We start from the raw sequence: 72089 nt of genomic DNA, 5'->3' as shown, positions 1-72089 counted from the left end.
GGGTGGGGTAACACCTCTATGGAAATTATACAATCAAAGTCACAGTTGGGTGGGTCATATCTCCATGGAAACATCCAATCAAAACATCACACCCTAATAAAAAAGATTAATCAATCTGCCCCCACAAGATTGCATCAAAGATAATGGCGTTTTGGGGCCATAATACATCCAAACTGGCACGAGTCTTAACTCCTGGTAACTGTGAGAGTAACCTTATTTGGAAACATGGTCTTTGCAGATTTATTCAGGTAAGATAAGGTAGTACTGGATGTAGCTGGGTGCTAAATCCAATGACTGATGTCTTGACAAGAAAAAGGAGAGGAATATTTGGATCCAGAGACAGACACATTTATGGAAGAAGGCCACGTGACAACGGAGGTGGAGATTGGAGGGTGCATCTGCAAGCCAAGGAAGGCCAAGAATGGCCAGAAGACACCAGAAACTAGGAGAGAGGCATGGAACAGATCTTCCTCAGAGCCTCTGGAAGAAACCAGTCCTGCTAATGCATGGATTTCGGAGGTCTAGCTGCCTGAATTGTGAGAATATCTGTTATTATAAGCCACCCAGTTTGTGGTATTTTATTGCAGCAGCTGCAGAAAACTCATACAGATGCTCTTTCTTGTTCGTTTAATACCTGGCTGATAATTGGAATTTCATTACCCTGTATCGACCAGGAAAAGGAATGGGTACAATAAATGCCATCCAACGGTCCTCGGGGGCCACCATTCTATGCCCATGAAGCTCCCAAACACAGCCCAGCTTTGATGTGTGTCTGAGTGGTTCTAACCACTTTGTGAGGCTTGAAAATGGGACTGATGTTAATCTAGCTCCAGAAACTTCCTTGGACCAAACAAACTCACAAGTGTCCAATAATCCAAAAATGCAGAATACCACTTGAAGTTCAATGAAAAATACAAGGTTAGATGGTGTTCTAGTTTGCTAATGCTGCCAGAATGCAAAACACCAGAAATGGACTGGCTTTTATAAAGGGGGGTTATTTGGTTACACAGTTACAGTCTTAAGGCCGTAAATTGTCCAGGGTAAGGTATCAACAATTGGGTACCTTCACTGGAGGATGGCCAATGGTGTCCAGAAAACCTCTGTCAGCTGGGAAGGCATGTGGCCAGCGTCTGCTCCAAGTTCTGGTTTCAAAATGGCTTTCTCCCAGGACGTTCCTCTCTAGGCTGCAGTTCCTCAAAACTGTCACTTTCAGTTGCTCTTGGGGTGTTTGTCCTCTCTTAGCTTCTCCATAGCAAAAGCATGCTTTCAAAGGCCATCTCCAAAATGTCTCTGTAAGCTGAAACTCCTCTCTCAGTTTCAGTGCATTCTTCAAAGTGTCCCTCTTGGCTGTAGCTCCTCTAAAATGTCACTCACAGCTGCACTGAGTTCCTTCTGTTTGTCAGCTCATTTATATGGCTCCAGTAATTTAATTCAGATCCACCCTGAATGGGCAGGCCAACACCTCCATGGAAATTATCCAATCAGGGTCATCACCCACAGTTGGGTGGGGCACATCTCCATGGAGACACTCAGAGTTACAATCTAATTAACAATGATAGGTCTGCCCACACAAGATTACCTCAAAAATAATGGCATTTGGGGGGACATAATACATTCAAACTGTCACAGATGTAAATGACCAATACATAGAAAACTATATAACTTTACTAGAAGAAATAGAAGGGGACCTAAAAAGATGGAAAAATATTCCTTGTTCATGGATAGGAAGGCTAAATGTCATTAAGATGTCAGTTCTACCCAAACTCATCTACAGATTCAATGCAATTCCTATCAAAATTCCAACAACCTAATTTGCAGACTTGGAAAAGCTAGTTATCAAATTTACATGGAAGGGGAAGATGCCTTAAATTGCTAAAAACATTCTAAAAAAGAAAAACAAAGTGGGAGGACTTACACTCGCTGACTTTGAAGCTTATTATAAAGCCACAGTAGTCAAAACAGCATGGTACTGGCACAAAGATAGACATATTAATCAATGGAATCAAATTGAGAATTTGAAGATAGACCCCCAGATCTATGGTTGACTGATCTTTGGTAAGGCCCCCAAAGCCACTGAACTGGGACATAACAGTCTATTCAACAAATGGGGCTGGGAGAGCTGGATATCCATATCCAAACGAATGAAAGAGGACCCCTACCTCACACCCTACACAAAAATTAACTCAAAATGGATTAAAGACCTCAATATAAGAGACAGTACCATAAATCTCCTAGAAGATAATGTAGGGAAACACCTTCAAGACCTTATATTAGGTCACTTCCTAGACCTTATGCCCAAAGCACAAGCAACAAAAGAAAAACTAGATAAATGGGAACTTCTCAAACTTAGAAGTTTCTGTACCTCAGAGGAATTTGTCAAAAAGGTGAAGAGGCAGCCAACTCAATGGGAAAAAATTTTTGGAAACCATGTATCTGACAAAAGACTGGTATCTTGCATGTATAAAGAAATCCTACAACTCAATGACAATAGTACAGACAGCCCAATTATAAAATGGGCAAAAGATATGAAAAGACATTTCTTTGAAGAGGAAATACAAATAGCCAAAAAAACACATGAAAAAATGTTCATCACTAGCTTTAGGGAGATGCAAATTAAGAGCACAATGAGATATCATCTCACACCAATTAGAATGGCTGCCATTAAACAAACAGAAAACTACAAATGCTGGAGGGGATGTGGAGAAATTGGAACTCTTATTCATTGTTGGTGGGACTGTATAATGGTTCAGCCACTCCGGAAGACAGTCTGGCAGTTCCTTAGAAAACTAGATATAGAGTTACCCTTCGATCCAGCGATTTCACTTCTCGTTATATACATGGAAGATCTGAAAACAGTGACATGAACAGATATCTGCACACTGATGTTCATAGCAGCATTGTTCACAATAGCCAAGAGATGGAAACAACCCAAATGTCCTTCAACAGATGAGTGGATAAATAAAATGTGGTATATACACACGATGGAATACTACGCGGCAGTAAGAAGGAACGATCTCGTGAAACATATGACAACATGGATGAACCTTGAAGACATAATGCTGAGCAAAATAAGCGAAATAAGCACAAAAAGAGAAACATATGCTACCACTAATGTGAATTTTGAAAAATGTAAAACAAATGGTTTATAATGTAGAATGTAGGGGAACTAGCAATAGAGAGCAAATAGTGAAGGGGGAACGATAATCTAATAAGATCAGATAAGTTATGGAGGGTAAACTTAATGCTATGGGAACGCTCAGGAACGACTATGGTTTGTTAATATTGGGGGGGTATGGTAGATTCACAGAAATATAGTTATTTTAGGTTATTATTATTATTTTTTTAAAACTGTATGATCTCATTTTGTTTTCTGGTAATTTCCTGGAAAACTTTAGAAGGATAGCCTCTGTAAACAAATTCCACTGTAGGGTTTGCATTCCACTGTCTTTGTCAGCACTAACTCTTGATTGTCAAGGTCACCTCCCAATTAATAGTGCCTCGTGGTTCAGTTTATGTTACAAAGGAGTTACTTTGCCTCAGGACTTTTTCAATTTGGAGGATTTCTTCTTAGCTTGTTTTCATGCAGAATGCTTTCCCTTGGAACCTTAATTCCATGTAATTGCCTTGCTTGAGTCTTGCAGTTTTCTCTTGACTGATTTGGTTTTTTCTGGAGGTAAGAACTTTCACTAGAAGGTAGCGTTTAAAGTTAGAAGGAAAACAGGTGCACAAGTAAGGGTACATCTGAAGGGCACTGTGGGGAAGGAAACTCTTTGACAAAATTCTAGATTCTCAAGTATTGAACAGCTATTATGTGTAAAATGCTGTATTAAGTGGAAAACAGGGAGTTAGTGCTTAATGGGTATGGAATTTCTGTTGCAATAATGGAAAAGTTTTGGTAATGGATGGTGGTGTTAGTAGCACAACATAGTGAATGTAATTAAACCCACTGAGCTGTACACTTGAAAGTGGTTAAGATGGGAAATGTGATGTCACACAAGAAGAATTGGGAAAAAAAAATACTGTGCTCACTGATGTGAAAGACAAGCACAAAGACATGATATCCAAACTAGATTTGGAGGATGAGAGACAAACTTTTAAAATGTTAAATAATACAGGAGATATACTAAAAGAGGTTGATTGTTGTTACTACTATTTTTTTCCAAAACAGCCTCCATTTATTTTTAAGGTAGTTTTGAAGTATTGTATTATTTGAGAATAATGGTGATTTTTTTTTTTTAATTAGAGAAGTTGTCGGTTTACAGAAAATTCATGCAGAAAATGCAGTTCCCACATAATTCTCTCCCCCCATTATTAACACCTGGCATTAGTGTGGTACATTTGTTCCAATTGGTGAAAGCATATTATTATAATTGCACTATTAACTATGGTGGTCCATGGTTCAGATGCTGTTATTAATAAATTAATAATTTATTATTAATAAAGTTTCATATTTTATTATGAAAGCTCCAAATTAATTAAGCTCCAAAAGCATTTTATGGAGTCGGATTTGTTCATTCACTGCTTGGTCCTAAGCATTGGGATGTAATAGTGAACAAGCCATTTGAGGAGTTACCCTCGAGGGTGAGTGGTTCAACTGGATCGTGAATTCTAATTAAAAGGAGGTAAGAGGGAAATGGTGGTGTGAGCAGGAGCACTAAATCCAAGGATTACTTCTGGGGCAGTGAGTAAATCATCTGAATTATTTCTTCCTAACTGATCAGCTTGACATGGATCCTTTTAGTAGCTGGAAAGATGGGAAGTTCTAAGAGGTTTAATTTTTAACAGAGCAGCTCTGAGCTCTCCAAAATAAGGTCAGTTGCTTTGACTTTCTGGTCTGAAAACGTGTCTGTTGTGCTGGAACCTGGCACGGCATACAGGATAAAGGTCTGGGGCAAGCTTAGGGCCCAGGCATGAGAAGCCGAAGGAATGTGGGAAGTGACGCACCTGTGTTTGAACCAGGTCCCTCTGCAGCTTTGCAGAGTGACAGGCAAGGGGGTTGAGCCAGCCATGAGTTGTAGTTCCAGACACCCTGCATCATAACTGCGGGAATAGGCTGACTCTGCTGGGCTGGGGTGGCTCTTCCCATCCTGACCAGGATTCCTAAGAGGTGGGAGAGCCACACGTGGCCTGCCCGTGGAATGATTTGGTTCCCTTGAGCTCAGCAGGACTCTACTCAGCTCTAAGAGGCTGGCTGGAGACTGTCCTAGTGCTAGGGCAGTTTTACAAGAAAGTCCAACATCTTAGAGGAGGAAGGAGACTTAAAGGTCACCCACGCTCACTTCTTCATTAAAAGATGGCTAATTGAGGTCAAAGAAAACAATTGCATTGGACACTCTTGAACAGGCAAGGATGACTGTTCGTAGTTCTCATGATAGGGGAGAGAGAGTAGAACTCAACTGCATTGAAAGAGAGGACACCCAACTTTTTAAGGGCTGGGAGTGAGTGAGTGGAAAAAGCACCAGAAGGTGGTAGGGAGGTTGATCACTGGGATCAACCAGAGATGAGTGATTTACTGAGGTTGCAATTAGGAACGCTTGGTTGGGAACATTCTCCTTTGCAGTAATTAGGCTACCTGAAGTCTGTAAGGAAGTAAGGAACCACCCCGTTAGGAGCCTCTGAGGTGCCCAGATAGTGTAAGGGCCAGAGGGAGAGGGAGGCCAGGGGCCTGGGTCAGGGAGAAGCCTGTCTAAAGTTTAGTCAAGCCAAAGGGAAGTTGCGCAAGACCACACAGCTTGTTAGTGACAGAGCCAGCCCAGACCTCTGTCATGGTCTCAGTGGAAACAAGATGTTGTTCATCTGCTGACCTAATGTGTACCAGGAACCATCTAGGTAATCTTATGGTCAACCAGTCTTGACACTGTGATTTGCCTTTTCCCTCTCTCAACCATGCCTTTACCCACCTTCTGCCCTGTTCTAGTCTGCTAATGCTGCTGGAATGCAAAACACTAGAAATGGATTGGCTCTTATAAAGTGAGTTGATTTGGTTACAAAGTTACAGTCTTAAGGCCATAAAGTGTCCAAGGTAAAGCATCAACAATCGGATACCTTCACTGGAGGATGGTCAATGGTATCCAGAAAACCTCTGTTAGCTGGGAAGGCACGTGGCTGGTGTCTGCTCCAAGATTCGGGTTTCAAAATGGCTTTCTCCCAGGACGTTCCTCTCTAGGCTGCAGTTCCTCAAAAATATCACTCTTAGTTGCTCTTCGTGTGTTTGTTCTCTCTTAGCTTCTCTGGAGCAAAAATCTGCTTTCAAAAGCTGTCTCCAAAATGTCTCTGTAAGCTGCAGTTCCTCTTTTCTCAGCTCCTGTGCATTCTTCAAAGTATCCCTCTTGGCTGTGACAAGCTTGCTCCTTCTGTCTGAGCTAATATAGTGCTCCAGTAATTTAATTCAGACCCACCCCGAATGGGTGGGGCAACACCTCCACGGGAATTATCCAACCAAAGGTCTTGTCCAGGTTGACTGAATCACATCTCCATGGAAACACACAAAGGATTCCAAAATGTAATCAACACTGATAGGTCTGCCCACACAAGATTACATCAAAGATAATGGTGTTTTGGGGGACATCATACATTCAAACCAACACACATGCCCTTCCCTTCTTTCTCAGAAGAAAAGGTAATTCCCCCTTTCCAAAGTTTATCTTGTCTGTCCTTTTGGTTGTTGATGTGTTGACCAGCCCCCACCTTGGCCGTGGATATACTACATGCTCCTGTCCTTCTTCCCTGGCCTCTCGGGCTCATGTCCTCCTGGGTGTGTCGTCACCGGCCTGCCCATCTCGCTGTCCCTGGGAGTTCTCATCAGAGCTGTGGACTTAACTACTGCTTGGGTAACTTCCATGATTCCACACTCATTTGCGATGCATGCCTCTCTCCTGAGCTCTGAACCCATAGAGCAAACTGACTCCTAGATTCTTAGACATGTTAAAGTGGTGTATCGCACACACAATCCTCGCCTTGACTTCTGAACTGCCCCTTTCCTATGTCTCTGCCACCACCAGACACCCTTTGACACAAGCCAGTGACCCAGGTGTCTTCCTCCAGAACTTCTCCTCTCCCTCCCGTGGTGGATCAGTTAAGTTCTGTGGATTCCTTCATCTTTCCCACGACTGCTGTCTTAATTTAGCTCTTCAACTGAGGAAAAAGCACTCATGCTTCACGACGTGATCAGCTCAAGAGTCATCTCCCCCAGGGGGCTTCCAAAAGCCCACTCAGACTACGTGTAACTGTCGATTTGTTTTCTTTCTCTCCCGTCAGACTGTAAAACTCTAAAGGCCAAAGCATCTTTTTGCCTTTGTACCCAGCATGGCACTCAATTGGTGGTTGTTAAATGCATGAGTGCATGAATGAATGAATGGGCAAATTGAGGAAATGATACTTACTTTCCAGAGCTGCAGGTAGAATTCATGGGCAGATGTGGGGCCTTTTCATTCTCACCCACCACTCCCCACAGGCCTTAACTATTATTTTTCTGGGCATATTTTCTCTTGTGATTCTATTTCATTCTCTACTTCACTAAAACCAAAAGGAAGCAAGACTCAGAACACAGGAGTCACACCAGTGGGTAGAAATTCAGTTCGAGTTTGCTGGAGCAGAGAATTAAGTGAGGATAGGTCTGCAAAGGAAGTTAAACGTATAAACTGCAGTTGAATGAAATCAGTAATTGGAAAAACCTCTATCTTAGATAGGAGAGTCCCTTTACATTCCTCCCGAGGCTGATTGTGGAAACCCCACAATTAGACAAGTTACCACCTTCCAGTTCTTGCTGGATAGTCTGCTGTTTGATTTATTTTAATATAAAGCATTGTCAGTGGGTAAGAGCAACAACTTGCAGGCATTTGTCACAGAAACTTCCAGTGGTGTTCCCCTGGTATTCTCACAGAAAATCAAGGACAGAAAACAATTCTCAGACTAATCCTGCAAATTCCCGGATTGGCTTCGCTGATAGTAATTTACCTAATATTTGTTAAGTACTCGCATCATGCTACGTATGACATAGTCACTACAGGAAAAGCCACCTCACCCTCCCATCAAGATTTATTTATTTTTTCCGGCATAAACAGAAAGAGGACAAAAAAACACTGCATACAAAGCACTTTGTCAAATTATCCTTATTTTCCATTTTTCAATGAATTCTAATGAAAACCCTATCAAATTAAAGGAAACCTATTGGGGGAAAGGATCATCCTGTTTGTTTATGTAGGACTTTTTTTTTTAAAGGCTGGGAGATAGACACCATGTCAGAGGGCAGAGGGCATTTGATTGAACTAGATCAAGAAGGCCCAGCCAAGACCTTGTTATCTTTTTTAGGTGAGTAGGTCAAAGGGTGATGGAGGGAATCTGGGAACTTGTAGCTCCAGCTGCAGAATTTTTCCCAGGCTGTTGGAACATCCAAATTAAAAGCAGAGTTCCAGATCATATAAGATATGGCATCCGTTCAGAGCCCTTGGGTGCCCTTGGGTGGGGTGCACAGAGCAAGTCTGGCATTCGTTCATACTAAGAGGAATGCAATGTCCATGTGACCCCAACCATCAAGTAAGAACTGCCCGGGACTTGCTGGGGAAGGGGGGTGGGTGGGGGGAGCAACTCGCCACCAAGTTGTTATCAGCTCCACCCTACGCCTGCATTGAAACATGGCCTGGAGCTGTTTGTTCTGCTCACGCAGAGGAATTTCTTCTTTCAGCAGTGTTGGTCGGGCTTCTGTTCTGTTTAGAGCTCATGTTATGTGGGCTAGTGAAGCCTGGATGCTCTAGATTCTTATCTCCTCATACATATATTGAGCATTTGGGGGAGATGTTTAATATGTGTGTGGCTATGTATTTCTCGGAGAACCACCCCCTAGATAATTATATGTAGGGTGGCTTGGATTCTCACTTTCACATAAGCAATGACATGTGCTTAAATGCATGTATGATTCAGATCTTGCATTCTTACTGCTTAAAACCCTGTAAAGCACGCCAATACGGAAGCTGGTTATTCCTATCTGTCCATCCTGCGATTCTAAGCCAATGGGTCTTCCGTGATTACGCTGGGACTCTGTGATTGTTAGATGCTGCCACAGTTCCGGGTCCTTTGTTGGACTCGAGGCAGAAGGATGACGAAGAGTGGTTCCCACGATGCTGCCCCTGTACTTTATGGAGAAGTACATGCTGTCTCTGTCCCTCCCTGCTTCTCACCCCTACAAAGACTTCCACTTTTGTCTCATTGGCCAAAACCTGGCAAGTGGCCATGCTTAGCTGCAAGGAAGCTGAGAACATTGTATTTAGCTTTTCCAGCTTCTCCAGTAGAGGTTGGCAAAGGAGCAAAGGATTGGGAATAAGTCCCTACTAACAAGATCCAGGTATAACCCCTCTCTGGTGCTGGCATGAACCACCAGTCTTAGGGTGGGAAACCAAGGAGAGGCTAGAAGCTTTCTGGTTGCTTCCATTTGTGGCATTTATGTGTAAATGAGATTCTTCCAGTTTCAAGATACAGACACACATCCTCGGGTTACTTCCTGTAGTGAGGATTAGTTATAAGGCTACACAAGGAATAAAGGAGACGGGAAGTTGTCCATGGCCCAGGGCAGGACTTTGGAAACTCGGAATGGGTTCAGGATGAGGTTGTAGCTCCAGCCCCTGACGGGTGGCCCCTCAGACTGTGCTGTCACCGAGAAGTTAGGATTTAAGAAATGATTGTGACTACTGAATCAATATATAGATATTTCTTCTTTTTAGAATATTAGAATACTCCTTCCGGTATTAGAATATTCCTTCCAGTTTTAGAATAGCTGGAAGGAAATGCCTGAAATTGCTGAACTATAATCCAGTTGCCTTGATCTTTGATGACTGTATAACTATATAGCATTTATCTTGTGAACTTGTGATTGCAAAAACCTTGCCACTTGCTTCCCCTTATGAGGCTCATTGCTGCAAGGGAGAGGCTAAACCTGCTTATAATTGTGCCTAAGAGTCTCCCCGTGAGTGCCTCTTTGTTGCTCAGATGTGGCCCTTTCTCTCTAGCTAAGCCGCCTCGGCAGGTGAACTCACTGCCCTTCCCCCTATGTGAGATCTGACTCCCAGTGGTGTAAATCTCCCTGACAATGCAGGATATGACTCCTGAGGATGAATCTGGATCCGGCATCATGGGACTGAGAACATCTTCTTGACCAAAAGAGGGATGCGAAATGAAATGAAATAGCTTCAGTGGCTGAAGAGATTCCAAATGGAGTCGAGAGATCACTCTGGTGGGCATTCTTATGCACTATATAGATAACCCTTTTTAGATTTTAATGCACTGGAATAGCTAGAAGTAAATACCTGAACCTATCAAACTGCAACCCAGTAGCCTTGACTTTTGAAGATGATTGTATAGCAATGTAGCTTACAAGGGATGACAGTGTGGTTGTGAAAGCTTTGTGGATCACACTCCCCTTATCCAGTGTATGGGTGGATGAATAGAAGAATGGGGACAAAAACCTAAATGAAAAATAGGGTGGGGGGGATGATTTGGGTGTTATTTTTCACTTTCATTTTTTATTCTTATTTTTACTTTTTCTGGTACAAGGAAAATGTTCAAAAAATATATTGAGGCAATGAATGCACAACTATATGATGGTACTGTGAACAATCGATGGTACACTTTGGATGATTGTATGGTATGTGAATAGATCTCAATAAAATTGAATTTAAAAAGATAATGTATATAAAAGGGCTTTATAAATTAATAAAGCATTATAAAAACAAACGAACAAAAACCTTGTCACTTGTATCCCCTTTACCCAGTTTTTTTTCAACTTTAGAGTCTTATAATCACAAATGCCCCCTAATGTTAAATAAGGAACTTGAGTCAGCTCAGAACTAACCACTGATTTGTTCTTGTAATGGTTAGCTCCGTTCTAGCATAGCTCCACTCCTTTACATTTGTAAATTGTTTCTGCTTATACTTGTTATTGAAATGGTAACAACTCCATCTCCCCTTGCTTGAATTCATAAAAACCTTGAACTCCTTAGACTCCAGGAGACAGATTTTTAGGCCATAGGCCAATCTAATTTCCTGCTTCATGCCTAGCAATAAACTCTTTCTCCTTTTGAAACCCCGGTGTCTCAGGAATTGGTCATTTGAGCACATCGGGACCCTAGTGTCACCCGGGGGCTGGGTCCTGTACCAGCTTCAGAAGGGTGAGGGTGAGGTGGCACCCAGAGGCTCTCCCAGGAGGACACAAAACAAAACCTGGTCCTGTACCTGCTTCTAGGCTGTCTGCCAAGCTGTGCCAACCCGGTGCCGAGCTGTGCCAACCTGGCCGCTTTTCTGTGGCTGCTTTACTATTTATAAAAATTTATCTTTCTCTCTTCATTTACTCAAAGCCCTAAAAGTGGCTTTGTTTGACTACCCAGAGTGCCGGAATAAATAAACAAAAAAAAAAGAAAAAAAAACAACCCTGCATTTTCATTGCTTCTGCTGAGTGTGCACTTACATGTTTTTGGACAAACGTATAAATTTTGAGAATGATCATGTCCTCCATCCATACCTGAGAAGTTAGGAGTTAGGGGATGATTATGATTACTGAATAATTATATAATACTTCTTTTTACTTTCTGGTATATTAGACTAGACAGAGGGAAATACCTGAAATTTCTGAAACATAACCCAGCTGCCTTGATCTCTGATAATGAAACCATGTGACTGACTCTCATCTTTCCCCCTTATCCTGTTTTTCAACTTTAGAGTCCTATGATCACTAAAGATAGACCCTAATGCTTATTAATGAAGAGTCTTGAGCCAGCCCAGAACCAACCCACCCCAATTCCAGCACTACCTTGATAGAGCTGGGTCTAATCAAAATGCGCTGGCCTGACATGTGCAGTAGCTTAGACTTTAAACTACAAGCTATAATACTAAAAATTATACCTGTCCTCATATGAAGGCTCCTATTTTCTTGGATACATTCTGTGACTAAGCACATAATCAATCTGTGCATGCTCAATAATTAGATTATCTCTAACCTCCTCATCTGGGGCCATTGTGCTCATTATCCTAAAACCTGCCCATCTCCTGATACTATAAAACTATAGAGTTACTGCAGTCCGGGGAGATGGATTTTTAGGCCAAACAGGCCATCTGATCTCCTGCTTCGGGCCTAGGAATAAACCATTTCTCCCTTTGAAACCCCAGTGTCTCAGGAATTGGTCCTTCGAGCACATTCGACAGAAAGTCCACCACTTTTGATTGGTAACACATCCTTTAAAGTCTCTGTCAGTGCTGCCTTAAAGAGCAACCCAGGTGTAATGCATGTATAGACCAAAGCTGCTTCATAGACTTTAAGTTAAATATATAAAGTAAAATAAATAATATGTATCTGTCTTCTTGACCAAATGCTATTAGATAATTCTCTCGATTCTCACAACCTTTTGCTCTCCCATTCTCAAATGTCCCTCCGCTGCTTGTTTGTTTCTTTGTTTGACACTCTCCTACTGGACCACAGTACAACCGTGACATTCAGAAAACTAACATTCATAAAACCATCTAACCCACAGATCCCATTCAAATTTTTTTATCATTTTTAATCATTTTTTTATTGTAGAATATAACATATATATAGAAGGGATAACTTTCCAGGTGCAACTTTCCAAGTGTAGCTGTTTTTTTTGCTGAGGATTTATTGTTTAGCCATTTAAAAGCAGCTTAGATAGCAGTTAAATTTACACAAAGGAAACATGATAATCGAATCCAATTAGCGCACAAGACTATGAGAGGCTGTAGTCTGACACGAAAACATAATTTCTCCTTTGTTTTGATACAGAGCAAATGAGGGATTCTCTGCTCAATGAACACAACAGCCAATCCATGACACCAGGGTTTCAAAGAGAGAAAGAGTTTAAAGCTACGTGTGAATCAGGAGATCAGATAGCCTGTTGGCTCCCAAATCTGTCTCCCCTTGAGTCTAGGGAGTTCAGGGCTTTTATGGATTCAAGCAAGGGGAGGTGGAGCTGTTACCATTAATATCAAGTATAAACAGCGCTGAGGCTAGTGGAGTTTCAGTAATTTCAGGTAGTAACTTTTGGCTATTTTACAATGTAGAAAGAAAAAAACACCCATAATGATTCAGTTATCATAATCATTTGTTAATTCTTAATTTCTTGGTTACAGTTTAAACCATAGGGAGAGAAATTTTCCAGCCTAATTCCTCAAGATGAGTTATCAGAGGGTCAGGCTGTCATTCAACCTACACAATAACAACTTTTGTTTGCAAAACCCTTTACCATCCTTGAGGCTGTGGGAAGGTGTTAGTAAGCTATCTGACAGAGGCTGTCCCAGCACACCTGCCTCTCCTTACCACTCACCTTCTCCAGCTCTACCGAGGAAGACAGGAGGGCCACTGGGGCCCCCTGTGTTAAAGAAAAGTTCAGGAAGAGTAAGATTTGGTTTGATTTTATAACCAGTATTTTTCAAGCTGTGAGTTTTCCATTTAGTGGGTCATGAACAGCACAAACAAAAAATGAAATAGAATTGAAGAGAATAATAAATATCAGCGTGCTCCATAGTCAGGCTAAATATGCTTTGCTGAAATGGTTGCCTCAGTTATGTGTGAGAGTGTGTGTGTGTGTGTGTGTGTGTGCTGAGTCATAATATAAAATGTGCTTTTTATTGTGGGTTACAGTTTAATAAGCTTGAAAGCCAGGAACATGAACAGCTATAGACCCATCAGAATTACTCAGAGTTTTCTTCCTTGCAACTTTGGGAGTCATCCACTGCCCTGACCTACAAACATTCCTGGAATTCTAATGTCACAGGCACATTGAAAACCCTCGTGCTAAGCTCTTGTACTCTCTTTATCAGAGGCAAAAATTGAGCATGGCAGTCTGTGCCTAGAGCAGGTTCCAAGAACTGAGGAAACAGTCTTCCTAGGGCTCTACAGCTTTCCATTTTCCGATTGTAGAAAAACAGTGTCCATTCTGGCTTGGTTGTCCCCATTTTCTTTCACTTCTTTGATCTTTCTAAGGTATCTCTGCAAGCGCAAGCCAGCGCACTGACCTCCCTTCCAGCCCTAATGAGGCTGCAGAACACGGGCTAAAATTATCCCACGGAAGCCACCTGTTTGTTCCTTTTATTCTTGTGCCTCTCGGCACTAGCCATCACAGATCACTTACAGGTCTCCACGTTCTTTTTCAAGGAAAAAGTCATTTATCCTATCTGTTAGAGAGTGCAATTTGCCTCTTTACTTTTCTTCTGATCAACCAACATCTGGTAGTTTGTCTTAAGCAATGTCTACATGAAGGTAACTGAGAGGTTTGGAGAGTAAAATATTCAGTCAAATGATTGGCTTAAAAAACACTGTGGATGAACAGGTTAGGGTGGTCACTGCCTAGACATCCCTGAAGATCGGGAAACTGATTAAACTAGAGGAAGGGGTAGCAACAGATAAGATGGAATTTATCAAAGAATTATGAACACTGAATCTTTATATAATTTTCTTTTTCTTAGTTGCTGGGGTATTAGAATAGCTAGAAGGAAAGAATTGAAATGGTGGAACTATAACCCATAGCACCCTTTGAAATTTGTTCTGTAGCTACTTGTTAAATTGTAATGTTAAAGCTATCAACTTTTTCTATATATGTTATATTTCGCAATAAGGAAATAACTGAAACTATGGTACCAGAACTCATAACAACTTTGGAAATTTCCTATATAACTATTTGTTTAAGCATACTTTGAAAGATGTTACCTTTTCTATATATACGTTATATCTCACAATAAGGAAATAACTGAAACTGTGGAACTGAAACCTATAATATTCTTTGAAATTTGTTCTCTAACTACTTGTTAAATTTCACTTGGAAAGATATCACTTCTATGTATATATGTATGTTCTACAATAAAAAATATGATTAAAAAAACAATGTGCATAATTCCAATTAAGGCTCAGATTGATTTTTTTTAACATGTTGAATTGATTGGTTTCCTTAGTGTCCCATAAATATAACTAGCCACAATAACAAGTAAGTGGCTATTTGGATTTCTGTTAAAATGGGATTTTCAAAATTGTGTTACTTGGTGTAAATTAATTGGCGGTATACTAAACATAGACCTCAGGACAAAACTTCTGAGATATATGAAAGGCTTTAATTTTAGACTATTTAGCAAGAATGGTTTTGCCTATATGGAGTGGGCCTTTTGTATGTACATAAAATATAATGAAACATAATGAAAAATGCTAGTCACGGTGATAATGATAACAATGGCAATAATATATATTTTATGCCAGGCACTGTGTTAATTATTTTGTTTATTTCTTCTAATTCTTAGAAAGATGCTCAGAAGAAAGTGTGGCCATTTATTTTACTGCTAAGGAAACTGAGAATTACAAAGAGGATAAGTAATTTTTTAAGCTCTCACTGTTCGGATGTCAGATCCTCATGGTGAATCTTTATGGAGTGAGAGGATCTGGCCAGACATGAGCAGCTCCCTCAGCCATTTTCATGAAAGGGTTTGTGCTTTTTTTGTTCCCCCTTCTATCCGTCTGTTCTGCCTATCCACCTCTCAGGTGCAAATAGCTTGGGGGAAAACCCACATTCCTGAGCATTTAAGATGAGCCTGGGTGAAGGTCAGTCTCCCTAGAGAATGTCTCAGAAGGCCTAAGCATGGACCCCCTGACAGCCACACTTGCAAGGGGAGAACAGAGAGAAACTAAGATGTGGACCCAATTTACATGGTGGGGAAATGGAGTCAGGGAGTCAGCAAGGGAGTGTTTGTTTCCTATTGCTGCTGTAACAAATTACCACTAACTTTGGCTCAGAACGATGCAAATTTATGTTATGGTTTTATAGGCCAGAAGTTCAAAATGGTCTCACCCTGCTAAAATCAAGTTGTCAGTAGGGCTGTCTCCCTTTCTGGAGTCTCTTGGGGAGAATCCATTTACTTGCCTTTTCCAGCTTCTAGAGGCCACCCACACCCCTTGCTTCATGACCCCCTTCCATCTTCAAAGCCAGCAATGGCTGGTCGAGACTTCCTTACATCACATCATTCCAACATGACTCTACAGTCACATCTTCTCTGACTCTCCTGTCTTTCTCTTCCACTTTTAAGGACCCTTGTGATTACTTTGGGCCCACCTGGATAATCCAGTATAATCTTCCTCTTTTAAGGTCAGCTGATTAGCGACCTTAATTCCATCTGCAACCTTAATTCCCCTTTGCTATATAATGTAACATAGTCACAGGTTCCAGAGATTAGACACCTTTGGGAGCCGTTTTCTGCGTCCCACAGTGGGCCTCTTGGAGGAAGCCTCATTTGACCTGAGACAAATGGGCAAGTAAATGTCAGGCTGAGGAACGAGGGAGCAGGACAGGCAGTATTCCAAGCAGAAGGATCAACTTGTGCAAGACCTCTGAGATGAAGAAGAGCTTGGCACATCTGAGGAACTGAAAGAAAGCCCCTAGCTGGGATTCAGCGTGGGAAGGAGGGGAAAGGTTCAAGAGAGGCCAGACCAGGCAGGTCTTCTAGGCCATCTTCAGGATTTGGGGTTTTGTGCTAAGTACAATGGAAAATTATTAAAGTCTTTAAGCAGCAGGAAGAATCAATTCAGATCACTCTGACTGCTCAGTGACGAATGGATGGAGAAGGAAAGAGTGGACATAGGAAAACAGATTATTTGTTTATCCAATAAATATCTACTGATAACCTATTTAACTAGGTGCTGGGGGTATAGCAGTGATTAGAAGACAAGATCCCATCCCTCATGGGACCACATTCCACCAAGTGGTGGGTGATGACTGACCAGATGTTCAACAAAATCCATTTCCTTCCCCAAGGACATACAGTTAAACCCTGTTCTGGTTTGCTAAAGCTTCCAGAATGCAATATACCAGAAAAGGGTTGACTTTTAACAATGGGGATTTATTAAGTTACAAGTTACGATTCTAAAGCCATGAAAATGTCCAAATTAAGGCATCAATGAGAAGATGCCTTCTTGCCGGTCCTTCTCTCCTGAGCTTAGCTTCTGGTTTCAGTGGCTTTCTCTCTTAGCTCCTGTGAGTATTTTCTTTGCATCTCTAGGGCAAAATCTGAATTTCTTCTCTCAGCTTCTCTAAACTCTCTCCAAAATATCTCTGGGCATTTTTGCTTAGCTTCTCTGAGCAATCTGAGTTTCATCTGTCTTATCCTCTCATAGAGGACTCCAGCGAGGGGATTAAGAGCAACCTTGAGTGGATTGTTCACATTTCCATGGAAACAACCCAATCAAAACATTTCATCCAACAATAGGTCTGCCCCACAGGGATGGATTAAGAGAACATGGCCTTTTATGGGGTACATAACAGCTTCAGATCAGCACAGCCACATTTTCCAGCATCCTTATAGTTAAGTGGGAGCTGGTGACAAGTTCTTGTCAATGGATTGTGAGCAGAGCAGAAAAGAGCAAGTGTGCCTTCTCTATGCCCTATCTCTTCCTTTTCTATGGCTTTGGTGGCCATATTGAAGATGGTTCATTGCAAGAGGAAAGGATCCTGGGTCCCAGAATGACTCTATGGAGAACAGCCCCACCACTATGGATGAGAGAGAGCAATAAACTCCACTCTATTAAGCCACTGAGATAATGGAGTTGTCTTTTACAGTAGTTAGCCAATCCTGACTAAGACACAGGGACAGACCATCAAATAAATAAGCAAAATAATTTCAGGTTTTAATAAGAGCTCTGTAGGACATAAATGTGAAGGAGTCAGAAGAGATGTGTTCCAGTTTGCTAACGTTGCTATTTTGCAAAACACCAGAAATGGATTGGCTTTTATAAAAGGGGTTTATTTGGTTACAAAGTTACAATCTTAAGGCCATAAAACATCCAAGGTAAGATATCAACAACAGGGTACCTTCACTGAAGGATGGCCATTGGCATCTGGAAAAACTCTGTCAGCTGCGAAGGCATGTGGCTGGCATCTGCTTGCTCCCAGGTTGTGATTCAAAATGACGTTCTCCAAAATGTCAGCTTTCAATAGGTGTCTTCAAAATATTTTTCAGCTGCAAGCTTCTCTGAAGTCCTTCTTTTTCTGAGCTTTTATAAGGTTCCGGTAATTAAATCAAGACCCAAGCTGAATGGGCGGGGCCACACCTCCATGGAAACAATCCCATCAACAGGTCACAACCCAATCAAAGATGTTACTAGTCACATCTCCATGGAAACAATCAAAAGGTTCCAACCTAATCAACCTCAAAAATCTGCCCCCACAAGATTGCATTAAAGACAATGGCATTTTGAGGGACATAGTACATCCAAACTGGCACAGAATTAATAAATGTGAAGGCCCTGAGTGCAAAAGCATTTGATATGTTGGTAGAAAGAAAGAGGTGACCAGATGACTGGAATCAGAACCATGGTCACAGATTCCCATTAGGGAGGGATTCATAAAAATGGTCCCATCCTTGGTACACATTCTACAAGTGTCAAAGGTCTGAAAAAGTATCACTTCTGGAGAATATACTCACAGGAAGCAATGCCCCCCCCCCCCCCACACACACACCCTCTTCCTAGCTAATGCCACTGGCTGGAGCATAAGTGAGGGCGAGTGGCCCCAGGTAAGGTTGACAAGAGAGGAAGCAGGAAGGCTAGCAATTGCAGGAGTCTAGATGAGAGATAATGGTGGCTTGGGCTAGGTGTGGATTGAGAGAAGGGACCAGATTTGAGACGTATTTTACAGGTAGAGATAGGAAGACATAAAGACTGGATGTTGAATGTAAAAACAAGGAAAAAATCAAGTATGACTACTGGGATTTTGGTTTGAGCGTCAGTAGATGATGGTGGCATTTACTAAGAGAAAGATTAGGGATAGAAAAGTCTTCAGGGACAAAATTAAGAGAACTTCTTAGAAGCATTAAGTTTGACATGGCTATTTACATTCAGGAGGAAGTGTCAAGGAGGAAGTTGTATTTATGGGTCTGGAGTAGCAAAGAGAGTGGGCCTAGAGGTAGAGATGTGCAATCATCAGCTGGCATTTAGAGCTGTAGGATTAGGTGAGATCCTAGGGAGAGGATATGGTTGAAGAAGAGAAAGGCTCAAGACAGAGCCCTGAAACATGCTAATCTTTAGAGATTTGGAAGAAGGAAGAGGTTCCGGTTTGCTAATGCTTTTGTTATGCAAAATACCAGAAACAGATTGGCTTTTATAAAGGGTGTTTATTTGGTTACAAAGTTACAGTCTTAAGGCCATAAAAGTGTCCAAGCTAAGGTGTTAACAATAGGGTACCTTCACTGAAGGATGCTTGACGGCATCTGGAAAACTTGTTAGCTGGGAAGGCACATGGCTGGCATCTGCTGATCCCAGGTTGTGTTCCAGCTTCTTTCTTAGCTTCTATATGTTCTTTGTTCTTTCTCCCAGGACATTTCTAAGTGCCTGGGTGTCCTATCTTAGCATATCCCGGGGCAAACTCTGGGCTTCATCTCTCTTAGCTTCTTCAAGCATACTCTGGGCTAGCAAAAGTCTGCTTTCAGCAGCTGCCTCCAAAATGTCTCTCACAGCTGCAGCTCCTTCTATCTGAGCTCTTATAGGGTTCCAGTAAACTAATCAAGACCCACGCTGAATGGGCAGGGCCACACCTCCATGGAAATAATCTAATCAAAGGTATTACCCACAGTTGGGTGGGTCACATCTCCATGGAAACAACCTAATCAAAAGATTCCAACCTAATCAACACTAATGTGTCTGCCCCCATAAGATTGCATCAAAGAACATGGCTTTTGGAGGGACATAAAACATCCAAAGCAGTACACAAGCCCAGAGAAGTTGCTTGCATTTAGTACAGGTTGGGGTGCTTTCCAAGTGAGCATAAGGGAGGGAGATGGAGAAAATGAGTTAAGGGTATTTTAAGGGAATGAGTATAATAATGAACCACAAAACTGAAGCTGATTCATTGGGAACTGAAGGTAGAAGTAGGTCTGATAAGGGCATGTTCACAGCCATCACCAAGAATTCTCAAAGGCATGAGAGATGTACGTAACCCCAGTACAAGTGCTCTGCAGAGTTTTAAAAATGATCAGTAGATGCTAAAAATAGTATAATTTTCACTTGATACAAATTACCACAAATATCTGGAATTTCCGGAGCAATTTTTATCCTGTTGATGACAAACTCATCTGGACAAAAGATAGATTGTTCAGTTCTTTATATGAAAATATCACCAAAGGAAGCTGAATACATGCTAGTTGGTATTAACATAGCAAGTGATAAGAAATGAGACCATTTTGGAGCATCCATTTCAATGAACTGTGTTCCAAGTTGGTGTTGAACAGATATCTGTCGAATGAATAAATGAAGTATCCTATTTATACAGTACACTGGATCTAAAAGATAAACCCTTATTTTTTCTAGGCAAGGACAACAGACTTAATATTACTAAGCCTGTCTTTAAAATGTCTAATTATGGCCAAGAGCCAGAGAGCAAAATATATGAAAGGCATGCAGAATCAAGTGGTAAAAGCATTAGCAGAACCCCCTTGGGGAGCTACAGCTCTCCATCTACCCAAATCAGGCTACGAAACTTAAAACAGGACACAAGCAAATTGGGCAAGAGTTTAACTGGGGGAAAATGTCCAGGGATAAAGGTAGATAAACTAAATTCAAGCAGAAAACTGTAGACTTGTGTTCCTGCTAACATAGCAGGCACAACTCCTCTATAAAAACAGGACACATACGCTCCTAGGTGTACACCCCAAAGAAATGAAAACAGGGACTCAACCAGATACTTGTACACCAATGTTCACAGCGGCATTATTCACAATAGCCAAAAAGATGGAAAAGACCCAAATGTCCACCAACAGATAAACAGATAAATAAAATATGGTATATAGATACAGTGAAAGATTATTTAGTCATAAAAAGGAATGAAATTTTGATACATGCCAAAACGTGGCAGAACCTTGGAACCATTACGTTGAGTGAAATAAGCCGGGCACAAAAGGACATATGTATGATTCCACTTATATGAGATATCTAGAGTAGGCAAATTCATAAAGACAGAAAGTAGGTTACAGGTTACCAGGGGTCAGGGAGCGGGGGAATGGGATTTATTGCTTAATGGGTACAGAGTTTCTGTTTGGAGTGATGGAAAAGTTTTGGTAATGGATGATGGTGATGGTAGCCCAATATTGTGAATAAAATCAATACTACTGAATTGTATACATAAAAATGGCTAAGACAACAAATTTTATGTTATATGTGTTACTTCAATAATATTTTTTAAAGGGACACATACAGTGTAGCTCCCAGATCCTGAGTCTCAGTCTCATATCTCTTTGAGAGAAACAATCTTAATATCCTGATTCTTTTCACCATCCATCCTTAGCTGACCTGAGCTGGTAAATCTGTTCTTACTTGTGTAAATGATTATATAATTCCAGAAAAACATCAAATTAAATATAGAAATGAGGAGCTAAATCAAACCCATGGTGCCAATATTTTTAGTACTATTAAGAGTAAGTCAATCTGTATGTCTATTATTTATTTGAAATTCCAGTCATAGGAAAGGCAGAAATTATCCTCTTTAGAGAATCCAACAGATTATCTCATGATCTCAATTTGAACTGTGCAACCAATTTTATACTTGCTGATTTTAAATTGAAATATGCAAGAGAATTAAAGTGTGTAAGCCGTACTGATTGGATCAAGTGATTGTGTTGCAAAGTCTGTCCTGCCAGGCTGCCAGGAGACCTCCCTGAGTGTCTTGTGTCAGTTGCTTCTGCCCCACACTGGCTATTAAAAGGTTGTGCTCTCCCTTTTTACCAGACATGCACCAACAGCCTTAGGGCTCAATAATCCAAAGCACAACTGAGGCCAGGCTCGAATATTTTATCACAAATTTTGTTAACCACCAGAACAGGGATTAGCAAACTCTTTCTATAAATTAACAGGTTGTAAATATTTTTGCCTTTGCGAGCCAAGAAGCAAAACTGAGGGTATTAGGTAGGTGCTTATATAACCATTTAAATTGTAACTGTTACGGTGCCTGTGAGTTAAAGTACGAGACAGCCAAACAGAATTTAAAGAGCCTTCTATTTAGCCGGCCGGCGACTGCTGTCTGTCACTCCGCGCAGGGACTTCAGTAAGCAGCAGCCGCGACCTGTGTGCGCTGGTGCCTTATATAGACAGAAACCGTGTCCTAGGAACACAAGCAAGCAAGCTATTCTAACAGAAGCAGAGCTGGCAGTTAGCTGTTGATCACAAAAAAACAATTTCACAAAGAGTTTCACTTGGGACTGGAGCAGCTGTTGATTATTAAAGGGTTACAAAAAGTTTCACTTGGACCTGGAGCAGTTATTGTTAAAAGGGTTACGCTTGGCTGATGCGTGCAACCGCAGCTTTGCCTCCCCTAAACAGTAAAGTTTTGCTTTCTTTAACTGGTACAGGCCCAGTCTCACTCCCCTCTCCTCATGGCCTAATGCTGTTTACACAACACTGTTGCTTTGCAGATGTTTTGGGATTAAGGGAAAGGGACCCCACTTCAGTAACCATTAAAAAATGTAGAGACCGTGTGCCAATTTGGATGTATTGTGTCCCCCACAATGCCAATGCACACGTATTAGTGTTGATTGGGTTGGAGTCTTTGGACTGGGATGTTTCCTTGGATATATGACCCACCCAACTGTGGGTGGTAACTTTCATTGGATTATTTCCATGGAGGTGTGGCCCTGCCCATTCAGCATGGGTCTTACTTAAATCACTGGAGTCCTATAAGAGCTCAGACAGAAGGAGCTTGGTGCTGCAGCCAAGAGAGGCATTTTGAAGATGGCCGTTGAAAGTAGATGCTTAGAGAGAAACATCCTGGAAGAAAGCCTTTTTGAAACGCAACTTGGGATAAGGAGCCACCAGCCACGTGCCTTCCCAGCTAACAAGGTTTTTCCAGATGCCAATGGCCTTTCTCCAGTGAAGTTACCCTATTGTTGTTGCCTTACCTTGGATACTTTATGGCCTTAAGACTGTAACTTTGTAACCAAATAAATCCCTTTATAACAGCCAATCCATTTCTGGTATTTTGCAAAATGGCAGCATTAGCAAACTGAAACAGACCTTTCTTAGCTCTCAGGCCATACACAAATGGGCAGCTGGGCAGATTGGGTCCATGGGCAATAGTTTGTGGACTCCATGGGCTGGAGGAAAAAAAAAAAGGAAATAAAAACAGAGAGTAATATAAAATTAAATAATGTGGCTCTCCCAACACAGCCCACCAGACTTCATTTGAAAATCCCTGCTCTATTACTCTTAACATTTTCCTTACCTGGACACACTAAAGGAAGTAGACATTCTCTGGGCAGGGCTCGTAACTGCCATGGTGTCGATGGTAGGTGGATGGACCATTTGAAAAACTTCCAACTTCCCGCCAGCTCCCAAATGATGTAGACTCTTCCCTTGTGTTTTTTTTTTTAAATCTTCATTTTATTGAGATATATTCACATACCACGCAGTCATACAAAACAAATCGTACATTCGATTGTTCACAGTACCATTACATAGTTGTACATTCATCACCTAAATCAATCCCTGACACCTTCATTAGCACACACACACAAATAATAAGAATAATAATTAAAGTGAAAAAGAGCAATTGAAGTGAAAAAGAACACTGGATACCTTTGTCTGTTTGTTTGTTTCCTTCCCCTATTTTTCTACTCATCCATCCATAAACTAGACAAAGTGGAGTGTGGTCCTTATGGTTTTCCCAATCCCATTGTCACTCCTCATAAGCTACATTTTTATACAATTGTCTTCGAGATTCATGGGTTCTGGGTTGTAGTTTAATAGTTTCAGGTATCCACCACCAGCTACACCAATTCTTTAGAACCTAAAAAGGGTTGTCTAAATTGTCCGTAAGAGTGCCCACCAGAGTGACCTCTTGGCTCCTTTTGGAATCTCTCTGCCACTGAAGCTTATTTCATTTCCTTTCACATCCCCCTTTTGGTCAAGAAGATGTTCTCCGTCCCACGATGCCAGGTCTACATTCCTCCCCGGGAGTCATATTCCACGTTGCCAGGGAGATTCACTCCCCTGGGTGTCTGATCCCACGTAGGGGGGAGGGCAGTGATTTCACCTTTCAAGTTGGCTTAGCTAGAGAGAGGGCCACATCTGAGCAACAAAGAGGCATTTGGAAGGAGACTCTTAGGCACAATTATAGGGAGGCCTAGCCTCTCCTTTGCAGCAACCGTCTTCCCAAGTGTAAAACCTACGGTAGAGGGCTCAACCGATAAAACCACCAGTTCCCTATGTCTGTGGTCACGTTAGCAACCATCAAAGTGGGGTAGGCCAATACCCCTGCATTCTCCACAGGCTCCTCAAGGGGGCACTACATATTTTTTTCCTTGCTTTTTTTTTTTAACCTTTTTTTCCTTTTTAAATCAACTGTATGGAAAAAAAAAATTAACAATAAAAAAAAAAAAAAAACATACAATAAAAGAACATTTCAAAGAGACCATAACAAGGGAGTAAGAAAAAGACAACTAACCTAAGATAATTGCTTTACTTCCAATCTGTTCCTACTTTACCCCAAGAAAGTTACATAATATAGCAACATTTCTGTGAACTTGCTCCTACTATATCCATCAGAAATTAACAGACTGTAGTCATTCCTGGGCATCCCCAGAACGTTAAATAGCATATCTGTTCTTCTTGGATTACTGTTCCCCCTTCCTTAATTGCTCTCTATTGCTAGTTCCCCTACATTCTACATCATAAACCATTCGTTTTACATTTTTCAAAGTCCACATTAGTGATAGCATATAATATTTCTCTTTTTGTGCCTGGCTTATTTCGCTCAGCATGTTGTCATATTTTTCTCGAGGTCGTTCCTTCTTACTGCCGTGTAGTATTCCATCATGTGCATATACCACATTTTATTTATCCACTCATCTGTTGAAGGACATTTGGGTTGTTTCCATCTCTTGGCAATTGTGAATAATGCTGCTATGAACATTGGCGTGCAGATATCTGTTCGTGTCACTGCTTTCCGATCTTCCGGGTATATACTGAGAAGTGCAATCGCTGGATCGAATGGTAACTCTATATCTAGTTTTCTAAGGAACTGCCAGACTGTCTTCCAGAGTGGCTGAACCATTATACAGTCCCACCAACAATGAATAAGAGTTCCAATTTCTCCACATCCCCTCCAGCATTTGTAGTTTCCTGTTTGTTTAATGGCAGCCACTCTAATAGGTGTTAGATAGTATCTCATTGTGGTCTTAATTTGCATCTCTCTAATAGCTAGTGAAGCTGAACATTTTTTCTTGTGTTTCTTGGCCATTTGTATTTCCTCTTCAGAGAACTGTCTTTTCATATCTTTTGCCCATTTTATAATTGGGCTGTCTGTACTATTGTCATTGAGTTGTAGGATTTCTTTATATATGCAAGATATCAGTCTTTTGTCAGATACATGGTTTCCAAAAATTTTTTCCCATTGAGTTGGCTGCCTCTTTAACTTTTTGAGAAATTCCTTTGAGGTGCAGAAACTTCTAAGCTTGAGGAGTTCCCATTTATCTATCTTTTCTTTTGTTGCTTGTGCTTTGGGTGTAAAGTCTAGGAAGTGGCCACCTAATACAAGTTCTTGAAGATGTTTTCCTACATTATCTTCTAGGAGTTTTATGGTACTTTCTTTTATATTGAGATCTTTGGTCCATTTTGAGTTAATTTTTGTGTAGGGGGTGAGGTAGGGGTCCTCTTTCATTCTTTTGGATATGGATATCCAACTCTCCCAGCCCCATTTGTTGAAAAGACCATTATGACTCAGTTCAGTGACTTTGGGGGCCTTATCAAAGATCAGTCGGCCATTGATCTGAGGGTCTATCTCTGAATTCTCAATTCGATTCCATTGATCTATATGTCTATCTTTGTGCCAGTACCATGCTGTTTTGGCAACTGTGGCTTTATAATAAGCTTCAAAGTCAGGGAGTGTAAGTCCTCCCACTTCGTTTTTCTTTTTTAGAGTGTCTTTAGCAATTCGAGGCATCTTCCCTTTCCAAATAAATTTGATAACTAGCTTTTCCAAGTCTGGAAAGTAGGTTGTTGGAATTTTGATTGGGATTGCATTGAATCTGTAGATGAGTTTGGGTAGAATTGACATCTTAATGACATTTAGCCTTCCTATCCATGAACATGGAATATTTTTCCATCTTTTAAGGTCCCCTTCTATTTCTTTTAGTAGAGTTATGTAGTTTTCTTTGTATAGGTCTTTTACATCTTTGGTTAAGTTTATTCCTAGGTACCTGATTTTTTTAGTTGCTATTGAAAATGGTATCTTTTTCTTGAGTGTCTCTTCAGTTTGTTCATTTCTAGCATATAGAAGCATTACTGACTTATGTGCATTAATCTTGTATCCCGCTACTTTGCTAAATTTGTTTATTAGCTCTAGTAGCTGTATCGTCGATTTCTCAGGGTTTTCCAGATATAAGATCATATCATCTGCAAACAATGACAGTTTTACTTCTTCTTTTCCAATTTGGATGCCTTTTATTTCTTTGTCTTGCCGGATTGCCCTGGCTAGCACTTCCAGCACAATGTTGAATAACAGTGGTGACAGCGGGCATCCTTCTCTTGTTTCTGATCTTAGAGGGAAGGCTTTCAGTCTCTCACCATTGAGTACTATGCTGGCTGTGGGTTTTTCATATATGCTCTTTATCATGTTGAGGAAGTTTCCTTCAATTCCTACCTTTTGAAGTGTTTTTATCAAAAACGGATGTTGGATTTTGTCAAATGCTTTTTCAGCATCTATTGAGATGATCAATTGATTTTTCCCTTTTGACTTGTTAATGTGTTGTAATACATTGATTGATTTTCTTATGTTGAACCATCCTTGCATGCCTGGAATGAACCCCACTTGGTCATGATGTATGATTTTTTTAATGTGCCTTTGGATTCGATTTGCAAGTATTTTGTTGAGGATTTTTGCATCTATATTCATTAGGGAGATTGGCCAGTAGTTTTCCTTTTTTGTAGCATCTTTGCCTGGTTTTGGTATTAGATTGATGTTAGCTTCATAAAATGAGTTAGGTAGTATTCCATTTTCTTCAATGTTTTGAAAGAGTTTGAGTAAGATTGGTGTCAGTTCTTTCTGAAAAGTTTGGTAGAATTCCCCTGTGAAGTCATCTGGCCCTGGGCATTTATTTGTGGGAAGATTTTTGATGACTGATTGGATCTCTTTGCTTGTGATGGGTTGATTGAGGTCTTCTATATCTTCTCTGGCCAGTCTAGGTTGTTCATATGTTTCCAGGAAATTGTCCATTTCCTCTACATTATCCAGTTTGTTGCCATACAGTTGTTCATAGTATCCTCTTATAATTTTTTTAATTTCTTCAGGATCTGCAGTTATGGCACCTTTTTCATTCATTATTTTGTTTATATGGGTCTTCTCTCTTTTTGATTTTGTCAGTCTAGCTAGGGGCTTGTCAATCTTGTTGATCTTCTCAAAGAACCAACTTTTGGTGATATTTATCCTCTCTATTGTTTTTTTGTTCTCTATGTCATTTATTTCTGCTTTAATCCTTGTTATTTCTTTTCTTCTACTTGGTTTAGGATTGGTTTGCTGTTCATTTTCTAGCTTCTTCAGTTGATCCATTAGTTCTTTGATTTTGGCTCTTTCTTCCTTTTTAATATATGCGTTTAGTGCTATAAATTTCCCCCTCAGCACTGCTTTTGCTGCCTCCCATAGGTTTTGGTACATTGTGTTCTCATTTTCATTCGTCTCTATATATTTAGCAATTTCTCTTGCTATTTCTTCTTTAACCCACTGATTGTTTAGGAGTGTGTTGTTTAACCTCCAGGTATTTGTGAACTTTCTAAGTCTCTGATGGTTATTGACTTCTAATTGTATTCCATTGTGGTCAGAGAATGTGCTTTGAATAATTTCAATCTTTTTAAATTTACTGAGGTTTGTTTTATGTCCCAGCATATGATCTATTCTGGAGAAAGTTCCGTGAGCACTAGAAAAGTATGTGTATCCTGGTGATTTGGGATGTAATGTTCTGTATATGTCTGTTAAATCTAATTCATTTATCAGATTGTTTAGGTTTTCAATTTCCTTATTGGTCCTCTGTCTGGTTGATCTATCTATAGGAGAGAGTGATGTGTTGAAGTCTCCCACAATTATTGTGGAAACATCAATTGCTTCCTTTAGTTTTGCCAGTGTTTCTCTCATGTATTTTGTGGCACCTTGATTGGGTGCATAGACATTTATGATTGTTATTTCTTCTTGTTGAATTGCCCCTGGTATTAGTACATAGTGGCCTTCTTTGTCTCTCAAAACATCCCTGCATTTGAAGTCTATTTTATCTGAGATTAATATTGCTACACCTGCTTTCTTTTGGCTGTAGCTTGCATGAAATATTTTTTTCCATCCTGTCACTTTCAATTTCTTTCTGTCCCTGTGTCTAAGATGAGTCTCTTATATGTAATATATTGATGGTTCATTTTTTTTGATCCATTCTGCGAATCTATATCTTTTAATTGGGGGGTTTAATCCATTTACATACAACGTTATAACCGTGAAGGCATTTCTTGAATCAGCCATCTTATCCTTTGGTTTATGTTTGTCATATTTTTCCCCTCTCTCTATTAATATCCTTTATTGTACCCATACCGAATCTCTTTAGTACTGAACCTTTCTCCAAGTCTCTCTGTCCTTTCTTTGTTTCTCTGTCTGTAGGGCTCCCTTTAGTATCTCCAGTAGGGAAGGTCTCTTGTTAGCAAATTCTCTCAGCATTTGTTTGTCTGTGAAAAATTTAAGCTGTCCCTCAAATTTGAAGGAGAGCTTTGCTGGATAAAGTATTCTTGGTTGGAAATTTTTCTCACTCAGAATTTTAAATATATCGTGCCACTGCCTTCTCGCCTCCATGGTGGCAGCTGAGTAGTGACTACTTAGTCTTATGCTGTTTCCTTTGTATGTGGTGAATTGCTCTTCTCTTGCTGCTTTCAGAACTTGCTCCTTCTCTTCCGTGTTTGATAGTGTGATCAGAATATGTCTCAGAGTGGGTTTATTTGGATTTATTCTATTTGGAGTTCACTGAGCATTTATGATTTGTGTATTTATGTTGTTTAGAAGATTTGGGAAGTTTTCCCCAACAATTTCTTTGAATACTCTTCCTAGACCTTTACCCTTTTCTTCCCCTTCTGGAACACCAATGAGTCTTATATTAGGACGTTTTATATTATCTATCATATCCCTGAGGTCCGTTTCGATTTTTTCAATTTTTTTCCCCATTCTTTCTTTTATCCTTTCATTTCCCATTCTGTCATCTTCCAGGTCACTGATTCGTTGTTCAACTTCCTCTAGTCTTGTACTATGAGTGTCCACAATCTTTTTAATTTGGTCAACAGTTTCTTTAATTTCCATAAGATCACCTATTTTTTTATTTAGTCTTGCAATGTCTTCTTTATGCTCTTCTAGGGTCTTCTTGATATCCTTTGTATTCCGTACTATGGTCTCATTGTTCATCTTTAGTTCTTTGAGTAGCTGCTCTAGGTGCTGTATCTCTTCTGGTCTTTTGATTTGGGTGCTTGGGCTTGGGTATCCATATCGTCTGGTTTTTTCATATGCTTTATAATTTTCTGTTGTTTTTGGCCTCGTGGCATTTGCTGAACTTGATAGGGTTCTTTTAGGATTTGTAGACCAATTGAAGTCCTTATCTCTAATTCATCAGATCTACAGCTCTGTGGAGTACACTTTCTCTAACTAACCAGCAGGTGGCGTCCACGAGCCACCTGTTCTCCCCAAGCCAGTTCTCCCCTGCTTTGCCTTTGTGGTGAGTGGGGGAGTGAGTCTTGTGGGGTCCAATTGGTGTTCCAAGCTTGCGTGTGTAATTGGTGTTGCCCGCCCTGTATATGGGGCGTGTTTCTGGGCTGTCCATGCCCAGCTTTGTGGTGTGTGCCTGTTATTTGCAGCACTTCCGTCACACTGGGTTGTGTGGGGCAGCTCTGGGCTATGGGGCTGGTGATGGGCAGGAGTGTTTCCTGTCCACCAGGATGATGGCTGTGAGTGGACACCCCCCTTTTCTTGGGAAGTTGTGGTGTTTAGTGAAATTTCTCAGCCACTGGATTATTGCCTTTTGTCTCAGAGCTCTCTTAGTTCTGCTCTTGTCTTGACCTGTCCGAATTGCAAGTCTTTGAAGCTTTCTGTATTGGGCTTCTTAGAGTAATTGTTTTAGAAAAAGAAAAAAGGATTAAAAAAAAAAAGAAAAGGAAAGGAAAGAAAAAGGCCCTCCTCACAGATCTAATGGGTTATTGAAATGCTAAGAGACAAAGCAATTAGGGCCATTAAGGAAAGTTCCACAGGGCAGAGAGATCAGCTTTTCTTCGGGATTTGCATATGAGCCTCAGGGCCTGAGCTCTGCCCTTCCCCTTTCTATGTTCACCAGAACTCCAAAAATCCTCCACTTTTATTTTGGAGTTTTTCGTGCTGTTTTTTTCCTCTGTGCCTGTCTCCTCTCTGCTGGGCTGGCTGCTCTCAGATTCTCTGGTGTCTGGTCTCCGTCTATCTGTGGTTGGCGTTTGGATCAGCAGAATGAGTTTCCGATAAGGGCTGCCAGTGCAGTTTTCCCTTCTCCTTCCCGGAGCTGACAGCCCCTCCTCCCCCGGGACTGAGCCTGGCAGGAAGGGGCGTGGGTCCCCTGGCCGCAAAAACTTACAGATTTTGCTGATCTCAGCAGTTCCACATTTTCATGAGTGTTGTATGAAGTATGCCCAAAGTCAGATTGCTCTGTGGTGTCCAGTCCACGCAGTTCCTGGCTTTCTACCTACTTTCCTGGAGGAGTAACTGAAACATACAGCTCACCAGTCCGCCATCTTGCCCTGCCTCCTCTCCCGTGTGTTTATATGTATTGGGTGCCTATCACAGGTTAGGTACTGTGCAGAGCAGAGGGAACACATTAGCAAGCAAGATGGGATTCCTACCCAACAAGCTTCCCGTCCAGTGGGAAAACTGACCAGGAGATGGTTCATTCCACTTCTGCATGATAACCGTTCTGATAGCAGGAGGTATGCATAGAGGAGGCACCTGCTTCACCCAGATTTTAGGGATTCAGAGAGACTTCCTGGGGGAGGTAATATTCAAACTAAGGCCTGACCGACAACGAGTTAGTGAGAAGAACTCAGCAGGTGCAATTTAGCATGTGAGAACTCCCAGAGGTGAAAAGGAGTAATGACACATTTATGGAGCTGCAAGAATGTCAGTACAACCGTTCACTGGCTTACATGAAAGCTGGATTCCTGAAAAAGCACCCATAACCAAGAAAAACAAAGGCAACATTACCGTAAGTCAGGGTTTCTCAGGCCTCAGCAATATTGCCATTTTTGACCAGATAATTCTTTGCTGTGGGGTGCTATCTTGTGCATTGTAGGATATTTAGCAGCATCTGTGGCCCCTCGCCACTAGAAGCCAGTAGCAACCTCCAGCAATGACAATCAAAAATGTCTCCAGACATTGCCAACAGTCCCCTGGGAGCAAAATCAACCCTGGTTGAGAACTGCTCCTCTAAGATTTGGTGATAAAGAATTCTGCTGGCTCATTCTCAGGACACCAGCTGGGAGCACTTGTCTGTCCTGTATTAGGTCTAGCGATGACTCCTTACCACTCCTCCTTGCCAAGGGGAGGGGAAGTGACCTAGCAACTCAGCCAGATATAAACCCCTTTCTCCACCAGCCACTGAAGCTCTAAAAACTAGTCTGATTCAAGCCTTCAGTCTTCATGGCACCAAGCACCAGAAAACCCAAGAGACCTTTCCTGACAAGATGTAGGGCCATATCACAATGCATCAGCAGTGTTCCTGCAGTTCAGTGTTGTTGAACTCACAATTACTAAGTTCTAGCTGATTCCAAAACATATGCTCTTAATCATTACTATAGAGCACACATGCAACTGCCAAAGTCATGACGTGGGTCAGGGTGACCACGTGGATCAAAGTGATGATGTGGGGCAAGGTGATGACATGGGTCAAGATGACGATGGGGGTCAAGGTGGGGACTTTGGGGGTCAAGGTAGTGACAACTGGGGTCAAGGGGTCAAGGTGGTGACGATGGGGGTCAAGGTGATGGTGATGTGGGTTAAGGCGGTGATGGGGGTCAAGGTGATGATGTGGGTCAAAGTGATGGCATGAGACAAGGTTCAAGGTGATGATGGGGGTCAAACTGGGGACATTGGGGGTCAAGGTAGTGACAACAGGGTCAAGGTGACAATGGGGTAAAGGGGTCAAGGTGGTGACAATGGGGGTCAAGTCGACAATGGAGGTCAAGATGGCAATGGGGATCAAGAATGGTTTTTGCAGCCCCTCTCTTCCATGGATATCGGTGTGGTCCCCCTCATGGGGTATGGGGTGGCTTATGGCTTTGTGGGCCCTCATTGTTCTAAACAGTGGCATGCATAGTGGGTTAATAAAAGGCCTGAATGAAAAGAACACTAAAAGGCCAGCAACTTTGGAAGTGCATGCTTGGCAGGAATTTAGAATGGAGGGTTGAGAGGCAGGTGAGTGGTGGAGGAGGATGGGCAGTTGGAGCCCTGAGGCTGGAGAGAGTATCGAGGACCTCAAGGGAGCCACTGAAGAATTTTGAGCTGATAAGTGACATGGCCAGGTAAAATTGGAAGATTCCTGCACTAATGATATTTATATAGCACTTACATTTCACAAAAATGTGTTTCTATTCACCCTACCTCATTTAACAGTTTGGAGGGCAGGCATTATTTCCATTTTTGCAAGGCAGGAATCAGATTGGAGACTTGAATTCACCAGTGCCACAGAGGTGATAGTGATGACCGTGATTGCTTAGAACCTGAGGTCTTTCCACTCCAGATTCTGAGCACATTACACCTTTCCACGTTGTCATGCAGGGTGTATTTACAGAGGTCAGCTTAAAACATGGTCACAAAGACCTGGAGTTGGGGGGACTGTAAGGCAAAGAATAGATGAGAACTAAGTTGTGTCCAGCAGGGATTGGCACTAGGTAGCAGATATGTTTCTTGTCTTACTCTTTCTTTTTTATTATTTATTATTGTTTCTAAACCAGATACAATGATGTAACTGAGTTATATTCTGCAGAGCAGTGGTTTTCACCTTGCAGATCAAGAACCTTGGGGAGGACCCAAATTATTGAAGGGGTCCTCAAATTCAGTGTGCATTTTCTCAATGGACACGGAAAGTACTACCAGCTATTTTATAGGGACTCCAATTTTTTTAGAATTTTGGTTTATATCACAAAGGAATCCTTATTGGAAGGTTGGAGGTTCCTGTATATTACTAAGTATAGCTTGTGCATCAGCACAGGCTTAGGGAGCATAAGGAAATGGTGGAGTTTGGGTGCTATAGGTGTTTTGGATCTGTAGGAAAGGGGGATCCTATACCTTTCCATGCATGTGCCTCAAAGTCATGAGTCTGGAAAGGGCTTGGTGAGGTTTGTGTGGGGTAGAAGGTGTGGACTTACTCCCTGCCCTAGAGAAGAAAGAATTCCAGTGACTTGACTCCAGGATGGAAACAGATTTGTTTTTATGGCCAGGATGCAGGCGGCACCTGAAACTGGCCCATATTGCATGAGATGGCCCAAATCTCTGGTTCTGGTGGAGGCTCTGCTTGCGTCCTGGGACCTCTGTTCACTCATCTGTAAAATGGAAATAACACCTCTCTGGCTTGAATGTAAAAATTCCTGGAGTAGCACCTGGTATAATGTAGACGCTAAAAAGGCACAAGCTTATACATATGCATTTACCCTTTGACCCAGTAATTATACCTAGGAATTTGCCCTGAAGACACACCTCAATCATTACAAAGCAATATATGCCTAGTTTTATTTATTGCAGCATTATTTGCCATACCAAAATACTGCAAACAACATAAGCACCATATAGTTTTCTATCGCTGCGTAACATATCACCACAAATGTTGCGTCTTAAAACTACACCCATTTGTTAGCTCAGGTCTGTAGGTGAGAGGTCTGACCTGGTGTGGCTGGGATGTTTGCTACCCCACAAGGCTGTAAATGGACATGTTGGCTGGACTTAGTTCTCATCTGGAGAAATTAAGGGGGATTAATCCACTTTCAATCTCATCCTTGCTGTTTGTTAGCAGTATTCAGTTTCTTTTTAAAGTTTTTGTACTGGTAACATATATACAATATAAAATTTCCCATTTTCACCACTTTCAAGTATATAGTGCAGTGTTGTTAATTACATTCACAATGTTGTACTACTGCCACCACAATCCGTTACCAAAACGCCTCCACCACTGCAAACAGAAACTCTGTATCCATAAAGCAGGAGCTCATCTTTCACCAACAGATTTCAGTTTCTTGTGGTTGTGGGACTGAGGACCTGCTTTCCTTGCTGGCTGTCTACCAGGGGCACTCTTGGCTCCTCAAGGCTACCTGCGTTCCTTATATGTGGGCCCTCCGTCTTCAAGCCAGGTTGGAATCTCTGGCCTTCCCTTCTGCAACCTGCTAGAGAAAACTGCTTTTAAAGGACCAACCTTGATCATAAAGTCAACTGATTTGGTACCTGAATTCCCTTTGCAAAATCCGTTCACAGCAGCACCTAGATTAGTGTTTGAATAATCAGGAGAAGATGTGTGTACACCAGGGCCCAGGAATCTTTGGGGGCCAGTTTAGAATCCTATCACAGCATAGGATGCTGATTGAATAACCTGGGATCCATTCATACAATGCAGTGATAAAGAATGAGCAAGGCCTTTGTGAACTGATCTGGAGTGTTTTCTAGGATATATTACATGTTGTTAAGTGGGAAAAGCAAGGTGCGGTAAAGTGTGCTACCTTTCATGTAAGAAGGAAGGGGAAAAAAGAAAAAAACATATTTGTGGTTGGCAGCCTTTAAGATAACAACCCCCACCCCCACCCCTGAAACAATCCCTGCCTCCCAGAATTCATGCTCTTGTATAATCCTGGAATGGGAACTGGATGGACTCACTTCTAGCAAACAGAATACAGCAAAAGTAATGGGATATCACTACTAGATTAGGTTACAAAAAGGCTGTGGCTTCTGTCTTCTCCCCTCCCCTCCCCTCCCCTTCCCTCTCTTTCCCTCCCTTTCTTCCCTCTGTCTCTCTAGGGAATGCAAGTTGTCATGTTATGAGTAGTCTACCGAGAGGCTTACTCACAAGGCAAGAAACTGATACCTCCAGCCGACAGCCAGCGAGGCGCTCAGGCCTGCCAATAGCCACCCAAATAGGCTTGGAACCAGATCCTGCCCAGTTGAACCTTGAGATGCTATAGCCCCAGCTGACACCTTGAGTGCAGCCAGTGAGCCCCTGAGCCAGGGCACCCAGCAAAACTGCTCCTGGATTTCCAACCCCCAGACACTGAGACAACAAGTGTTTGTTGTTTAAGCAGCTAAGTTTTGAGATAATTTCTTAGACAGCAATAGATAACTAACACATACATATATATATATGTATATTATATATGTATGTATATATACATACATATATATATATGTATGTATACATATATATATATGTATATTAATTTGGGGGTGGGGGGTGAGAATGGAAGAATAAACTAGAAAGTAATGAAAACGTTTACTGAGAGGAGGTGAGTGGGAACCGAGTGGAGGAAGTAGGAATGGGAGTGAGAGCTTTCTGCATATTAACTTTTATAAGATTAGATGTTGGACTGTGTGAATGTTTTATACATTGAAAAAACTGAAATTAGATAAAAAAGGATAAAAAACCAAACCCTAAAATTGATGCCAATAAAAATAACAAACCTAACAATAAGATCAAATTGATAACTTAACCAGATTGAAAATCAAATTAATTGTAATACCCTTTGAACACAGTACTCTACTTGCATGCCATTTAGTAGTATGTATTATAAAGAAAAAGAACCGCAAAGAAATCTTGAACTTTATTTAGAAGGTTTGTTGCTGGTGGTGGTACAGGTGAGTAAGTCTAAAACTATTTTTTGATATATTGTAGAACAGAATAAATGTGGAAATAGATTGATGCTGTATCTCCCTGTGGGAGAAGGAAGATATGAATACGCAAAAGGGAAGGTCAGAATGAACCCTATGGATTTTGAACCGGATGTAAATATACATCTGGATAAAAGATATACTGTTCATTGTCTTATGCATATGCTTTGTCTACTGAAAGGGCCTGGAAGAAATGACATCCCAGTAGTGATGAGCACACCAAGTGCTCAGATCTAAATTTTTAAATGCCATTTCCTACTAAAAGGAACTAGACTTTCTCTGCCTAGGGAGAAGTGCAATGAGAGCTAGCAGGTCTTGTGCCAAAAAGCAAGAAAGTGCTCAGATTGGTGGGTTATTATTTCAGTTTCCTTGTTGCTAAAGCAAATACCATGCAATGGATTGGCTTAAACGATGGGAATTTATGGGCTCACGGTTTTGAGGCTAGGAGAAGTTCATATGAAAGCGTCATCAAGGCAATGTTTTCTTCCCAAAGACTGGCATTTTGGGACTGGCTGCTGGTGATCCTTGGTCCCTGGCTCCACTGCCACATGACAATGCACAAAGCAGTCTCTCCTGGCCTCTCCATTCTCTCCAGGTTCCTTCAATTTTTAGCTTCTGGCTGCTTCCTCTTTGATTCTCTATCTGTCTGAATTTCATTCTCTTATAAAGGACTCCAGTAATAGGATTAAGATCCTTCCTGATTGAGGTGGGCCACACCTTAACTGAAGTAACCTCATCAAAAGGTCCTACTTACAAGGTTTTACCCCCACACAAATGGATTAAATTTAAGAACATGTTTTTTCTGGGGTATCTAGCTCCTAGCCACCAAAGATATATAAATGGACACAGGAGCCAGCTAACAGGACTTTCATTGGCCAAATATGGGCAATTTGAGCACTAAAAATAATACTGGTATTGGATTATAATAATTGAATTAAGAAAGAATCCAGGAGTCCTTACTGATATTCAAAGAAGGAAGAGAGATGTGGGGAGGGGGGTAGGGAAGAATGAAGGCAAGATGGAGAAGAAGAAAAGAAAAGAAAAGAAAGAGAGAAAAGAGTGAAAAAAGGAAATTCCTTAAAATGCCAGCTAGGAGGAATGATAAAATTAGACAAATTGAATAGATTTATTTAATCTATTATTAATTATTATATAAACAATATAAATTATTTCTATCACTATATTAATAGTACATATTACTTGTATACTATTTATTATTCTATGGTATATTGCTATACAAATTTTTTTAAATTTAGACAATTTAGAAAATCACATTCCAACCCATGCAAGAAGAGTTGGTCAGTATATGCTACATCCATTGAGTGAAAGGTTGTTGGGGGACAAAATATTTAGCTGGTTTCAGCTTACCCCCACGGAGCTTATTTGTTGCAGAGGGAGAGCAGTTCCTCTGTAGTGGACAGATCTGTGGCCACCCCTTGACCACGTGGCCAAGCTTGGCCTCACGAATAACCGGCAAAACCCACACCGGGCATCTCTTGAAGTGTCTCAAGGGGAAATACACATCACCTCTTACTCTTCTTACCCAAACGTTTAATCTGAATCGGATCGTGAGGAAACAATTTGATCAGTCCAGGACGTGGTACACCCTACAATTGACCTGGACTTTTCAAATATGTGACAGTTATTAGAGATAAAAGACGGAGGGCACTGGTCTTGAATAAAGGAGCATACATAGAGACACGAAACCAAATGCAACAGGTGAATGTTTAAAAAACCACAACAATAGAACATGTGTGTGTGCGCGCGCGCTCGCGTTAACATTTTTGGACAACAAAGGAGATTTAAATACAGAAGGTATTTCGGGTGATATGATTGAAACAGTATTACATTTCTTGCAAGTGATCATGGTGAAGTATTTAGGGGTAAACCATTGTTCTATGCAACTTTCAAATGGTTCAAGGGGAAAACAGATAAAGCAAAGGTTGCGAAATTTCATCATTTGGTGAATCTGGGTGAAGGGTATAGTGTTTATAGTACTATTCTCTCAACTTCTGCTCAGTTTGTACATTTTTCAAACCAAAAAGCTGCGGTTAAAAAAAAAAAAAGTGCAGCCTGCGAAGGCACCTTCTCCGGCTCAGGCCCTGCGTCTTCAGTGTGTTTCCCAAGTTTCTCTTTCACCCCCTGAAGAGACGCAGGACCCTTGCCCGAGCCCCCAGCGGGTTGCGGGAGGTCGCGCGTAGAGCTCCCACCCGGCCCGCGCGCTCTCTGGGACTCCAGGCGCGCAGTTCCGCCGCCGGCCGTCAAGGGCGGGGCTTCGGGGCGGGGCCTGGGCGCTGCTGGCGGCCAATGGGAGCCGAGGCGGAGGGCGGGGATTTGAGGGGCGGGGCCGGGATCGGGGCCACGCGCAGACTCCTGGGCCACCCCCGGCGTCTCGCGGCCTTTTCTCTACTTTTTGGGCGTCTGCCGGCTTCGACTTCAACGGAGCTCAGGGAGGAGGAGCCGCAGGGCCGCCGCCGCCGCCGGGTAAGTGCCTCCGCCAGGTTGCGCCGCGCTTGCTCCGGGTCGTCCGTCCTCCGGCCCGCACCCCACTTCCTCCCACGGCTCCCGGGATCGGGGGCGCGCGCGCGAGAGAGACGCCCAGCCCCGCCGCGGGGGGTGCTGTCGCCATGCTCGGCCGCGGCCCGGGGGCTGCGAGGGTCGTGGGGCCGCGGGGAGCGCTCGGCTGCCCGGGCTGGGCCGCGCTCCTCGGGGTGTCGCCTTCGGCCAGGTAGCCTCTGCAGTTGCACGCGTTCCCGCCCGTCCTCGAGGGTGGGAGTGGAGTGACTGCTATTAAAATGTCATTTCGTTCCGGCAGCTCGGCGTGGGCGCCCGTGCTCGGCCCCGCGTGTTTCTTCTGCCCCCACCCTCCCTCCCGGGTCGCTGGCTCATTTAAAGCGTGCAGCCCGAGCACCGGCCAGCTTCCCATTGTGGGAAAGGGGACGCAGTACTTTGACTTGCTTGGGGAATGTGCCTGGTTGGCTCACCTCTCCAAGGACCGGCCGAATTCATTTGCTTGGCAAGTTGACGTAGCTTTGGATTTTAAGGCCTTTCTAGGTTTGAATGGTTTTATGTAAAGCAGTTGCAACCGCAATATCAGCATTATTGTTCTGCGCAAGCAGAGCACACACGATTCTTGCTTGCAGAATCTCGATTCATTCTTCATATGGTGGGAAAAGTGCAGAGGCGCGGATTCTGCCCTTGGCTTTGTCGCTGCCAAGCTTCGTGACAGTGGGACACAGTTAATTCATGTGAAATGAGGGAGTTGGTCTAGATATGGTTTGTAAGACTCCTTTGAAACCCCACATTTCACAAGTCTGATTTTTGGTCCTGGACATTTAAAATGAATAGGGAAAGTCCACGAAAGGGCAGCCCTGCAGGGAACAAGGATTTATGAGAGCGCAAAAGTTTGGAGACGTGATTACTGTTAAAGATTACCGTGTAAAGGGAACAGCAAGTAAAGATGAAAGGAGTTATCCAGAATTAATTATATAAGAGAAACTTGGAAAGCTCTCAGAATTTCCAGCAGCAAGTTCGATATTTAATTACCTCCCTCTGCAGCTGTACAAAGGAGTTAAGGAGGAAATAAACGCTAAGTAACCAGATTAGAGAAGATGTAGTGAGGAGAGAATGTATAACTTAATACATCCCTTAAGTATAGGGAGAATCCTTGGGGTTTCTTATTATGATAGATGTTTCCACTCAGAAAGCTTTTTTTTTTTTTTTTTTTAATAGTTTTGTATTTCTCTTGCAGGAAAATCCTACATTTTTTTTTTTTTTCTGAATGTGTAGAATTCGCTACCCTCCCACCCTCCAATAATTTTAGCAGCCTTTGGGAAATGGCATTTGGCTGTGTATCGAATAGAGGAATGAACATGTGTTCCTTCAGAGATACCTTAGTTTGAATATGATTGCTGTGTGACCTTGGGAAAGTCACTTTGCCTTTCTGAGGCTGCATTTCCTCATTTTGAAAAGTGCATGACAATAGGGATTTCATAAAGATGTGAGGATTAAATAAAATCCCTAATGTGGAAAGTGAACAACAATGCCTGAAGTATCAGGTATTCAGTAAGTGACAGCTGTCGTTGAGTTCACAGTGCAGCTAAGGGAGATGGCCACTGGGTTCTAGCCAGGTCAGGAGGGCTACTGCAAGGGAGAAAGGGATAGGCAGCCCCTTCTATGCCTGCCACTTGGGCTCTGGAATTGCTGAGATCCTTTCCCTGGATCTGCCCAAACACTATTTACCACTGAGGACACATCAGTCTCCCTCATTGTTGGCCTGGGTGTGGCTAAATCCACTTCAGTGGACACAGAGTAGGGATTTTTTTTTTTTTTAATTGTGCTAGGAAGTTAAGGAATGTGTGTGAGGAGAAGCTCTCCAAAGCGAAGAAATGGTTTCGATTACGGAACACAGATTTCAGCACAACATGATTTACACTCTGTCACAGAGGTCCTGGATGGTACAGCTTATTGGCACGTGGTCTTAGCTAGAACCTTGTCTTTGTTTGGATGTTTAACCAGCTACTGAGCCTTCTGGCTCTTACATTTAAGTCAAGTGATCCTTTCTTTTACTTGGCGAGCATTAACTGGGGGAAGGCCCAGTTTCTTAACTGTTTAGGGGATCTAGTCCTAGCATTCAGAAAGGAAAAGAGACAAAACATTTCACCTGCTTCTAGTTAACTTTTAAAAATTGTAGTTGAGTGAAAAATCCTATCTTACAGTTTAACCTGGAATGTTGATACAGAAGTGGCCACAACTTTGCAGTAGATAAGTATATTGCAGTGGTGTATCTGAATTGGGAACTGGAGAGTATGTGGTCCCAAACCTTGGGGAGGCAGTTCCATGACAATTATTATTTTTAAAATTTTTATAATTTTTCTTACTAGAGATGTTGTCGGTTTACAGAAAATCATTCAGAAAATACAGTTTCCATATAACCCTCCTTCCCCCCATTATTAACATCTAGCTTTAGTGTGATACCTTTGCTAAAAATTGTTGGAAGAATATTATTATAATCTCCTATTAATTACAGTCCATAGTTTACCTTAGGGTTCACTATTTGTGTTGTATAGTCTTAAGGTTTTTTTAAAAATTTTAATTCTAGTAACATGTATACAACCTAAAATATTCCCCTTCCCTTTAAACAGTCATGTATCTAATTCAATGCAGTTAATTACGTTTGCGATGTTGTGCTACCGTCATCACCATCCATTACCAAAACTTTTCCATCACCTCAATAGAAACTCTGTACCTGTTAAGCATTAACTCCCCATTCCCTATCCCAACCCGGGCCCCTGGTTAATCTACATTCTTGTTTCTGACTGTGGATTTGCATATTCTAATTATTTTATATCAGTGAGATCATATAATATTTGCCCTTTTGTGTCTGGCTCATTTCACTCAGCATAATGTCCTTTAGGTTCATCCATGTTGTCACATGCATCAGGACTTGATTCTTTCTACCAGCTGAATAATATTCCATTGTATGCATACACCACATTGTATTTGTGCATTCATTGGTTGCTGGACACTTAAGTTGCCGCCACCTTTTGGTGATTGTGAATAATGCCTCTGTGAACATCAACGTGCAAATATCTGTTTGAGTCCCTGTTTTCAAGTCTTCTGGGTATATACCTAGTAGCAGGATTGCCAGGTCATATGGTAATTCTATACTTACCTTTGTGAGGAACCACCAAACTGTCTTCCACTGTGGCTGCACCATTTTACTCCCACCAGCAATGAATGAGTGTTCCAATTTCTCTACAGCCTCTCCAACACTTGTTATTTTCTGATTTAATAGTAGTCATTCTAGTGAGTGTAAGATGGTATCTCATGGTTTTGATTTGCATTTCCCTAATGACTCATAATATTGAATGTCTTCTTATGTGCTTTTAGCTGTTTGAATATCTTTGGAAAAATATCTATTCAAGTCTTTTGCCCATTTTTTTGTTGAGTTGTTTGTCTTTTTGTTGTTGAGTTGTAGGATTTCTTTATATATTCTGGATATTAAGCCCTAATTGAATATATGGTTTCCAGATTTTTTTTTTGCACTCTCTAGGTTGTCTTTTTTGCTTTCATGATGATGTAAGTTCTTTGATGCAGAAAAATTTTAAATTTTGATGAAGTCCCATTTTTCTATTTTTTTGTTGTTGTTTGTTTGTTTGTTTGTTGCTCGTGCTTTTGTTGTAAAGTCTAAGAAACCGTTGCCTAACACAAGGTTCTGTAGATGCTTCCTTATATTTTCTTCTCGGCGTTTTATAGTTTTGGTTCTTAAATTGAGGTCTTTGACCCATTTGAGTTGATTTTTGTATATAATAGGACAGAGGTCCACCTTTCTTCTTTTGCATATGGATATTCAATTCTCCCAGCACCATTTGTTGAAGAGACTGTTCCTTCCAGTTGAGTGGACTTGACAGCCTTGTAAAAATCAATGGGCCATAGATGTGTGAGGGTCTATTTCTGAACTCTCAATTTTATTCCACTGGTCACTATACCTATCCTTGTGCCAGTACCATGTTTTGTTTTGTTTTTTTTTTTGTTTTGTTTTTACCACTGTAGGTTTGTAATATGTGTTAAAGTCAGGCAGTGTGAGTCCTCCAACTTCATTCTTTTTTTTTCCCTAGATATTTTTGGCTATTCGGGGCCCTTTACACTGCCAAATAAATTTGATAATTGCCTTTTCCATTTCTGTAAAGTAGGCTGTTGGAATTTTGATTGGGATTGCGTTGAATCTTTAAATCATTTTGGGTAGAATTGATATGTTAATAATAATTAGTCTTCCAATCCATGAAATGGAATGTCCTTCCATTTATTTAGGTCTTCTTTGATTTCTTTTAGCAATGTTTTGTAGTTTTCTGTGTATAAGGCCTTTACATCCTTGGTTAAATTTATTCCTAGGTATTTGATTTTTTTAGTTGCTATTATAAATGGAAACTTTTTCTTGATTTCCTTTTCAGATTGTTCGTTACTGGTGTATAAAGACGCTACCGATTTCTTCATATTGATCTTTTTCCTTGCCACTTTGCTGAATTTGCTTATTAGTCCTAGTAGCTTTTTTTGTGGATTTTTCTCTATATAGTGTCATGTCATCAGCAAATAGGGAAAGTTTTACTTCTTCCTTTCCAATTTAGAGGACTTATTATGTCATTATCTTGTCTAATTGCTCTGGCTAGAACTTCCAGTGGTGGAAGACAGACAGTGGTGACAGTGGGCATCCTTGTCTTGTAGATCTTAGAGGGAAAGCTTTCAGTCTTTTACCATTGAATATGATGTTAGCTGTCGGTTTTTCATATATGCCCTGTATTATGATGAGGAAATTCCTTATCAAAAAAGGGGTGCTTGGTTTTGTCAAATGCCTTTTCTGCGTCAGTTGAGATTATCATGATTTTTTTCCCTTTGTTCTATTAATGTGGTATATTATACTAATTGATTTTATATGTTGAAGCACCCTTGCATAATTCTTTTAAGGTGCTGTTGGATTAAGTTTTCTAGTATTCTGTTGAGGGCTTTTGCATCTATTTTCATAAGGGATATTGGCTGTAATCTATTTTCTTTGATATTTTTATAAGACGTTAGTAATAGGATGATGTTAGCCTCATAGAATGAGTTAGGGAGTGTTCCTGCCTCTTCAGTTTTTTGGATAAGTTTTCGCAGGATGAGTGTTTATCCTTCTTGGCATGTTTGGTAAAATTCACGAGTAAAGCCATCTGGTCCTGGACTTTTCTTGGTTGGGTGGTTTTGATGACTGATTGAATCTTTTTTTTTTTTTTTGTTATTGGTCTGTTGAGAACTTCTGTTTCTTCTTGGATCAGTGTAGGTAGTCTGTGTGTTTCTAGGGATTGTGTCTAGTTTATCTAATTTGTTGAGATACGGTTGCTAATAGTATCCTCTTATAATCCTTTTCCTTTCTGTGGGTCGACAGGAATGTTCCCCATTTCACTTCTGATTTTAGTTATTTGTGTCCTCCCTTTTGTTTTCTTTGTCTGTCTAGGTAAAGTTTTGTCTATTTTATTGATTTTTTTTTCAAAGAACCAACATTTGTTTTCATTGATTATCTCTATTGTTTTTAATTCTCTATTTCATTTATCTCCACTCTAATCTTTATTTCCTTCCTTCTGCTCATTTTATGTATAGTTTGCTCTTTTTCTAGATCCTCCACTTGGGAGGTTAGGTCTCTGATTTGAGAGCTTTCCTCTTTTTAATGTAAGCATGTAGAGCTATAAATTTCCCTCTCAGGACTGCCCTTGGTACATCCCTTAAGTTGTAGTATGTTGTGTTTTCATTTTCATTTGCTTCAAGCTATTTTCTAATTTTCTTGTGATTTCTTCTATGACTAGTTGTTTAAGGGTATGTTGGTTAATTTCCACATTTTGTGTATTTTCCAGTTTTCTCTCTGTTGTTTCTACCTTCATTCCATTGTGTTCAGAGAGATACATTACATGAATCAGTATTTTTAAATTTATTGAGGCTTGTTTTGTGATCTGATATACAGTCTATCCTGGAGAGTGACCACGTGCGCTAGAGAAGAATGTATATTCTGCTTCTGTTGGGTGAAGTGTTCATATATGTCTATTAGATCAAGTTGGTTTATAGTATTCTTCAAGTCTTCTATTTTCTTATTGATCTTCTGTCTAGATGCTGCATTTATTATGAAAAGTGGTATATTGAAGTCTCTTACTATTAATTAGAACCATCTAGTTTGTGCTTCAGATCAGTCAATATTTGCTTCATATATTTTGGGGCTCTGCCATTTGATGCATGTTTCGGTTTGCTAAAGCTGCTGGAATGCAAAATACCAGAAATGGATTGGCTTTTATAAAGGGGGTTACAAATTTACAGTCCTAAGGCCATAAAAGTGTCCAAACTAAGGCATCAATAAGAGGATACTGTGCTGGTTTGGATGTATTATGTCCCCCAAAATGCCATGTTCTTTAATTCCATCTTGTAAGGGCAGATGTATTAGTGTTGGTTAGGTTGGAATCTTTGGATTAGGTTGTTTCCATGGAGATGTGACCCACCCAACTGTGGGTGATACCTTTGATTAAATTATTTCCACAGAGGTGTGGCCCCACACATTCAGTGTGGGTCTTGATTAGCTTACTGGGGCCCTATAAGAGTTCAGACAGAAGGAGGTGCAGCTTAGAGAGGCATTTTGGAGACAGCTGTTGAAAGCAGCCTTTACTGACACTTTGGAGATGCTAGCCCAGAGTTTGCTCCAGAGAAGCTAAGAGAGGACAAACGCCCGAAGAGCGACATTTTGAAGAATGCGCAGGAGCTGAGAGGGGAACTGGAACACAATTCTGATCAGCAGATGCCAGCCAGATGCCTTATCAGCTAACAGAGGTTTTCCAGATGCCATTGGCCTTCCCTCAGTGAAGGTATACTTGTGCTATTGCTTTGATTTGGATCTTTTCATGGCCTTCAGACGGTAAATTTGTAACCAAGTAAATCCTCTTTATAACAGTCTGTATTTTGTATAACAGCAGCATTAGCAAACTGGAACAGATGCCTTCTCTGAAGAAAGGCTGATGGCATCTGGGATCCCACTGTCCCATGGGAAGGCACATGGTGACATCTGCTGATCCTTCTCTCCCGGGTTCTGGTTTCAAAATGGCTTTCTCCAAAATGTCTCTGGCTTCTGTTTTAGTTTCTCTGTGTCCTTTGCTTATTTCTCTCAGGGTGTTTCTGTCTCTCTCAGTGTCTCTGAGCTCTACTTTTTATCCTTTCATAGAGGATACCAATAAACTAAGACCTACCTTGAATGGGTAGGGTCACATCTCCATGGAAATAATCTAATCAAAAGGTCCCACCCACAATAGGTCTGTCCTCACAAGATTGGATTAAAAGATCTTGGCTTTTCTGGGGTATGTAACAGTTTCAAACCGGCACAGTGCACAAATTGTTATATCTTATTGAATTGACTCCTTTGTCAGTATACAGTGACTTTCTTTGTCCCTCATAACAATTTTTGACCTAAAGTCTATTTTCTCTGATTAGTGTAGCTACCCCAACTCTCTTTTGGTTATGGTGTATTGTTTTCGTGGTGTATTTTTTTCCACTATTTCTCTTTCAACCTACTTGTGTCTTTGAATTTAAGATGAGTCTCTTGTGAATAGCATTTCATCCATTCTGCCAATCTTTGCCTTTTGACTGGAGAGTTTAATCCATATACATTTAAAGTAACTACTGATAATGTAGAACTTTCTTCTGCCATTTTGCTATTTGGTCTTTGCAAGTATCACACCTTTTTTTTTTTTTTTTTACCCTCAATTTGTCTGTTATTCCCCGCTTCCATATTCTTTGTGGTTACCATGGATTTGAATTTAACACCCTAAATCTATAGCATTCGTGTTTGATTTGATACCAAGTTAACTTCAATAGCATACACTTACACTGTTCCTATACCCCTCTGCCCCCCACCTTTTTGTTTTACTTGTTACAAATTATATCTTTATACATTGTATGTCCAAAACCATAGATTTATCGTTACTTTCTTATACATTTGCATTTTCAAACCTTTAAGAAGTAAAATATGGAGTTATTACTCAGAAAACACAATACAATTGTACTGGCATTTATAATTACCTGTATGGTTACTGTTCTGGTTTGCTAATGTTGCTGTTACGCATAATACCAGAAATGGATTGGCTTTTATAAAGGGGGTTTATTTGGTTACAAAGTTGCAGTCTGAAGGCCATAAAATATCCAAGGTAAGGTATCAACAATTGGGTACCTCCATTGAAGGATGGCCATTGGCATCCAGAAAACCTCTGTTAGGTCGGAAGGCCTGTGGCTGGTGTTCTCTTGCTCCCAGGTGGCATTTCAAAATGGCATTCTCCAAAATGTTGTTCTTGGGGCATTTTGTCCTCTCTTAGCTGCAGCTGCTCTCCACAATGTCACTGTTAGGTGCTCTGAGAATCTTCTGTCTGTGAACTCCTTTATACGACTCCAGTGATCCAATTAATACCCCCCCTAAATGGGCAGGGTAACACCTCCATGAAAATTATCCAGTCAAGCATTTCACTCACAGTTGATTGAGTCACATCTCCATGGAAACACTCAATCAAGGGGTGCCAACTTAATCAACACTAATATGTCTGCCTCCACAGGACTGCATCAAAGATAATGGCATTTGCCATAATACATTCAAACCAGCACAGTTACCTTTACTGGAGGTATTTGTTTCTTTCTGCCACTTCAATCCATTGTCTAGTGTCCTTTCCTTTTGTTCTGAAGATTTCCCTTTAGCACTGCTTATAGGGAAGCACCTATAAGCAGTGCTAAATGAATGACTAGAATTCATTCTAGTGATGAATTCCCTCAGCTTTTGTTTTTCTGGAAATATCATCTCACCCTCATTTTTGAAAGACAGTCTTGCTGGATATAAAATTCTAGGTTGGCAATTGTTCTAGTTTGCTAATGCTGCTGGAATTCAAAACACCAGAGATGGATTGGCTTTTATAAAAGGGGGTTTATTTGGTTACACAGTTACAGTCTTAAGGCCATAAAGTGTCCAAGGTAACACATCAGCAATCGGGTACCTTCACTGGAGGATGGCCAATGGTGTCTGGAAAACCTCTGTTAGCTGGGAAGGCACGTGACTGGCGTCTGCTCCAAAGTTCTGGTTTCAAAATGGCTTTCTCCCAGGATGTTCCTCTCTAGGCTGCAGTTCCTCAAAAATGTCACTCTTAGTTGCACTTGGGATATTTGTCCTCTCTTAGCTTCTCCGGAGCAAGAGTCTGCTTTCAACGGCCATCTTCAAACTGTCTGTCATCTGTAGCTCCTGTGCTTTCTCCAAAGTGTCCCTCTTGGCTGTAGCTCCTCTTCAAAACATCACTCACAGCTGCAGCTGCACTGAGTTCCCTCTGCCCATCAGCTTGTTTATATGGCTCCACTGATTAAGGCCCACCCTGAATGGGTGGGGTGCATTTCCATGCAAATCTAATCAGCACCAAAACATCTGCCCCACAAGACTGCATCAAAGAATATGGCTTTTTCTGGGGGACATAATACATTGAAACCAGCACAGCAATTGATTTCTTTCAGCACTTTAAATATTTCATCTCACTGCCTTCTTGCTTTATGGTTTCTGATTAGAAATCGGAGCTTAATCTTATTGGACTTCCTTGTACAGAGCTTGTTGCTTTTCTCTTGCAGCTTTCAGAACTCGCTGTTTGTCCTTGACATTTGACAAGTTGACCACTATGTGTCTGGGCGTGATTCTCTTCAAGTTTGTCCTGTTTGGGGTTTGTTGGGATTCTTGCATGTGCATATTCATTTCTTTTGTTAAATTTGGTGAGTTTTCTATCATTATTTCTTTGAATATTCCTTCTTCCCCTTTTTCTCTTCTCCTTCTGGGACTCCCATTATGTGCATATTGGTATGTTTGATGGTGTCTCACAGGTCTCTTAGGCTCTCTCTGCTTTTTTTAAAATTCTTTTTTCTTTCTGCATCTCACCTTAGATCATTTCAGTTGTCCTGTTTTCAAGTTTACTGATTCTTCTGCTGTTGAAACCCTGTAGGGAATTTTTTCATTTCAGTTATCATGGTCTTCAACTCCAGTGTTTCTCTCTGGTTCCTTTTAAAAAAGTCTCTCTCTGTATTGATATTCTCATATTTTTCATTCATTTTCCCCTGATAATCAACTGTAATGGCATGCAGAATTGACTACTTAAAAAGGGAATTTAAATGGCAGTGCAGGATTCTGATGCATGAATTGGCCAGTAGTGGCCACTGATTTTCAGCCTAGCCCCAAATGCTCGGGCTGAGACCTGGAAATATGCATTCAGTGGGTGGAGCCCTGTGTCTATACTTCTAAGAAGCTCTACTACCTGGTTAATAAAGAATCCTGTGTCCAACACAGATGTTTGTGGCCTATATGGCATTGCACCCCAAAAATAAGAATCACATAAATACTATTTTCATATACTATGTGTTGAAAAAAAAAAAAAACATTGCTGTTTAGGTTGACCGTCTAACATCTGAATGTTATATTTTTGTCTTAAGATTTTTCTCTTAAATGAGCACATTTTGATTGTTTATAAAATGCATCTTAGTAATACCATTTTGGTGCTACTTAATATTTTCTCCCTAGGTAAAACTAATAGAGTATTTCAAATCATCACAACCCCTGGTGGGTTCTCTTATTTGAAAAAAACATGGATCACCTCCTTCAGTGTCGTATACAGCAAGCCTCAGTTTGCTTCAAAAAGAACATGACACTTGGAGTCAGAATATTTGAAGTTGGAGGCCCAGTTCTGTCCCATCTGCTGTGTGGCCCTGGGTGAGGCACACTGCTGAAGCTGTGCATGTTTTCAAGGATAACAGGGAGACAAGAGGAGGCTTTTTGTATGTATGTACAGGGAGGGGCTTGTTGTTCAGTGCCAAAGTACATAAAAGTGATAATTTTCAATTTCCTTGCATAGGGAGCTTTCTACCACATTCATTTGTAACCACTCTCAATTTGGGTATTTGGTTAATACCCGTAAAATGAGGCATAGCTATTGGGATCTTTATTCTGGGTTCTCTTTGGCCCTTGTGTTTCCTTTTTTTTTTTTTAAATACAGTTTTATTGAGATATAGTCACATAACCTACAATTATCCAAAGTGTACAGTTTTTCACAGTATCATTATATAGTTGTGCGTTCATCACCACAATCAATTTTTGAACATTTTCATTACTCCAAAAAAAAAAAAAAAGAATAAAAATAAAAGTAAAGAAGAACAACCAAAATACACCCTACTCCTTATCCCCCATATTATTCATTTACTTTTTGTCCCCATTTTTCTACTCATCTGTCCATACACTGGATAAAGGGATCGTGAGCCACAAGGTTCTCACAATCAGACGTTCACACCGTATAAGCTATTTAGTTATACACTCGTCTTCAAGAATCCAGGCTACTGGATTACAGTTCAGCAGTTCCAGGTATTTCATTCCAGCTACTATAATACACTAAAAACTGAAAAGGGATAACTTGTGTTTCCTTTTAACTTAAGGATGCCCTTGGCCTTGCTGAGAACTAACCACTGGGCCATATTGACTCACAGCACCCTCCCCTGGGACAAAGGTAGACTTGTGAAATTCCCAAGTCAAAGCATTGAGCACACTGCTTGTCAGCAATGACCATCATAAATTAGAACGCTCACTTGCAACCAACAATAGTTACGGTCAAAAGTATATGCACAAAAGGGGATCAGTTTGCACAGTTTCCCTCTTTATGGCCACGAGGCCAGATTTAGCAAATCAAATCAGGTACGTTCCAGAACATCTAATGCACTTGGAGGACCTGGGCTGGGGCAGGCAGGTGACCACGTCATCGTCACTGAGGGCCGGTTAAGGGAAAGGAGGGTGGGGGGCAGCATTTGCTGTGTGTCCTTTTTTTTTGTGCTTGTTTTTAAAGTATATAATATTTAAGCCGCACCGCAGGCCTGAAAGCTAGGCATTTCATTTAGCTCGGTGAGAAAAAGTAGGTGCTCTACCTCTAATTGGTTGTGTTGGCTGCTGGGATAATGATGCTGATGAAGGAAAAAACCGAGCTAACGGGAACTTCCCTAGGAAGGAAGTAGTGTGATTGTGCCTCTGTCCTTCAGACCAAAGCCGCCTCCCAGCTGGGAATCTGAGAAAGAGAAAAGAGCTAACCTTTATAGTGTGAGCTAGACATAGTTTGCGGTGATTGTTAAGTACTTGTCCTTTTACCTTATGATGCTAATTTGCAACGCTTTTCTGCTCCAAGGTATCTGAGGAATGTGATCTCTCCCCATAGCAACTCCCTAAGTGACAAAAGAACCGCAAATAGTTATTTAGTGAACAAGAATATTTTAAAAATAAAATATCTGCCTACCCAGAAAATAGGCTCACTGCCCCACATTGATTGATACACACATATCAAGGTATTGGCACATTGGATAACTTCTTAAGTCCCGAGTGAAAATTAGGGCAACTGCAAGTGTGTGTGTATATGTGTGCACGTGTGTGTGTGTGTGTGTGTGTGTGTGTGTGTGAGCTATGTTTCCTTTTTCCTCTCTGCATTTGGGACAGCATCCCCCACCTCATCAGCACTCAAGTATTTCCTTTTTTCTTTTTTTCCCTGTGAGATTAGTAATTGCTGACTTGGGGTTTAGGAGATAAGGGTGCTTTGCCTTATGCTAGTGAGGCTCCCCTTGGGAATTACTGCAGGGTGGAGGAGTTGGGGAGGTATTGTTTCCTGGGATGGGTAAGAGGGATTGTTGGGGGTCTTATGTGCTGACTCCTGGTAGCACTCTCCAGATGAAACAGGAGGAAGGAGTTTAGAGAAGACACAACCTGTGGGAGAAGCTAACAACTTTGAAACATCTTTCTTTTGCATCCAGGAAAACCCCTGTTGGAGCTATGCTTCTGTAAATCGGAGGAGAAGGGGCATCAGTGAGAATGTCGGCACTCAACTGGAAGCCGTTTGTGTACGGGGGCCTGGCTTCCATCACGGCAGAATGTGGTAAGGGGCCTGGGTCCCAGGGTGGCTTTGCATGCTGCATGTCACGGTGTTTAAACTCAAGGTCACGATGTGGTGTTCAGTGTCTGTGTGGTTCACGCACAGAATGTGAGGTTATTAAACAATAATCTCGGACTCTAAAACAGTTTTCCTCTTAGTATACTTTCATGATAAAGTAGTCATTTGGGCTACTCAGTTTTCCTCTTAGTATACTTTCATGATAAAGTAGTCATTTGGGCTACTCACTAATAGTTTAGGGTTCAAAGTTGAGTAGGGAGAAAGTTGAGCCAGTTGAGCAAACAGAAGTTTATGAATCATTTCTGGATTGCTTCTACTCCTATTTCCCTTGTCTGATTCCCCACTTTGCCACAGTTGAAATATTTGCCTGTAAAGAGGTTTTGAGAAGCCCGAGGGTCTTTCCTGAGTCACATTAGATTGACTGTCACTATTGAAACACTTTCTGGTTGTGTATTTTATCCTTGTTCTGTTTGTGACTTCCTCTTAGCTGGGTTCCACCTCAGATCTGGTTTCTTCCTAATTGTTTATTTTTCTCTCAATTCATTCATTCTGCAAATATTGATTGAGTGGCTGCTGGGTAGCAGGTGCTGTGCTGGAAACTGGTTTGCTTCCAGGTCCCAGTGGCTGCTGCCCTAGGACAGGCTGCCCCTGGGGAGTCCGTGGGACCTGGGCTGGGGCTGAGCACACTGGGTTCTCCCTGCTGGGGGGGCTTCCCATTGACTTAACGACTCTAGTTTACCGTCAGGGAAAGGGTTTTATGTATTTGTGTGGACTCTCTGCTAGGTACTATGTTAAGGCATTATCGTATTTAATTCTAGACTATAAAATCAGTCCATCCTAAGTGAGAAACGTGTGAATCATTGAGCCAGTGAACTTCTTTGTACTTCATACATTTTGAGCCCAACTTTTACCTTCAGAGATTTAAATAGGAGTAACTTGTTTTTTTGAAGGATTTTCCTATTTGTGTTAATCACACCATGTATCAGTACTTTCTATAGCAATGTAACCTCCTCTCAGATCCTGTGTAGAATAAGAAAGGGCATGGATAAAGAAAGGAAAACACATTGATGCAGTTTCTTTTTTTGGTTTGCTCATCTTTTGGTTCCTAAAAACAATATTAAAAAATAGGAAAAAGTTTGCAAAGTGTCTGCCATTTCTTAATTCTGTATTAGTTTATCCTGTTGTTGTCTGAAAGTTTCCTCACTATCTGTCCTTTGTTGTGGAATTTCTTTTTATTAAGCAACGTATTTCTTTCCTTAAAAATTTCAGGCACATTTCCAATTGATTTAACCAAGACACGCCTCCAGATTCAAGGCCAGGCAAATGATGCCAAGTTTAAAGAAATTCGGTATCGAGGCATGTTGCACGCGTTAGTGCGGATAGGGAGAGAAGAAGGGCTGAAAGCATTGTATTCGGGGTGAGTAGGCCTTTGCACGCTTATCGTTCACTGTCAACCTTCCTAATGAATCAAATTCCCCAAGACTTCTTAAAGAGAAAGTAAAACTTTGAGTTGTGTTTGAAAAGAGCAATTAGCATTCAGGTCTTTCACTTTTAATTTTAACTTTGTTTTCTAAGTAGCATATTGTTTTGGCAAACTTGTTTTTATTACATTTAATAACAGACAATTATAGAAAAATTACGTTCGTTTTAAAACATCCCGTAATTCTATTTTTTTTTCCACCTTTTGAAAATTGCCCTTTCCCACTAATTATGCTGAATTACCAGGGGTTTTGCCAAAATGAAAATGATACAGTATCTTCCATGGGTAAGCATTGCAGTGAACTCCTTTTCTTTCATTCGCCATTTAATGAACAGTGTGCTGTAGGCACTGGATAGGAGAGTAATGCCAGTATCCATTAGAGTTCTTGCAGGGAAACAGAATTCACTCAGGCGACTAAAATGAAGAGCCACATGACAGATGCTCACTGTGTGCTTAGGTGAAGCCAGATTTCACTGGGAGCTTGTATTGAGGAAGGAAAGCCCTTTCCATTTAACATGCATGGGCAAATATTCACTTCTGTTTGCATTGAGGATAACTATGAGGGGCTGATTCGTCACTTAGTGAACTGATTTGTACAAATGGAATGGAGCCCAGTGAATTTCTGTTGGATTCTGAATTTAAGAACACTTTGAGTACGGTCTGATGGTGGAGCGCAAGTGCACAGTGGTGTTGCCGTGTGTGGGTCTTTTCAAGGATTTTAAGTGATTGTCGGATGTTTTTTGTCCCTCCATGCTCCGATTTGACAGAATCGCCCCCGCCATGCTCCGCCAGGCTTCCTACGGCACCATCAAGATAGGCACTTACCAGAGCCTGAAGCGACTGTTCGTCGAGCGGCCGGAAGGTGAGCGGGGATCTTTTGTCCACTTGTGGACAGGAAGTGGGTTGTTGGGCTTTTGCTTCAAGTGGTTTTTTGAATCAGATTTTCTTCAGCTTCTTTATGACATCGCTACTGCTGAGAAGAACTTGGGGTGTAAAATCTAAATGACTTGTGCATAAAACAAGTCAGTTAGTTGTCAGCCAAATTTGGGGATCCTGAGGGGAGTAGAAATTAAGAGTCACAATCTCTGCAAACATTTTAATTAGTTGTCCTCATCTCCAAAATGCCTAGAGAATATGTTGTTACAGTTCTATCCAACTTACAAATTTCTAAAATCATATGGATTACCACCTGTTTTCCAGGAAGGTGGTGAATATGTTTCTCTGAGTTCTGACACTCCATTGTTTGTTCTCTGACTTTGTTTTAATCTCTAGAACTTTGTCTCCATTTTTCACAATGGCACAAGTGTCAGTCACTGTTAGGAAAGTGATGAAAGTTTTGGAAGTGCTTTGATAGCAGTTTAATTTGAAATATATATGATGTGCTTTAAAACTTCCCATGCCAACTGTGTATTTTATATATTTTATGCATCATATTTCTGTAAACTTGCAACTCCTATAACAACAAAAATATTAATTAAAAAAAAAAACTTTCCCTGCTGAAGGAAACTCCCAGTTATCTCATAGACATGTTTCTTTTCTATATTTTTAGCAGATATACCTCATCTTAATTGTGATCATCTGAATTAACACAGAAAATTGAATTGGCAGTTGGTGACTTACTTTGCATGATGATTTGTGCTGCTTCTTAGGTATCAAGAAATTTTGCTAAGCTCAATCCCTGTAGTCAACAAAATTTCTAATCCTATTGAAATTACTCAATTCTATCATCTTAAGGTGAACAGGCATTTAGGTTTGACTCCCAGGAAGAGCTCTGTAGATCTCAGAGGTCAGATAATGATGTGTCTTTGTTTACAGATGAAACCCTGCTGATAAATGTCATCTGTGGAATCCTCTCTGGAGTCATCTCCTCATCCATCGCCAATCCAACTGATGTTCTGAAAGTAAGCAGTTGTCTACCATATCTCATAAGCACATTCCACAGTTTCTTACTGAGAACAATATTCAGATAATGAAAAATCTGTGAATATAACCTACACTGGGTAATGTGTGAATGCAATTATAATTTAAGTGCCATGAAGATTCTAACTTTTAAATATCCAATAGGTGGATTTCCCACTGATACAGGCAAGCTCAAAATTAGAGCTCCCTTTGGAAGCGAGGTTTTGGGTAATTATTTAAGCAGAAAAAACATTTTGAGCTTGGGCACATTTGAATTTCCTTTTTTATTAAAAATCTCCTTTATTTTTTTGGTTCATTAAAAGTAGATGGGAAGAGAACCCAAGATGGTGGCTAGGTAAGACAGGGCAAAAAAAACACCTCCATGAAAAATACTAGATAAAAGCTAGAAAGTGACCCAGAACACCAGTTCCAGCGATACACCAGCCAGACAAGGTCTGCTAAATCCACAGGGGCTGTGCATTTGGTGAAACTGGGAGTCTGCATTCTGAAATGAGTGAGTGAGCCGGCTGAAAGTCTGGCAGCTGTGCTGCAGTGTGGGGAAACCATGGGTTGGCATTTGGAGACTGACTAGTTTTTAAAAAAAACAAACAAACCTGGGACCGACCACGGATACAGTGGTGAGAATGGCGCAGTGAAGCACTGCAGGAGCAGGCTCTCCCAACACCTCGGTGTCTGGTGTGGAGGATAGCCCTTCCCACACCCACTGCTGATTGTCTCGGGGCCAGGGGGGCAGAGGGGAGCCAAAAGGAGAAAGAAACCACGCCCCTTTCAACTGTCTCCCCTGCAGGCTGGGGACGCTCCCACCCGGGGCCGGACCCACACCCCGGGGCCACGCCAAGAAACCCAGTGTGACGGGGAGTGTTTCCCGCAGCACTACACACACACCACAATATCAGCTGTGGACAGTGGCCTTTAGGGCACCCACAGCTAATTATCCTGGAGCTGGGAAGGTGGAGCTGTGCGAAGAGGGGGAAATTAACACGCCCCATTCAACCATCTTTACAGCAGGCTGGGAATGCCCCTGCACGGCCCGGCGGCCCCGGGCTTCCCTGGAGGGCCAGCATGCACTTGTGACGTGGTGCAGCCTTCCCTCAGCAAGGGTCCTGGAAGAGCACTGCCGAGAAGGGGGACCTGCTCGGAAATCCCAGGGGCCCTACGTCAGTGCCAGGGACTTGTGGGTCAGCAGCAGAGACGATCTATGGCGGGACTGAAGTGAAGGCTTGGACTCTTGCAACAGCCTAAAATCTCTGAGAACACCTAGGAGGTTTGATTATTAAAGCTGCCCTGCCTCCCTAACTGCTCAGAAACATGCCCCGCATTCAGGGCAGACAGCACCAACAACATACCCAAACTTGGTGCACCAGTTGGACCCCACAAGAATCAGACCCCCACACACCACAAAGACAAAGTTGGGGAGAACTGACCTGAGGGGAATAGGTGACTCGCGGACGACATCTGCTGGTTAGTTAGAGAAAGTGCATGCCACCAAGCTGTAGATCTGACAGATGAAGAGATTGGTATTTTATAGACCCTGAAAGAACGCTATCAAGTAAAGCAAATGCCAAGAGGCCAAAAACAACAGAAAATCTTAAAGCATATGATAAAACCAGACGATATGGAGAACCCAAACACCCAAACCAAACGATCAGAAGAGACACAGTACTTGGCGCAATTAAAGACCTAAAGTCAAACAATGAGAGCATGGCACAGGATATAAAGGACATAAAGAAGACCCTAGAAGAGCATAAAGAAGAAATTGCAAGAGTAAATTAAAAAAAGAAGGTCTTATGGAAATAAAAGAAACTGTTGGCCAAATTAAAAAGACATTGGATACTCATAACACAAGATTAGAGGAAGTTGAACAATGACAGCGTCCTCTAGGACCACAGAAGAGAAAATGAAAGAACAAAACAAAGAATCGGGGGAAAAATAAAAAAAAATCGAAATAGATCTCAGGGATACGATAGATAAGACGTCCAAATTTAAGACTCATTGGTGTCCCAGAAGGGGAAGAGAAGGGTAAAGGTCTAGTAAGAGTATTAAAAGAAGTTGTTGGGGAAGACTTCCCAAACCTTCTACACAATATAAATACACAAAGCATAAATGCCCAGCAAACCCCAAATAGAATAAATCCAAATAAACCCACTCCAAGACATACTCTGATCAGACTGTCAAATACTGAAGAGAAGGAGCAAGTTCTCCACAAGAGAAAAGCAGTTCACCACATACAAAGGAAACAACATAAGACTAAGTTGTGACTACTCAGTGGCCACCATGTAGGCGAGAAGGCAGTGGCATGACATATTTAAAATTCTGAGAGAGAAAAATTTCCAACCAAGAATATTTTATCCAGCAAAACTCTCTTTCAAATTTGAGGGAGAGCTTGAATTTTTCACAAACAAATGCTGAGAGATTTTGCTAATAAAAGACCTCCCCTACTTCACATACTAAAAGGAGCCCTACCAACAGAGAAACAAAGAAAGGAGAGAGAGATATAGAAAAATTTAACAGACATATATAGAACCTTACATCCCAAATCACCAGGATGCACATTTTTCTCTAGTGATCACGAATCTTTCTCCAGAATAGACCGTACGCTGGGACATAAAACAAGCCTCAATAAATTAAAAAAAAAAAATTGAATTTATTCAAAGCACATTCTTTGACCACAATGGAATACAAGTAGAAGTCAATAACCATCAGAGACTTAGAAAATTCACAGACACCTGGAGGGTAAAAATGAGGGGGAGATGAAAACATTCCTGGATAATCAAAAGCTGAGGGACTTCATCACTAGTAGATCAGTTCTATAAGAAATGCTAAAGGGAATTGAGCAGGCTGAAAGGAAGGGCCACTAAACAATTGACTGAAACCACATGAAGAAATAAAGGTTTCCAGTCAAGATCCTATGGTAAATATAAATACCAATACTACTGTATTTTTGATTTATAACTCCACTATTTACTTCCTACAGGATCTAAAATACATAAACTGTGATGATAAATCAGTGCTTTTGGACTCAATGTAAAATATGTAATTTTTGACAAGAACTACATAAAGGTGGGGGAATGGAGGAGTAAAGGAACATAGTTTATGTGTCCTATTGAAGTTAAGTTGGTATCAAAGAAAAACAAGATTGTTATAGACTTAAGAGGTTAAATTTAAGCCCCATGGTAAACACAAAGAAAGTATCAGAGAATATGACCATAGAGATGAAAAGTGGAGTATGGGTTATGAGAAGTGGGGGAAGGGGCAATGGGGAGTTAAGAAAGGAGTGTAGGGCTTCTGTCTGGGGTCAAGGGAAATTTCTAGTAATGGATGGTGGGAAGGTGATAGCATTGCAACATTCTAAATGTGATTAATTCCACTAATAGAATGCTGGGGCGGGGAGTGGAATGGGAAGATTTAGGCTGTATATATGTTTCCACAAGTGGGGAAAAAAAAAAAAAGTCTAAATAGACAATGACAATTAAATGCAAAGGATGATCCTGGATGGGATCTGAGGATGGAGGACAGGAGGCTCAAAGGGGCACAGTTGGGACTTAAGGGAAAAAAAAGGACATATAGAATGTAAGCTTTGTATCAGTGTTGAATTTCTTGAACTTCTTAGCTGCGCTTAATGGGATTGCATAAAAGAATGTTCTTGTTCATGGGAAATGTGTATGTGAATTATATTGTTTGTTCAAGGATGTGTGCAGCTTGCTCTCATATGTTCAGAAGACAGAGCAATAGATGATGGATGATAGGGAGGGAGGGGGGAGGGAAAGAAAGAAATGGTGGAGTGACAGGATGTTAAAGTTGGTGGATCAGGGTATTGGAGGGAGGTCGGGGTATGCTGGAGTTCTGTGTATGGGGTTTGTATTGTCTTTGCAACTGTTCCTGTAAGTTTGAATTTATTTCAAAATAAAATTTAAAAAAAAAAAGTAGATGGACTGCAAAAAAGAAAAAATTAAAATGAATAAAAATTAAAAACTTTTTTTTTAAATAAAGGAAAACCAGATAGGTTGCAGGCATGACACACGTCTAGGCTGAACACAAGTGACTATTTTGGAACACATTTTCTTATCTGTTGATTTTATTTCAGAGAATACTAATGAGAATATTTGCTTGCTACAGTTAGATGTAACACCTTAGTGGACTTTATTGGGAATACTAGAGCTACAGCATAAATCCTCTTTGGAATAAGTTAAGGAAAAAACTAATTTAATAAAATAAAAATGAGGTATGAGTTACTTTTTATTAACCCCTCAGGGTATTCCTTTCCCTCCCTACTTCTCCTTTTGTGTTTTGTTTTTTCTTCATTATTTAACAACAGTTCGCCATGCATCTACCCTGTACCAGTTGGTGGACTGGATGCTTGCAATACAAAAATAAGTGAGACAAGGACACTGCTCTCAGCAAACTTGTAATTTCTTGGGGGATTCTGACAAGCCTCAAAGTTGCATGCAGTGTGCCGATTCCACTAAGTTACACATGTGCTATGGTGAAAGGGCAGTGTGTGTGGAGAAGAAAGACCAGGCCACCATTTTGCCATATTTTATCTTCTGTTGGGGTAAGAGAGCTACAGAAAAATCTCATTACTCCTCTCAGTCTCTTGAATATATCTCAGGGCTTGGGAAAAGGCAGTTCCTACATCTTGGCTGATTTTCCATCATTGACATGGCAATGCCAGTTCCCTCTAGACGTCATTTGCTCCTTAAGCAAAAATAAGGTGTCAGCTTTGTCATGAGAAACCCCTTTTCATTCTTAAAAACACAAAGTGCTCCATCAAACAGTGGTTTTCTTTTGGAGTCTTGGTCACGGGGATTCGGTGGCTGGTTTTGAAGTTCTCTGGTGAGTGCAGGTGTAACTGTGTAAGGGGTGTCATGCGGCCAGCCCCTGGCTGCCTTGTCCGCCTGCCTTATGGTCAGCTGCTTGGAAATAGTGGCACAGAGTAACTAATTTAAGAACCATGCTCATATGTGTTTAGTGCTGTCAAGTGCACCAGATACTGTTATTAATTTATTATGTTAAACGTTTAGAGTCACCGTTTTACCTCTTTTCTACTTAGTAACCTATAGGGAGATAGGCAATTTTTCTTCCTTCATGAAAGACCTTTTTTTTTTTTTTAAATATTTTTTTGGCATTGATCATGAACTGCTATATGCAGGACTGGCTTCTGGATGCTTTTTGGGGATTCCACAGTTCCTAAGGCTTTTAATCCGCTGAGGATTTTTTTTTAATTCAGTTTTATTGAGATATATTCACATACCATGCAGTCATACAAAGTGTACATTCGGCTGTTCACAGTACCATTATATAGTTGTGCGTTCATCACGAAAATTAATTTTTGAACATTTTAATTACCACACACACAAAAATAGTAAGAATAAAAATTGAAGTGAAAAAGAACGATTAAAGTAAAAACACTGGGTGCCTTTTTTTTTTTTTTTTTTTTTTCCCCAGTTTTTACTCATTCATCGATACACTGGACAGAGGGGAGTGTGGTCCATATGGCTTTCCCAGTCACATTGTGCTGAGGATATTTTAAACTAACATCCTATTACATTTGCAATACAGTTTTTTTTCGGGTAATGATTGTGCAAAAGATTGAATTGTTTTCTCTGTGGTGCACGTTTTGTAAGAAGTGTGCTGGTTTCCTTCTCATGCTGGTTTTGAAAATCATCCCTAGATCCGGATGCAAGCACAAAATAGCAACATCCAAGGAGGAATGATTGGGAACTTCATCAACATTTACCAGCAGGAGGGAACAAGAGGGCTGTGGAAGGTGAGCTCGAAAAACAGACCCACCTGGCTTATTTTGTTCCCACATTTCTTTCTTTTTTGACTTTAGTTTTTTCAGTTCCCTTGGTTTATCTTAATACAAGTAGCATATGGGAGTAAGGGAAGAGGGACATTTCTGCCTTTGAAGATGCTTTCTTCCCTAATTTCCGTAACTGTACAATGGGAATATAAGAAATACATATTCTGATTGAAGTACCTTTTGAATAATTCATATAGAAGAAATGCTGTGAAAGTTGAAGGCTGTGTGTGTGGGTCTGTGTTAGTTTTGTTTTGCTTTTGGCTTGTTTTGTTTTTATTTTATAGAAAAAGTTTCTACGTTGCAGTTCTTTTGAGTTTTTTGATCTCCATGGTTTCAGGCCGTGTCAATAAGCAAGCGCTGGTATGGAGTGCTACTTCCTAGAATCCTAGAGACTCGTATGTCAGTTCATAGAATTGACCCTAATGTCCCTTGGTACGATCAGGCCCCTCGAGGTGACTCGTCCTGGCCAAGGTCTGGTCAAGGGCATACAGCTGGTGTGAGAATCAGAATTAGATTTTAGAACTTCTGACTTGTAGCCCTGTGGTCTCTTCTGCTGTGTCACTTATGTCTCTCTACCAGCAGGAAAACATTAAAAAAAAAGTTGGTGGATTCGAGCCTTTGCAAATTTGCAAGGCTTGTTCTATGGAGAGCAAGTCTGGCTAAATCTCTGAATCATGTTCATGACCGTTTCTACCCAGGGGGTGTCCCTCACTGCCCAGAGGGCAGCCATCGTGGTTGGTGTGGAACTGCCTGTCTACGACATCACCAAGAAGCATCTCATTCTCTCCGGCCTAATGGGAGACACTGTCTATACCCACTTCCTGTATGTTTACGATTTTTAAAAATTAATATTTTAGGGATGCATGCATTGTGAGTGGCAATTTAGTCCAAGTTTTTAGAAGTTTTAAAGAAAGTTTGTTATAAAAAGATTATATTTTGTATACTGTATAATTTTATATTTTTTATATATATAAATTTTATATAATATAAAAGTATTTGAAAAGTTACAGTACAAAAGTATACCAGGAAAGAGTAGATGTCCTTAACCTTTCACATAGATAGCCTTTGTTAGCAGTTGGCTATGTACCTTCTGGGCATTCTCTATGCATATACAAAAATGTCTATAAAAGTATACTACGTGTGCTTCATTACACAAGTAAGATAGTGCTTTACATTCTCTTGCTTTTTAAAATTTAATATATTGCAAATATCTTTCCATGTCACTATGTACAAACTTGCTTCATTATTTTTAACAGCTATAGGTTATCACGTGGTATGAATATATCATAGTTTATTTAACCCACTGGGTGGGGGGTGAGGGCAGTTTTGCCCTCCAGGAGACGTGACAGTGTCTGGAAACCATTTTGATTGTCACGGCTACAGAGGATGCTACTGACATCCAGAGAGCAGAGGCCAAGGGTCTTGCTGAGTCCCTACAATGCACAGGACAGCCCCCCTGTCAGAGACATATCCAGTCCAAAAGGTTCATGGTGCTGAGGTCAAGAAAGCTTGCTCTGAGATAATTGCTGCCAAGTGTGGGCCTGCAGGAAGTAGTCTTGTGAGACTGTAAGTTTAGTAGAACCTACGGCCGTGGTAGGCATTTCAGTGAGTAATTTTTTCCCCTGATCTCTAAGAACAATATGGTTATCATGTGGCTAGAATGACCCTGTTGCCTAACTTACAGGTAAATAGATGGAATAGATCCTCCTTGGGAGGCTGTCCTTTCCAGGTTTCTAAGATTCTTTGACCCTCTGGAACCCCCGAGGCATTCTTGCTGGTGGCTGGAATTTATAGGTGTCTCATCAGTGCTCGTGTGGGAGGGGTCCATGCCACCCTCCAATCCTGCCCCATCTCATTTCGTCCCATGACACTTTAGGATAATCGGGGAGGAGCCTGTGTCCTGCCTTCATTGGTGGTGGTTGTAGCTCTTGTGGTGTCCTCTCCGTAGCTCAAGCTTCACCTGTGGGCTGGCGGGAGCCCTGGCCTCGAACCCTGTGGACGTGGTGCGAACACGGATGATGAACCAGAGAGTCCTTCCAGAGGGCAGGTGCCCTGGCTATGTGGGTACCCTGGACTGCTTGCTGCAGGTGAGAACAAATGCCTGGCTTTGCAGAGAAATGAATTCTGTTCCTAGTCCATTAGCTTCCAGGGCACCCTCCGAAGGACTAATGATCATAATGATTAAGAGCACAGGCTTCCATCTGTCGCTTAAGAGTTGTGTGATTTTGGTCGAGCCACTTATTCTCCCTATACCTCAGTTTCCTAGTAAGTGAAATGGGGGCAATAATAGCACTTGCTTTATAGGGTTATCATAAGGGAACCTAGAGAGTGGCTAAGACAGTGCCTGGAATGTAGTAAGCCCTTGACAGTTTGCTATTCCTACTACTAATAAGGGACGCTATAATAAAATAAGCAAATTTACTGAATATCAGCGAACCACAACTATCACCGAAAAGAAGTAACCAAATCATGAGAGCTGTTGAAACGAAGACAAGTGATGCTCTCTAAACTCCTGAGATGTGCGATCCTTACACAGTTCTTGTCACACTTGGAGTTAACTTTCATAAACACAAAATCTAGATGAATGTTAAAAATGAAAGTTCGTTTTCTTTATACTTCTGCTTTGCTGCAGAGGCTGAGAAGATAGTCCCTGTGATCATAGAACAACTGTGTCTCCTTCCAGCATATCCCTCTTTCCTGTTGAGTCAAACTGAATGAATATCCTTCATTCACATCTCTGTCTCAAAGGAGCACATCAATCTTACCATAATCTCAGCTTAAATAAAGGGGCCCACTGTTCACGAATGGGTGAGAGCTCATAACCATCTCCCTGTGAGATTGCTGGTGGCCCAAGTTTAGGAACAACTTCTGTGGTTCCCAATAGAGGCAGGACGTGTGTCACATCCTAGACTTCAAGTATTTGCTTAATGAGGCAGAGATGCCTGTCATTTTCTTCTATCCAGCAATTTGATGAAATAGCAGTGCTCTGAATGGTATCCGCCACCATTGCTTCCAACCCGTTTATGAGCCCAAATAGCATGGAAGCAAAAGCCCCTAGTTGGAATTAGTTCTAATTTCTTATGCATTCCTTGCTGCTTCCCCATTTTGTGAGGGGTTACTTGGCCTGGAGCCTTAGTCTTCCACCTATGCAAAATACTTAAAAAAAGAAAGAGAGAAGGCAATGATTTCTTTCTTTCTTTTTTTTTTAAGTTTAATTTTTATTGAGATTGTTTACATACCATACAATTATCCAAAGATCCAAATCATTTGCTCCCAGTACCATCATATAGTTGTGCATCCATCACCACAATTTTTTTTTTCAATTTTTAGAGCATCTTCATTACTCCAGACAAGAGATAAAGCAGAAAAAAAAAAAAAAAGAAAGAAAAAGAAAAGGAAACTCAAATCCTCCCATATCCCTAACTACCCCTCCCCATTGTTGACTCACAGTATTGGTATAGTACATTTGTTACTATTTATTAAAGAACGTTGAAATACTGCTAACTGTAGTATGTAGTTTACAATAGGTATATATTTTTTCCCTATGTGCCCCTCTATTATTCTTCTAGTTGTATTGTCATACATTTGTTCTGGTTCATGGAAGAGATTTCTAATATTTGTACAGTTAATCATGGACATTGCCCACCATAGGATTCAGTTTTATACATTCCCATCTTTTAATCTCCAACTTTCTTTCTGGTGACATATATGACTCTGAGCTTCTCCTTTCCACCTCATTCATGCACCATTTAGCACTGTTAGTTATTCTCACAATGTGCTACTGACACCCCTGTTCATTTCCAAATGTTTAAGTTCATCCTAGTTGAACATTCTGCTCATACTAAGCAGCTGCTCCCCATTCTTTAGCCTCATCCTATATCTTGGTAACTTATATTTCATGTCTATGAGTTTACATATTATAATTAGTTCCTATCAGTGAGACCCTGCAATATTTGTCCTAATGTGTCTGGCTTATTTCACTCAGTATATTGCCCTCAAGGTTTTGTCATCAACCCTTTTTTTTTTTTTTAAGATGGTTTTGTTCACATGCCATACATTCCATCCTAAGTAAATAATCAATGGTTCCCTGTATAGTCACATATTTATATGTTCACCACCCTCACCACTATCTATATAAGGGCATCTACATTTCTTCAACAAAGCAGGAGGAAGAGTCAAAGAAGGTAGAGAGGCAAAAGAAAAAGAAAAAAAAAGGAAAAAAAAATGACAGCTAGGAAGCAGCAAAAGGAAAGATAACTTTAAATCAAAGTAGAATAAAGAATCAGACAATACCACTAGTGTCAAATGCCTCACACCCCTCCCCTATCCCCATCTCTTACTTGCATTTACCTTGGTATATCGCCTTTGTTACATTAAAGGAAGCATAATACAATGATTCTGTTAATTATAGTCTCTAGTTTACGTTGATTGTATCCGTCCCCCAATGCCTCCCCATTTTTAACACCCTGCAAGGCTGTCATTGGCTTGTTTTCCCTCATGAAAGAACATTTGTACATTTTTTCACAATTGTTGAACACTCTAGGTTTCACTGAGTTACACAGTCCCAGTCTTTATCTTTCCTCCTTTCTTCTGGTGTCTCACATGCTCCCAGCCTTCCTCTCTCAACCATATTCATTCATAGTTATCTTTGTTCAGTGTACTTACATTGCTGTGCTACCACCTCCCAAAATTGTTTTCCAAACCTCTCACTCCTGTCTTCTATCAGTCTGTATTGCTCCCTTTAGTATTTCCTGTGGGGCGGGTGTGTTGTTCACAAAGTCTCTCATTGTCCGTTTGTTGGAAAATATTTTGAGCTCTCCCTCATATTTGAAGGACAGTTTTGCTGGATACAGAATTCTTGGTTGGAGGTTTTTCTCTTTCGGTATCTTAAATATATCACACCACTTCCTTCTTGCCTCTATGGTTTCTGCTGAGAGATCTGCACATAGTCTTATTAAGCTTCCTCTGTATGTGATGGATTGCTTTTCTCTTGCTGCTTTCAGGATTCTCTCTTTGTCTTTGACGTTTGATAATCTGATTATTAAGTGTCTCGGTGTAGGCCTATTCAGATCTATTCTGTTTGGAGTACGCTGCACTTCTTGGATCTGTAATTTTATGTCTTTCATAAGAGATGGGAAATTTTCATTGATTATTTCCTCTATTATTGCTTCTGTCCCTTTTCCCTTCTCTTCTCCTTCTGGGACACCAATGTATTTCGTTTTGTCCTTAAGTTCCCGGAGATGTTGCTCATATTTTTCCATTCTTTTCTCCATCTGCTCCTTTGCGTGCAGGCTTCCAGGTGTTTTGTTCTCCAGTTCCTGAGTGTTTTCTTCTGCCTCTTGAGATCTGCTGTTGTATGTTTCCATTATGTCTTTCATCTCTTGTGTTGTGTCTTTCATTTCCATAGAGTCTGCTAGTTGTTTTTTTGAACTTTCAATTTCTGCCTTATGTATGGACAGTGTTTTCTTTATAGCCTTTATCTCTTTTGCCATATCTTCTCTAAACTTTTTGAATTGATTTGGCTTTAGTTGTTTAAATTCCTGTATCTCGATTGAAGTGTAAGTTTGTTCCTTTGACTGGGCCATAACTTCGTTTTTCTTAGTGTAGGTTGTAGTTTTCTGTTGTCTAGGCATCTAACCTCCTAGGCCACCCCAATCAGGTTTTCCCAGACCAGAACAAGCTCAGGTCACAGAAGGAGGAAATATTCCAGCAATGATTTCTTAGTGCTTCCAAACAGGATTTTATTTTTAAGAAAAGTAGATTAGTCTGGCCACTATTTAATGCATTTGTCATAATTGTGAAGTTGGAAATTAACATTTATTTTTTTCTTCTAACAGACATGGAAGAATGAAGGATTTTTTGCTCTATATAAAGGATTTTGGCCAAATTGGTTGAGACTTGGTCCTTGGAATATCATTGTATCCTTTCCTGTTGCAATAGATCTTTAAAAAAAAAAAATGTGGCTAAAATCATACTGTTTTTGTAAACTATCATGTTATTAGTTATAATTTAAAGATAGGTTCTTATTCTTTTGAGTTTCTCTGATTCTAAGAAATGGCTTTTGAGTTTCTTTTTTAGGAAATATAAGGTCTCTGTGCTAGACACTATGAATCTTGTTTTTTTTAATGATGGTTTTATTGGAAGGTAATGATATCCATACAAGTACATTTTAATCAAAGTTTGTTCTAGAAGCTGAGGGTATTTATGACTTCAGATTGATTTCATATCCCCGGCCATGCCAGGGGAAGGATGTATTTGGCAACAGTGTTGAAAAATACGTATTTAGAGAATGCCTAAGGATAAACTGGACTTAGCTCTGGAATTATTTGGTTGATCAGCACTATTGTTTCTGCTGTGCTACAGAGGCTGGCAGGAAAGGAGCAGCAGTTTATTGGATATGGAAGGGCAGAATTTTGAAATAGGAAATGTTGGTTTTCTCAGTCCCCTTGCTTCCCTTTATCCACTTCTCCCTCCCAAGGAAGGTCTGCCTGCTAGAAACCCTACGTAGTGGAGGACAGCTTCCCCAGGGTTTGTTAACTGTTTCTTTTTCTCATAGAAATTTACTGTTCCATAAAATCTACCCACCGCAGCAGAATCACAGTGGATGTAATCCCAGAAGAGGCCCTTGGAGCTGAGGCTTGGTGATTTATATATATCAGCTGTGGTTGTTCTGGTCCAAGCCGACCTTGGGGAGATCTTTTGGGGTGGTTAAGGGTGGAGCTTCTCCTCTTTAACTGTGTCCATGGCACATCTGTTCGTAGACATGCTTCGTGCATCTGTTTTTTTTTTTGTTTTTTTTTTTAATCATCATTTTATTGAGATATATTCACATACCACGCAGTCATACAAAACAAATTGTACTTTCGATTGTTTACAGTACCATTACATAGTTGTACATTCATCACCTAAATCAATCCCTGACACCTTCATTAGCACACACACAAAAATAACAAGAATAATAATTAGAGTGAAAAAGAGCAATTGAAGTAAAAAAGAACACTGGGTACCTTTGTCTGTTTGTTTGCTTCCCCTACTTTTCTACACATCCATCCATAAACTAGACAAAGTGGAGTTTGGTCCTTATGGCATTCCCAATCCCACTGTCACCCCTCATAAGCTACATTTTTATACAACTGTCTTCGAGATTCATGGGTTCTGGGTTGTAGTTTAATAGTTTCAGGTATCCACCACCAGCTACCCCAATTCTTTAGAACCTAAAAAAGGTTGTCTAAAGTGTGCATAAGAGTGCCCACCAGAGTGATCTCTCGGCTCGTTTTGGAATCTCTCTGCCACTGAAGCTTATTTCATTTCCTTTCACATCCCCCTTTTGGTCAAGAAGATGTTCTCCATCCCACGATTCGTGCATCTGTTTTTATGTGTTGGAGTTGTTAAGATGGCATTTCTCGGTCAGCCTTAACCAATAACCACAGTTCTTTGTGACCTATGAGCAACTGAAGAAGTTGGATTTGTGACAAGACAGAGGCTGCATGAGACATCCCTCTGAAAATGCTCACTTCCGAATCGGTAAAGCTTCCTGTGTTTCACATTGCTTTTCACTGCTTGGCTCCTCACGAGTCTGAGGCGAGACCAACAGGTGAAGGCTGGGTAAGTTCAGATCACCGTGTTGGCATTGGACACTCCTCATCGAGTGTCTAACAGCATCAACTGCAACACCCAAACTCAAGCCCTACCCGTTGAAGTGCCCTTGGACATCAGAGATAACATACGAAATGCGTGTTTCTTACTGAAGAAAATTGGCCCACAACTCAAGAACAGTGGGCTGCTTCTTCAGGGGAGAGCAGCTCCTGGTGCATCTTAGCTCATAGCCGAGCCCCTCAGTCTGCCCCGAAGAACATGGAACCGGTGAATGGAACCTCAACAGGGTCTTACTGTTCCTGAACGCTGGGGGCCCTCTTGTCAGCTGGAGAAATTCCGCACGTGGAACCTGAACTTCTCAACCCCGGGTATAAATAGTGCAGGAAATAGATCCCTGGAATATTGCACTGCTTTGTAATTTTCTATTTTGGCAGACTCTTTCACTTATACTAAGTGATTTTTAAGCCTTTGAAAACTTGACCTTTGTGAGGAATTGTTACAGAGTATTAAGACTTAAATTCAATGTAGTGTAACGTGTCGACTTGGGAGGCGGGACTGTTCGTGTCGATGGGAGATGTTTTCAGGCAGTTTGTGTTCTGTCTTAAGTCACGTTAGTAATTTACTTTATGGTTTTTTAGCAATTTTATTAGCCTTCCTTGCTCTTATTTCCCAATCTGGAAAATGGGGGATAACATCTAATGATGTAGAAGGTCAAATGAACCAAATAGTAGCTGCTACATCTTCCATAAGATGTAGTCACTTGTCTTGTAGGATAAATGTGTTTACGTCATGCTGCTGTCTGGCCATATTCCCTCAACACAGTCTGTAGATACAGAAGGGAGTATTTTTATGGAGTTCTCCCTATAAAGCCCTTTATTAAAGGCCTTGTTCAAGAAAGCACTAAGCTGAGGTTTTCATATATTTTGCTTATCAAAATGTTGCTACTGAATTGAAGAGTTGATTTTTCCAGCTTTTCAGGTTTCACTTTAGTTTGTGCCCTGTTTGTTAAAACATTTCCTGTCTTGGACTTCCCAGTTACCTTGGATGAAAAATACTCGATTAAAATTTTTTAAACTACTTCTTTACCATTTGTTTATGTAGTTTCTGATAAGAGGTAAGTGATATTTTCCTTTATTCTTTGCTTCTAAAGATAATGGAGAGATCTCTCTCTTTCTTGTCTTTATCATGTTCTTCTCAAAATTAAAGGTGACCCTGAGAGCCCCAAGTATTTTACACTTTTAGAAGACAGCCCAGGAGGGGGAACAGATGAAACTGGGCATCTTCAGTCCTTCTCTTTGAGGATAACATTAAACACATCCCACCTGGGGCTCCAGGGAAGCCCACTTCTACAGGCAAATTCCTGCTCTGCCTGGCATTTGGGGTTCCTGCCTCCACTGAGGCAGACGAGAGGGAACACAGGTTTCTCTCGGGGGTCAGGCAGTTTTCCTCGCATTCGGTTTCACCTCACCTTCTTTATATTAATTATGCTATTCTCTTCGTTGTTCTTTCTTTTTATCATTTCTTTGTTTGACATTTATTCTTTATTTTGCCTTCTTTAGTAATGTTTCCTTTGAAAAAAAATTTTGTGAAGCAGAACTTTTATGTCCAAAAGTAATGGGTAAGACAAAAATATTGAAAGCAGAAAGGAAGAAGGATGGTGTGGGGTGGCATGTAGTGTGTTAGGGTAGAAAGTCCTGATTTTCCTTGGCCTTGCTAGATGGCTGCGGAGGTCCCTGTGACCCCTGAGATCAAGCTCAGTGAGGCCGCTGTGCTGGCACGGAACCGCACTTTGAGAGAAGAGATTTTGTTTTCTTACCAAAACATTCCATTGATGTGGTGAAGACTTTGAATAGAGGGACTGTCACTTTTGAGTTCTGTCTTGAGTTTAAGGAATTGCTTTTTATGAGCCACTTTTTCTCTTTTAAGTGTAGAAAACAATTCTTTTTTTAAGTATACATATAATTTCTAAATCCGTAGACAAGTTCATTGTAACAGCCGTGTAAAGAGTGAATGTCATGCCACATATTGTGTCAGTTTATTCAGATTATGTACATCTTTATACCAGGGTGAAAAGAAATTCAAACTTCACCGTAAAAAGAATGTTTTTAAACATACTATAGCATTTCTTCATTGTATACTTATTAAGTACTTTATAGAAGAGGATCTTAACCTGTGCTTGTTTTTCTACTTCCCAAAAAAGTTAATGCAATTGTCGAGGCTTTTTAACCAAGAAACAACTTAGGGAAGGAATTGGAGTATGGCCACAAGTCTTTCCCCCCTTTTTGGATATTGCTTAAATATGGCAAAAGCATTTCAAGTTTTTTTAACCCAAATTGAAGAAAATGATTTTTATTGTTTGCAGTTGGATTTGTGTGATTACTGATGCTAAACCTAGCTGCTCTGTGGTATAAAAAAATGCTCCCGTTCTGCATATTTATTCACACGCCAGAAATAGTATATATTATATAAAAAGTATACATTTTTCAGAAGCCTTTGTATGTCAAGCTCTTTATTTAAACAATGTTGGAATTTGCAATGTCAACCTTGTTTCATTTATTTAATAAACTGGAGTAATATATAATAAGAATGGTTTGTGGTTATTTCAAGATAAAGAAACATTTAAACAAAAACACCTTCAAAGGACAGGGCAGAAGGCAGAGTACAGTGTGTTTGTGAAAGTGTATATGGATATCTCACTGCATGGAAAAGTCACTGGGGTCATCTTAGTACTCGCCATCTCACTTGTCACACAGACACTGGTGTGATCTCCCATTCTAAGAAATAGGCTGCAACTCGGGACAGGCTAGTGAATTTGATCCACGGGCTGGCTTGGCAAGGCAGCGTGGACATTCAGAAGACCAGTGTGATGACATCAGTGCTGTAGACTGTCAAGCAGGGCCACTCGATCCCTCTTCCAACGTTTGACATGGGCTTGAAGCAGGAGCTGAGATCCGTGGTCAACTGTGGACCAGGAAAAGACAGCTCTGGTGCATAGAAAACACCCGGTGGACTAAATGCTCACCTGGTTCATTTATTATTTCACTTAAAAGGCTTTTCTAGGTGCCTGCCTTAACATTTGAATTACACTTGGTGGTTCCTGAAAAAAATAATACAACGGGGAGAAAAAGAGGAGAGCTTTTTGTCCCAGTTCTCCGGCCTAAGAGACTTGAGTTCCATACTGGTTGGGTGACTTCATATGAAGGCCAGTGAGAACAGCTGGGCTGGGGTCGGTCCAAAGGCCTGTGAGTGGTAAGTGGAGCTCTCACTTGGGATCGGGTCACCTGTCAGACACATTTGACGTTAAATCCAGGATATTTGTTTTTTAAAATAGCTATTGGGAAAATATGATGGTAAATTTTCAGTAAATTATATGTAGAACTGTTCTGTACTAACGCTTGGGAATGCAAGAGAGAGAGGCATTGTATAAATCTATTTCTTGAAAGCTTGATGCAGATAATGGAACCAAGAGCACTAGGAGTGATAAAATAGAAACATCCTATATGTCTGTCAGTATCCCCTGCCGAGATAGACTGACCAATCTATAGAGTGGCTTACTCTGGGGCTCGTGAAAGAATGAATTAGATCTCAGCCTGCTGGCCTGAAAAGATGCCCCTGGTTTGCTACTATGTGGGAAAACAGTAAGATGCAGATTCCCACCTGTGCCATTACCTCATTTAGGGGGAAAATAGTATAAATCTTATATATGTAGGGCATGGATTTAAAGGGTGGAATTATTTTTTTAACTTCTTTTTATACCTAATTATATTATTTCTGCTATTTCAGAAAGCTTATTTTTGTAAGTTAAAACAAAATCTTAAAAGCCTGGCTTGAAATGCAATTTGTCCAAGTTATGGTAAGCCAGAGGGAAATGAGAGTTACAGTGCATAAAATATTTTACT

At 40.8% G+C, this 72089-nt stretch overlaps 1 protein-coding gene across 1 annotated transcript; it reads left to right on the top strand.

The window, feature by feature from the left end:
- The first annotated feature begins 38257 nt into the window (after positions 1-38257).
- On the top strand, positions 38258-70774 carry SLC25A30 (solute carrier family 25 member 30). The gene is made up of 10 exons (XM_037800512.1): positions 38258-38390; positions 51255-51376; positions 52661-52808; positions 53639-53733; positions 54687-54772; positions 60463-60558; positions 61293-61417; positions 62543-62681; positions 66432-66512; positions 68025-70774. The coding sequence occupies exons 2-10, from the start codon at positions 51313-51315 to the stop codon at positions 68064-68066; spliced, it is 876 nt and encodes a 291-aa protein (XP_037656440.1). The 5' UTR covers positions 38258-38390; positions 51255-51312; the 3' UTR covers positions 68067-70774.
- Positions 70775-72089: the final 1315 nt, after the last annotated feature.

The sequence above is a fragment of the Choloepus didactylus genome, chromosome 12 (genome assembly GCF_015220235.1).
Source record: "Choloepus didactylus isolate mChoDid1 chromosome 12, mChoDid1.pri, whole genome shotgun sequence".
NCBI lineage: Eukaryota > Metazoa > Chordata > Mammalia > Pilosa > Megalonychidae > Choloepus > Choloepus didactylus.
The sequence above is the reverse complement of the archived record's forward strand: the minus strand, read 5'-3'. Positions and strand labels throughout refer to the sequence as shown.

What these genes read in the sequence shown, in the direction of transcription:
- SLC25A30 (XM_037800512.1), top strand. Translation starts at nt 51,313, where the DNA reads ATGTCGGCACTCAACTGGAAGCCGTTTGTGTACGGGGGCCTGGCTTCC. An exon ending in GTTCGTCGAGCGGCCGGAAG is followed by an intron (nt 53,734 to 54,686) that starts GTGAGCGGGGAT and finishes CTTTGTTTACAG; the next exon opens with ATGAAACCCTGCTGATAAAT. An exon ending in ACTGTCTATACCCACTTCCT is followed by an intron (nt 61,418 to 62,542) that starts GTATGTTTACGA and finishes TCCTCTCCGTAG; the next exon opens with CTCAAGCTTCACCTGTGGGC.